At 31.0% G+C, this 60,948-nt stretch overlaps 1 pseudogene; it reads left to right on the forward strand.

Annotated features, from left to right (window-relative positions):
• The first annotated feature begins 32,527 nt into the window (after window positions 1-32,527).
• LOC114736082 (probable LRR receptor-like serine/threonine-protein kinase At3g47570) lies at window positions 32,528-60,375 on the forward strand (annotated as a pseudogene).
• The last annotated feature ends 573 nt before the right edge of the window (window positions 60,376-60,948 follow it).

Below are 60,948 nucleotides of genomic sequence, written 5' to 3' on the forward strand. Positions count from 1 at the left end.
TTTTGAAACGGATAAATAAGATTATCATTAAGTGACGGATCATTGATTTATCGATCAAGTGATCGATAAAATGCAGCAGAAACACTTATGCTGATATGTGAACCAGAGAAAGATCAGAGTCACTTTGATTACAAATCTCTTAGCAAAATGGTCAAGATGATCATAGATGCTAAAAATAGTTTGGAAGAAAATAGAGAGTTGAATTTGAGAACTATCGTAGCTAATTTGAATAGAACTGGAAAAGTAACGTGATCGAACAGTTTATCGAATACTTGTTGATCGATCAGATAATCGATAATTTCAAGTGTTACAAAAATGAGACTTCGGTTCATGTTGATCAATCACATTTTCGATAAACTTATGATCGATAATGTTATCGATAAATACCATGTGAAAATTGTTCTGTGAAGAGCAAGGATTAATTGGATTTATCGAGTAGGTGATCGATCAGTGAGTGTTCGATCAGGTTATCAATAAACTGTGAAATAAAGATTTTGTTCTGAAGCCGTTTATCGATCATGTTATATGAAAAAGTATTATTCAGAAGGATTAAATTATCGATAATGTTATCGATAACTTTGTTATAGAAGAACTAAGTATGAGCAGATAAAATACTAATTATTGATCATATGATCGATAAGGTTATCAATCAGCAGCTATGACGAGTACCTGCATTCAGAGAGTTAGCAAACAATGTTCGATCATATTATCGATAAGACGATAAATGAATGATCGATAATGTGATCAATAAATGGTGACAAAATCAATGTGCAGAACGAGTATAGTATATTACCATTTATCGGACTCTTCATTGATAACTGATTTCTCAATAATGTGATCGATAAATGTACTCTGGATTTAGTTCTCTTTATCTGTTACTTGTTCGATTATCTTACATTATCGACCAGGTGATCGATAATTAACTGTAAACTTGTATAACTTCTACATTAGTGATAATCGATCATTTTATCGATCAATGGATTATCGAACAACTTATTGATCAAAATATCAATCATATTACTGGTTTGCACTGACAATTTATCTGACAGCTTATCGATTAATACTTGATTGATCAACACACTGAACTACTTTAATCTAACTTTGTTATCATCAAAACCATAATCCTAACATGTAATGCATCCAATAATGAAGGACTAATGTATCCACACAAACCTACTCTCATCACTAACGTAGTTAATTAAGACATTAAACAGATTCACAGCAATAAATAATTGATGAGAACAGAAACTATTAAATATAAACTGTCGAAATGTGTTAGTAGAACCAAAATACATTAGTAACCGCATCCAAAATAAATAGAAAAACTAAACGGCAAAAAAAAAAAATCTAAACACCAACTAATCAACATCAGATTTATTCTCCCCCTTTTTGTCAGCATCAGATGAGGGAGAAGGAGTAGGGATAGAGGGAATGGTCAAGGGAATAGGAAGAGGAGGAAGGCAAGAAATTGGAGAAAATGATGGAAAAAGTAAGGAGGGAATTGGTTGAGGGACTGTGATGGGAGCAAGAGTGGTAGAGGTAGTGACAGAGGTAAAGGGGACAGAAGGAGAAGGGTGGATGAAATAGGAGGTCCTCATAGCTGAAACTGGTGCTGGGGGCAGTGAAGTTGTTACGGAGAGAAGCTACCATTCCTTTGAGCTCTCTAATTTCTCTGTCTATTGAATCAAATTTCTCTGAAACCTCTTTTTCGAAAACCACTATGGCTTGTCGGTGAAGGTCCAAGATTTTGGAAATGCCATCAAACTTCCTATCAGAGATTTCCCCATACTTTCTGGTAGTGATGTATACTCTATTTTCAAATGCTTGGAGCTCAGCCTGAAACATCTCCCTGAGTGATCTCTCCATAAAAGATGGGCCAGGGGCATGAGATGGAGCTGCAGTGGATTTAGCCTCATCCTGAGTTCAAGAGGTACTTACAGCTGGTTGCTTCCCTTTATCCTTCTGAGAGATTTTCTAAGATGGCTTGAAGGGAACAGAAATCCGCATCTTATGGAGCTGCGTGAGACCAAAGGCAGGAACCTTGGTCTTAAGTTCTCTAGCTCAAATGGGGCAATGTTGTGTGCCTGAAGGAGGTAGGTGGCCAGCTGAGGGTAGGGAATTGGGGTGGATTTGGACTTGTTAAGGACAAAGTCCTTCATCTCAGAGTAGATAAGGTCCCCAATATTGATCTTCTCCCCACTAATAATCCAAGCTAGAAGAAGATAGTCATCCTGAGTGAGGTGTGAGAAACTTCCAGATTTATTTATCATGCTCCTAGAGTAGATGTAATGAATGATTCGATAAAAATCACACATCTGCTTAAGAGGGAAATTCAGCTCACCAGGGTAATCATCACTCTACATTAAAATTCTGTAGGCTTTTACCTCATTCATGTCTCCCCCTTCACAAATTCTTGAGTCCCCAGTTGCTCATTTAATTTGGCACTTGTGAGTTTGAAAGATCCACCTCTCAGTGTGACCCTCAAGTAGTTTTCTATAAGATTGTCCTTATCATCATACTCTTCTACTGACTCCATATTACAGTAAAATCTTTTAACTACCTCAGGACAGAATTTACCCCCAATGATTAACCAATTTGAATAATGCTGCAGTGGGTCACCTAGGTCAAGATTAATCTGTTTGTTTTTCTTCAAATCCTCTATGTCCACAGATACCATAGGGCAGAATTTTCTATTTGCAAAATCAGCTTTATACTTTGCTATATTGACTTCACTATCAAGATTGCCAATTAACAGCTCAAAGAACTCAGTTGATATACCTTCAGGGGAAATTTACCGCGCGAGCCCTTCACTCGCCCTTTGCTTTTTCTTCCTCGGTTGCTTGGGAATAGGTATTCTCAACACGGTCTCCATAGCTTTATGAATTGAAGCGCCATCATCCGACTCGGTTTCCGATTCCTTAGTGACTATCGGCAATTTGGATTTGGACCGAGGAGATTTTCATGAAGGGACTGGTTGCTCTTCAGTCTGACTTTCTCGGATTTTCAGAACACCTTTCTTCTTTAATGATTCTTCCCTCACTCTCGGTCTATATTGCTTATGAGTGCCCGAAGGAGTAGTGTCACTCGATTGGACTTGCTTCTCCGACCCTTCTTCCCTTTCCACATTCTGTTGTTTTACTCGCGCCATTTCTGAGGTACTGAGGAATTTCTGAGAAATTGAACGGTTGAAGTGATGTGTTGTGAGCTCAGTGAAGGTCGAAAAGGTAGTAGTGATGAATTCGAGTGGAAGAGAGGTTGGAAATTTAATAGAACAGTGATTCTTAACCGTTGCGAGAAACAAGGGACAGGTAATGTTCAAGTTAGGGTTCGATAACTGACAGAGGGTTTTCAAAAATTTACCGTTATAAGCTTCAAAATTATCGATCATGTTATCGATCAACTGATGATCTATCATGTGTTCGATAAATGTGAAGAGCACATATGAACACAGAGTAGAATTATCGATCAAGCAATTATCGAACATGTTATTGATAAAATCAGTAATAGAAGCACGTACCTGGTTTTGTTTATCGATCATTTGATCGATAATCTATTTATCGATCAACTTATCAATTAGCACTTACCAATTCTGAGAGAAATGTCTCAAAGCCTTGAGGTTTCTGATTGATGTTCTGATCGATAATGTATTTATCGAACAACTTATCGATAATCATCGTACTAAAATACTTCCTTTCCTCCACAAGCTGGATTTATCGATCAGGTGATCAATAAATTGTTTCCTCTTGCCTTCATAATTATCAATCATTTGTTCAATAATTTCACACTCTGTTTACCTCTGTTTTTCTTTGACAAAACAGAGCTTCCTATAAAACAAATTTCTATCTACTTCGATGCTTAAGTTAGTTGTCTAATCATCAAAACATTAAATTTAAATATTGAAATTTAAGAGATAATGTGAGATTTCTTACAACTCATTGGGATTTACCATTCCCAACTCTCTTCGAAAGAAGTTGAACTTCTGTTGATCTAAGGGTTTCGTGAAGATGTCGGCTATTTGATATTCAGTGGGGATGAACTCAACCTTTACATCTTTCTTTTGAACATGGTCCTGAATGAAATGATGTCGAACATCGATATGTTTTGTTCGAGAATGATGAACTGGATTCTTGGACAAACTTATTGTGCTTGTGTTATCACATAGGATTGGAATCTCACGTAAGTTGATTCCTAAATCCTATAGTTGTTGCTTTAACCATAAGACCTGAGCACAACAGCAGGCAGTGGCTACATATTCTGATTCAGTTGAAGAGATTGCCACGGTATTCTGCTTTTTACTTGACCATGAGACGAGACATCCTCCGAAAAATTGACATTGTCTACTTGTGCTTTTTCTGTCCATCTTATATCCCCAATGATCTGCATCTGAGTATCCCATTAGATATTCTGCTCCTCTTTTTGGATACCAGATTCCTAAATTCTAAGTTCCTACAAGATATCTGAGAATTCTCTTAACAGCTTCTTCATGTGACTTTTTTTGGAGCTGATTGATATCTTGCGCACATTCCCACACTGAATTGAATATCTGGTCTACTAAAGGTGAGATATAGTAATGAGCCAATCATTCCTCTGTATCTAGTCAGATTCACGTCTTTGCCGTCTTCGTCTGCATCGAGCGAGATTGTTGAGCTCATAGGAGTCTTTACACTTTTGGCATGCTCCAGCCCATATTTCTTTAATAACTCCTTCAAATATTTCGTCTGGGATATTAATATCCCATCTTTCTTCTGCTTGATTTGTAATCCCAGAAAGAAATTTAGCTCTCCCTGCATTAGCTTAGCAAACTCTTGGCAAAGATCTTCATTAGTAGCACCGAAAATAATATCGTCCACATAAATTTGAACAATCAAAATATCTTTCTTCTTTCTTTTAATAAAAAGTGTGGCATCCACTTTGCCTCGTTCAAATTCCTTTTTTATCAGAAAATTGCTAAGTTGTTCATACCAAGCTCTGGGAGCTTGCTTTAAACCATATAAAGCCTTTTTCAGTTTATAAACATGATCAGGAAAATTTGAATTTTTAAAACCAGGGGATTGTTCAATAAAGACTTCTTCTAAAATATAACCCTTTAAAAATGCACTTTTAACATCCATTTGATACAATTTGAAGTCTTTAATGCAAGCAAAAGCTAAAAGTACTCGTATTGCTTCCAGTCTAGCTACTGGAGCATACGTTTCTTCATAAACAATACCTTCTTCTTGATTATAACCTTTGGCTACCAATCTGGCTTTGTTTCTGACGATTTGTGCAGATTCGTCAAGCTTATTTTTGAATACCCATTTGGTGCCTATGACTGGATGATCATTAGGTCTGGGTACCAATTCCCAAACTTGATTTCTCTCAAATTGGTTAAGCTCTTCTTGCATTGCGACTATCCAGAATTCATCGGATAGTTCCTCGTCAACATTGGTAGGTTTAATGTGAGATATGAATGCAGAGAAACATACTTCATTGAACACTTGTCTCCGGCTTTTAACCCCTTCATTGACTTTACCAATGACTTGTTCCAGTGGATGATCTCGATTATGTCTCCAGGCCTTAGGCTGCTCTAAATTTTCTTATGAAGTGGTTCATTTAGATCATCCTTGTTTTCTGAAAAGGTTTCTGTAGGTAATTTATTTGAAGACTTGTTCAAATCCAATTTTTGAAAATTTTGAACGATCTCAGCATCATCATCTAGAGGTTTTGAAATTGGTTCGGTTTCAGCAAACACAACATGAATTGATTCCTCAATTGTAAAAGTACATTTGTTAAAAACTCTATACGCTTGACTACGATTAGAGTAACCAAGAAATAGACCTTCATCATCTTTAGGATCGAATTTACCCAAGTTTTCTTTGTTGTTGTTGTGAATGTAGCACTTACTCTCGAAGATCCTTAAATAAGCCAAGTTAGGCTTTCTTCCTTTGTATAGCTCATATGGCGTTTTCCTAAGTAGAGTTCTGACGTAGGCTCTATTAGAGATGTAGCAAGCTGTGCTCATTGCCTCTGCCCAGAATACTCGTGAAACTCCTTTTTCGTTCAGCATTGCCCTTGCCATTTCTGTGAGCACTTTGTTTTTCCGTTCAACTACTCCATTTTGTTGAGGAGTTCTTGGTGTTGAAAAATTACAGTCAATTCCATTCTCATCACAGTAGTCAGCAAATTCGTTGTTTTCACATTCTTCTCCGTGATCAGACCTGATTGACACAATGGAAATACCTTTCTCATTTTGGACCTTTTTTGCAAAAACAATGAATGCATTAAACGTTTCATCTTTAAAGGAAAGAAACAAAGTCCAAGTGAATCTTGAATAGTCATCAACTATCACAAGAGTATACAGGTTTCCACCGAAACTTTTCACTCTCGATGGACGAACCAAATCCATATGAAGCATTTGGAGTGGCCTTTCGGTTGAGACTGTCTTCTTTGATTTAAACAAAGACTTTGTTTGTTTTCCTTTCTGACAGGCATCACAAATAGTATCATGTTCATACTAAATTTTCAGTAAACTGACAACTAAATCCTTTTTTGTTAATTTTGAAAGTTGATTCATGTTAACATGTGCAAGACGTTTGTGCCAAATCCAACTTTCCTCCTTTTTACTAATAAAACAATTTTCAGAGGATTTAGAGTCAATTTGAAGTGTATAACAATTACCGTCCCTTGGAGCTCTCAGCTTTATATTCAACTGTTCTTTCTTCAACGGTAGGTCGTCTTTGCTTATTACTATGCATTCTTCAGAATCAAAGATCACCCAATTGTTTTTATCTGTACTCTGACTAACATTGAGTAGATTGTGGCACAGACCTTCCACGTAGTATACATCCTCAACTTTCATGCCTTTGTCACTTCCTACCTCTCCTATTCCAACAATTTGTTTGGATTGATTTCCTCCGAAACTTACTTTGCCTCCGTCTTTTGGTTTGAGAGTCGTGAATTTTTCAGTATCACTCGTCATATGTCTGGAGCATCCACTGTTAACGTACCATTTATTTGTTCTGGATGCTTTGAGGCATACCTGCAAAAACACAATCATGTTTTAGGCACCCATATCTTCTTGGGTCCTTTTTGGTTAGTATGAGTTGTCCTAGGTACATAAGTACCTTTGGGTACCCATTTTAATGTCCCGCAAGTTCCTTTCTTCTTGTGATAACAAGAAGAGGTTGGATGACCTTTACAGTTGTAGTAAGAACATAGTGCAAACGAATTAGAAGAATGAACAGTATTTCTAAAGTATGTAAGATACGATCTACCACTACTCTTCTTCTTTCCCTTCGTCTTATCCTGAGCAGGATCATATCCTATACCAGTTTTATCCATCGAGCACTGTTGAGCTCTTAGGATTACTTTGAGCATTTCACTTGGCTTAGTGAATTTCTCTAGAGTTCTTGTGAGGTCCTCAACCTTCCTTTTATTCTTTTCGCATTCCTTACATACTAGAGGCAGGTCTATGTTGTCTTCAGGCTTTGTCTGTTTCTCCTCTAGAACCTTTATTCTTTTCTTGGAGCTTACCAACTCCTTAGCAATTCTTACTAATTCTAAATGTAATGCATTGTATTCGGACTGTAATTCATCATAAGATGGTTCAGAAATTATTAACTCATTTGTCTCTGATTCTTTGTTTTCCTGGGCTACTAGACAGATGTTAGCGGTTTCTTCATCATCACTTTCTTCTTCTTCCTCTGAAGAGCTATCTCCCCAGATTGATGTAATGTAGGCTTTCTTCTTTCTAAATCTTTCTTTCTTCTTTTCTTTATCCCTCTTTCTGGATAGTTGAGGACACTCTGCCTTGATATGTCCTGGCTTCTTGCATTTGAAGCAAATGATTGGTTCCTTTGATTCATTCTGAGACGTTGAGGCTTTGCGTTTTGGCTGAAACTTCTTTCCAGCTCTGTTCTTGTAGAATTTCTTGAATCTTCTGACTATAAGGCCCATTTCATCATCCTCAAGATCATCTTCATTGTCATCTTCGCTCTCTTGAATTCTAAGAGCGATGCTTTTGCGGTTCTTCTCGTTCATCTCTTTTTTGTATTTTTGCTTGCTCTCATATTCAGCAAGGCTTCCGAATAGCACTACAACAAAGCCAATAGATTCTCCTTTGGTTTCTTCAATTGCTGTCACTTTCGGTTCCCATTCTTTTGTGAGACCGCTCAGTATTTTCCTGACTTGATCTTCCTGACTGTATTTCTTTCCAAGTGCCGTGAGGTGGTTTATGAGATGTGAGAATCTGACCTCCATGTGTCGGATACTCTCTCCATCCTTCATTCTGAGTAGCTCGAATTCAGTGGTGAGAGTGTTGATTCTGCTCTATTTTACATCGATGGTTCCTTCGTGAGCTATCTCTAGGGCTTCCCACATTTCCTTTGCAGTCTCCAGGCTAGAGACTCTGAAGTATTCTTTTTAGCTCAGTGCACAGGTAAGTATGTTGATGGCTTTGTCGTTTAGGGTCACCAGCTTTTTATCTTCTTCGTTGAAGTCTCTGGGACTCTTGTGTATTTGATGTCCGTCTACGGTTTTCATAAGGACATAGTTGCCGTGCTCTATCACGTCCCATAATCCATATTCGGTGGTTTTAATGAAGATTTTAATCCTCATTTTCCAAAATGTATAGTTTTCACCATTAAAGCCTGGTGGTTTGGATGTTAAACACCCTTTCGGTAGTACACTATCTCCGAATCCTGCCATGAGATCTCTCTTCGGACTGTTAACTCTTTTCTGAAGAGACCTGCTCTGATACCAAATGTTAGTGGCAGTCTCACCCAAGAAGGGAGTGAATTGGGTGAGTTAAAAAAATTTACGGAATTAAAAATAAATACTATTGAAAACAGAGAGTGTAAGTTTAGGAAGATTTCACCGTAGAGAGACAAACACAAGGTTTATACTGGTTCGGTCTTAATCACTTGACCTACGTCCAGTCCTCAGAACACATCTGAGTATTTCACTATCTTCCAAGATTGATTGGGCTCTTGGCGCCTCAATACAGTAATTGATTCACTCAATCACTCCCCCTTACTTCCCGTAAGGTTACAAGCCCACTCAAGAGTCCACACTCTTAAGTATCACACTAATGTAATCAATGATGAGTGAGTAATCTCTCTCACAGAGTGTATATAAGATAAACACTGATGCTCAGTAAAGTTGAAAGAACAGAGTATTGAATGTAATAGTAAATGATCATAGATGGGAGCTTGGGATATTCAATTCCGTTCATTAATGCTTCTTCATGCCTTTTATAGTTGAGGTTGTTAACTAATCGTTAGACAGAAGAGCTTCTAGCCGTTGTGACTCTGTTTGCGTGTTTTCTCAGTTACAACGGTTCCGGCATTAATGCTTCTGGGCTTCTGACACAGCAGGTTACAGGCGACGTAATCAACCGTTGAAGAGCCGTTGTGATTTCTCTTCGTATTCTGCAACAACACTTTTAACTTCAATAAGTTAATCTTTGCAATGTAAACCTTAGGGTAGAGCTGAACAGATGATAAAATGATTATTCATTGTTTTCAGATGGAATCAAAAAGTCTGTTAAATATGCAGAATAATAATTTGGACATTCTTGATCGAAGTGTTGATCGATCACTGGTTGTTCGATCAGGTTATCGATAATCAGAGTGAAAGCTTTTTGAAACGGATAAATAAGATTATCGATTAAGTGACGGATCATTGATTTATAGATCAAGTGATCGATAAAATGCAGCAGAAACACTTATGCTGATATGTGAACCAGAGAAAGATCAGAGTCACTTTGATTACAAATATCTTAGCAAAATGGTCAAGATGATCATGCATGCTAAAAATAGTTTGGAAGAAAATAGAGAGTTGAATTTGAGAACTATCATAGCTAATTTGAATAGAACTGGAAAAGTAACGTGATCGAACAGTTTATCGAATACTTGTTGATCGATCAGATAATCGATAATTTCAAGTGTTACAGAAATGAGACTTCGATTCATGTTGATCGATCACATTTTCGATAAACTTATGATCGATAATGTTATCGATAAATACCATGTGAAAATTGTTCTGTGAAGAGCAAGGATTAATTGGATTTATCGAGTAGGTGATCGATCAGTGAGTGTTCAATCAGGTTATTAATAAATTGTGAAATAAAGATTTTGTTCTGAAGCCGTTTATCAATCATGTTATATGAAAAAGTATTATTCAGAAGGATTAAATTATCGATAATGTTATCGATAACTTTGTTATAAAAGAACTAAGTATGAGCGGATAAAATACAGATTATCGATCATGTGATCGATAACTTGGTGATCGATAAGGTTATCAATCAGCAGCTATGATGAGTACCTGCATTCAGAGAGTTAGCGAACAATGTTCGATCATATTATCGACAAATGAATGATCGATAATGTGATCAATAAATAGTGACAAAATCAATGTGCAGAACGAGTATAGTGCATTACCATTTATCGAACTCTTCATCAATAACTGATTTATCGATAATGTGATCGATAAATGTACTCTGGATTTGGTTCTCTTTATCTGTTACTTGTTCGATTATCTTACATTATCGATCAGGTGATCGATAATTAACTGTAAACTTGTATAACTTCTACGTTAGCGATAATCGATCATTTTATCGATCAATGGATTATCGAACAACTTATTGATTAAAATATCAATCATATTACTGGTTTGCACTGACAATTTATCTGACAGCTTATCGATTAATACTTGATCGATCAACACACTGAACTACTTTAATCTAACTTTGTTATCATCAAAACCGTAATCCTAACATGTAATGCATCCAATAATGAAGGACTAATGTATCCACACAAACCTACTCTCATCACTAACGTAGTTTATGGGATTACTCTGTAGCTTACACAATGCAGTGATAATAAAAATATGGTTGACAGTAGACTATTTGTTGGGACAAAGCTTCTCCTCATCAGTCACATAATTTTCTTTCTCTTTCATTACATCAACTTCTTTTGGGGACAACTTGGTATTTGAAAAGTCTACCTTACCATGTGTTTGTGTGTTTAAAATGAGTGGATCAGTCCTTTTCTTAAAAAGAAAATAATTTCATAATTAAAATTGGTCATATTAAATTACTTTTAAACTTTATGAGATATAATTTCTTTCACATATTTAATTCTACAGCATAAATCAATTAAACTAAACTAAACTAAATACGTGTTTTTCTAAGCTATATAATCTGTTCTACCAAAATTTTCAAATTTTCGAACTGAATAAGTCATACAACTTTCAATATCATTCATATATTTATTGCTGTTAACTCATGTTATAGACCGTAGCTCTTATAAAATTTGATTGGATATATATCAAATTCGGAAAGCTATAGAATATAAGGATAACATTTGAAAACTAAGAGGATAACATTATTTGATTTTTAAAAAATAAATTAAAACTTTAAGGGAAACAATAAAAACAAATATACGTTTGTAGGGAGAGGCGTCTCTCCACTTCTCTCTCGCTCTATTTCCCTCTACTTCCCATCCCAACTAGAAGATTATAATTTTAACAATCTAGATTTTATATTTTATAAAACTATAAATAAAATTTTAAATTGTTTTAATAAATAAATAAAATTGAAAATATTAAATTTTAGCAATGATGATTTAAAACACCAATAAAAAATATCTTATTTATAAATTTATAAAACATAAAATCTGGATCGTTTAATTTACAATTTTAATAATTGAGATGGAAAGTGAATGGAAATGGAGAGAGAAGGAAGTGAAGAGGCTCCTTTCCCCAAGTTTATATGGCCAGAAAAACATGTTTCATTTAACAAAAAACTAGGCATGTTATTTGAATAAGGTCATCAACTACGGGAGAAGGGTCTAGATTTCATATTCTATAAAATAACGAATAAAATATTAATTTTTAAAAAAATAAAATCAAACTATTAAATTTGAGCCATGATAATTTAAAACAATAATAATTATTTTTATATTATGTATTATATATCTTGTCATTTAAAAAATAACAGACATATAATTTTAAGTAATTTATAATTTTTATTTTAAAAGCACCCAATCAAATAAATTTTGTAAATAATATTTAATATTTAAATATTTTATGCGTTTAAAGTAATTAAGTATTTCATTTTAAGTATTTGAAAAAATTAAAACTCTGTTTAAATTGTAAGTGTTATTATTCAAATGACATGACATATAATAAAGAATATAAAAAGGTTTACATGAAAAATACCGTTAACTTTAATATTAAATTTAACGGCAGGGGCTTAATAATTAAAACATGAAACATTATAGTCTTTAATTTAAACTTCTAAAAATAAGGGAGGTTATACGTAACTGACACAAAGTTTAGAGGAGGCTTTTTACACTTATTGAAAAGGATCTTAAAAATTATAATTATTTAGAAAGACTAAAAAAACAGAATATAAATATACAAATACTAAAATGCCCCTAATCACATCCCTTACATTTCTCAAACCGCATTTTAATAATTTGACAGTTTCGTAAAACATTATTTGACATTTACTATTAAATGTAATAATAAAAAAGTGATAGTTTTAATTATTTTAAAAATTAGTTTGAGTAGCGTCTGAAAATAAGGAAATGATGAAAACATATAGACGCTGCAAAAGATAAAAATTATTTTTATGATCTTAATTAAAATGATTTTTATTAAACAAACTTAAACTAATTTATTTTGTACGTTAAAAAACAAGCTTTTGCATTAATTTGACTCCTTCTAATGGATGTGGGAGGCACAACTCATTACAACTCATTAGGGATGGAATTTGAGTGAACATTAGTATATATGATTATTACAGAAAAACGTATATATGATTAATTTGTAGAATTTTTATAAAGTATAGATTAAATTTAAAATATTGAAAATAGATGATAACCGAATATTAATATTCCCCCTGTTTTTTAGCCAATAATCCCTTATCAAAACTTGAGATGTGGGAATTTTGTTATGGGCAATTGAAGAAAACGAAAATGTGGTCCTATCACATTTCATAAAGTAATGAAAAATCATTCTTATCATAAACGTATATTTTGGGTTACTTTGTAATCTATACAATAAAATGATAATAAAATATGGTTCATAATGTGATAACGGACTGTTTTGTATGGTTAAATTTTTTCTTCATTACTAATGGAAATTTCTTTCTCTTTCGTGGCATCAACTTTTTTTAAGGACAACTTAATATTTGCATGGTTAACCATTAATACACACACCAGTAATATTTTTTGTACTAACATTTTTACTATTTTCTTTACTCTCAAATTTAGATTTCATACATGGTGGTTTTAAGAAAGGAATAATTGTCTTACCCAAAGATTAAAAATAATTATATAAATAAACTAAATGCATAAATACTGTTGAAGGAACAATATATCCACGAAAGCTTCTTTTCAGTAATGAAAGTGTGCTCCTAGATTAATAAAGGCACATTTATGTCATTTCTTTTGAATTTTAAAATTTTAATTGCGGTTTACTTTCTTCTCTGTCATTTTGAAGTATTAGGTGCCTAAATTGAAAAATACTAATTTCAGGATTTTTTTTTCTAGAATTTTTCTTACATCACTAAACAAAAGTTTACTACTAGAATACGTCTCAAATTTCAAAGCATGTTTAAGTCATGACTTTGTTCGAACATCAGCCAAAAACTTGGAATTCATTTGGGTACATATTAAGTCATATTCTCAAAATAAACCAACCTTAATTCTGTTAGGATCGATCTTATCCTTCAAAATAATTTTTCAAGTTTTTTTCTTTAAAATTGCATAAGGTAATTCCTATTAGTATCGAGCTTAAGAATGGATTATTAGATTGATGATTCTGCTCCTTGAAATATCAGACAAAAAGCTGTACTTTAAAAAATGCTTGTTCTTAACCTTTTCCCTTTTCGTAAATATTTATATTATAGATTGTTTGTGTAGTGAATGTATCTTATAACGTTAATATTATTCAACCTTCTGCTTTTAGATGTAAGAATTGTACACCGCGTTGCTTTTAATTCTTCTCATGTAAATAACGTGATCATGTTTTACTTCCGTTTAAAATTGTTGTATAGACATTTCTTCTATTTAACTAGACTATCAATGTACACCAAAATATTACATATATAGACACAGACAAACACACACACACACACACACAAAGTGGTATTATTCACATGTATCTTTTTGAGACGCAATACATACAATCAAATTAAGACTAAAGACTTTTTGAGTTACTCTCTCAAATTAGACTAAATCAATGAAAATGAAAATGTGGTCCAAGAAGAAAATTTTCATTTCATAAAGTGATAAAGAATCTTTCTTATCACTAGCATATATTCAGGGTTACTTTGTGGGTTATACAATATAGTCATAATAAAAATATGATCTTGATGTAATAATATACTACTTGTAGAGTCAAAATTTTTCCTCATCATGAATGTAATTTTCTTCCTCTTTTGTTACATCAACTTCTTTTTGCGGATAACTTAGTGTTTGAACACTCAACCATTGATATACATATACTAGTAATTATTTTTTAAACTAACATTTTTATTATTTGCTATACTCGCAAATTTTTTATCAAATGATAATTTCCTATCAAATTAAGACTAATGCAATGAAAATGAAAAGGTGTGTGGTCTAACAATTGAAATTACACTTCGTAAAATGAAACAACTTGTTCTCATCACTAACATATATTTTGGGATTACTTTGTGGCCTTACAATATGGTGATAATAAAAACATGGTTTTTGATATTATAATACCCAACATGTAGGGTAAAAAATTCTCATCATTACTAACTTAATTGTCTTTCACTTTCATTGCATCAACTTAATATTTGAAAAGTCTACCATGCAATGTGCCTACTCTTTTGAGGTGGATGGGTGAATGAGTCCTTTTCTTTTTTTTTAAAAAATAATTATTCAGTTATTGAGTTTGTAGAAATATTGTTCTATTTATTTTGGGATTTTTTTTAAAAAGCCGCATAATCTATTTATATATCTATTTTTAGCTTGCCAAACGTGTCATTAGTTCACGCCCCTTCCTACAATTTATAAATCAAAGTATCAATAAATTCAATTTATGGTTACATATTCATCTATTAATAATATTAAAAAACCATGCAAATATTTAAAATGCGCAGAGAGAGAGAGAGAGAGAGAGAGATTACAGTTTAAGGACTTTGGGCATTTTTATAAATGCACAAAACAAAGATATAAAACAGATATCTTCATGTGCTGGCCAAATAAAAACTGTATAATATCTATAATTTATGTTGTTAAATTAAATTTTTAACTTTTTAAAATTAAGACATTATTTTCAAGATGAAAAAAATTTCGCAAGTCCCTATGCCAATGATTAATCTGCCTTTTAGCCGAACTTAAATATTATCATGAGAGATGCCATTTTGCAATTTGGGCATGGCATTGTGTTCACGTGCCTTACCTTTTCTTGGCAACAGAGGGAGAGAGAACGTGTGATGGAAAGAGAAACCAGCATTTTCTTCTGTCTAATTATTAAAAGACAGGGAGGAAAATTTCTTTTGGTCTACTGAAAAAATGGGAGAAATGAAAACATATTAACCATGGAGCTTCGATATTTAATTTTCTGCAAAACATGTAATGTTAATATAGTACTCTTCATATAAGTGAAGGAACAATGTATCCGCATAAACTTCTTCTTACTAACATAGTTTTGCAGTATTCTCTCTTACGTACTAAGAAGTGAAATTAAATTACATTTTATAAAGTGACAAAACTTATTCTTATCACTAATGTATATTTTGGGCTACTCTATGACCTATACAACGTCATAGTAATAAAAATATTGTCCTTAATGTGATAACAAACCACTTGTAGGGTTGAAGTTTTTCCTCCTCACTAACTTAATTTTCTTTCTTTTTCATTGCATCAATTTTTTTTTTTTTGAGATAATTTATTGTTTGAAAAGTCAATGCATGTGGCTAAACTTTTGAAGAGAATGAATGAGTCATTTTTATTTTAGAAAGTAACTTCATAATTAAATTTAGTTATATGAATTTATTGTTCGCAATCAATTTTTCTAATCTCTAATTTCTAGATTAGGTAAGAAGAAACATTATCGACACAAGGTTTCAACAAAGACTCGAAATACTGACTCCATCATAGCTTTCGATCTCATGTTTGCTTTCTATAATTTAATATATTAATATTCACAGTTGTCCAAAAATATATATAAATTACGCAATAAAGTTTGTAATAATAAATTGCGCTATTTACAAATTATGAATACTATAAGAATTAAAGCATTTCTCTAGTTGTCCATCTTACAAACCATGCATCGAAACATGTAAAGCATCTCTTCCTTTTCCAAACCATGACATTCTCAGCAAGTTTTCGAAATAGTAGCAGGAAAAAGCTTCAATATAATTGGTAAAATGTAAAATAGAAATAGTCATTTCCGAAAAATCTGTTATCTTTTTTTTTTGGGTAGGCAAAATCACACAAAATGTCCATGCTGATATAGTACTCTTCATATAAAAGCTCTCATTCTCCACAATCTCTCTTTATTTCACAATCTCATCTTATGCTGATATAACATATCTATGACTTATAGAACAAAAGCTCCACTTAGACTTGAAAGACCAACTTCATGCTTATCAAAAAATAAAATTCATGACAAGTTCAGTGAGATGAATGACAAGTTTAGTAAAGTAAATGACAATTTCTAATAAGCAATTCATAGAAATTTAAGTTTACATGTTAAAATGACATAATTTTTAGATTTTTTTAGCAGATGACAAGTTTTGATAAGAAATTTATGATAAGTTCAGTAAGGTGAATGACAAATTTAGTATAGCGTAAGTGAATGACAGTTTCTAATAAGTAATTCATAGAAATTTAAGATTTTGTGTTAAAATGACAATTTGCACAATTCCTTGGTGAATGACAAGTTTAGCAAGACGAATGACAACTTTTGATAAGCAATTCATAAGAATTTAAGTTTCTGCTGAATGACAATTTTAGTAAGACAAATAACAACTTCTGATAAGTAATTCATAGGAATTTAAGATTCCATGTTAAAATGACAAGTTGCATAATTCCTCGACGAATGATAAGTTTAGCAAGGCAAATCACAACTTCTAATAAAATGAGAGAATTTTCATATTTCTTTAGCAAATGACAAGTTTTGATAAGCAGTTCATGACAATTTCAATAAAACGAATGACAAATTTACTAAGGTGAATGACAATTTCTAGTAAGCAATTCACATAAATTTAAGTTTCTGTGTTAAAATAACAGAATTTTCAAAATTCTTTGGCGAATGACAAGTTTGGCAAGACAAATGACAACTTCTGATACACAATTCATAGGAATTTAAGTTTCTGTGTTAAAATGACAGAATTTTCAGATTTCTTTAACAAATGACAAGTTCTTATAAGTAATTCATGATAAGTTTAGTAAAATGAATGACAGGTTTAGTGAGGCGAATGACAACTTTTGACAAGCAATTCATATGAATTTAAGATTCTGTGTTAAAATCACAGCAACCAGTTTCTGCAATTAGCCATTTGAATTCAAGAGAGTGGTAGAAAATCATGTTTGAAAAATATTATGAAGTTACCAACAAAAGATAGGAAAATCACGTTTGCATTCAATATAATTTTATATCACTGCTCAATCATTTACATATGAAAATTAAAACTAACAACCTCTTCAATTATCAAGTAGTAACAGCAAGCTCAAAATTCCTATCCATTTCAGTGGCAGCTTCAATATTTATAAGGAACTTACATTAAAATCCACCTTTTCCAAAACTTTCATGATGATTGTCGCATTACTACTTGCCAACCCCTTCTCATCCTTACCGTTGATGTCACCACCTTTTGACCCCACCGTAAACACCGCCACTCCTTCTACTCTGATCCCAATTCCCAACTCCTTGTAGATCCCTTAAATCCCAAAATCCTCCTCCATAATCCTTAAAAACCTCTTCCAATCCCGCCCTAATGCACCGTCACAATTCCAAGTATTATAAACCTGTCAAAGATAGCATTATTACATCGAACAGTGGAGGTAAAGCCACTAGCAAAGAGAAGGACGAAGAGAGAGAGGAAAAGAAGAAGGGAAGGGAAGGAGAACTAGAGAGGAAGAGAAAAAAAGAAGGGCATTTTGGATATTTCACCATCATTTCATATTTGCAATATAAGAGTGGCTCTCTGAAGCCATTTTTCATATTGAGGAACCTATTTAGCAATTTCACATATTGGGAGGTTTGTATTTTAATTTTTGGTCTTTCTAAATAATTATAATTTTTAAAATCCTCCTTGATAAATACCACTCCCTTTAGGTCCTTTATTTCAATTTTTCAATTAATATCTTTATTTTTGTTCAGGGATATTGCAATTTACTTATTACTTGTTTTGGTATGGGGACTTTAAGTCCTCGATTGCAAATCTGTACAGTTTGGGTTGTGGTTCTTCAAAGATGCAGTTTGTTTGATTAAATGGAAAGTTATTCATATGAACCACATTAGAATATTAAATATATAGGGGCCTTCAGAAATTCACTTCTTTCTTTACAGATTTTACATTTTACAAATTGATTTACTTATAAATATGAAATTTTACCTTGTAAATATCAATTTTTTTGGCCTGATTTTCTTACATGAAATTTGTGCCTACTTTTTCGTTGATGACAAATAACAATCGCCATTATTTATTGGGAAGACATTTTTATAAGTAGTTACAATACTACTTCAAAATTTTCAACATCTCACTAGCAGCAGCAACAATAGTAGTAGTAATAATAGTAACAATAGTAATAGTAGTAGTCCTGATAGTAGTGATAGTGGTGGTAGTGGTTGTAATGGTGGTAGTAGTTGTAGTGGTTGTAGTGGTGGTACTAGTTGTAGTGGTGGTAGTTGTTGTAGTGGTGGTGGTAGTGGTGGTGGTAGTAGTGGTGGTAATAATAATTGTGAACACATTTTTTCCCTACAAAAATGCTACTTTTTTTTGAGTTCAAAATGTATGTGCTTTTGGAATTTTAAAAACACCCGGTGATAATATGTGGGTGCGTTGCTAACAAATATTTTAGATATGTGTATGTAATATCTACGGATCAATTTTAAGTCCATCTTTTACAATGTTATTGCAACCAATATTCAGCTACGATATTGATATTAAATTAATGGTTCAATAATATAAATGGAAATTCCAATCAAAATATTGAAATTTTTAAGCAAAGAATTTACAGAAAATATCTTGCGCTTTATCTTTTTTAGTGACAAAAATATCTTGTCGTAATACCCTTTTACGTAGCCAACAACATATTCAGACCCCTTCTAGTAAGGCTAGGTCAGTGTTTCAAAAAAGAAAAAGAAGATATTTAAAGAATGAACAATAAAATATGACCAAAAAATCATTTTATATATTAAAATTTACAAACATTTGTTTGGTCTCCGAATACAAAAGGTAATCAAATATGACTAAAACATGCTGCTTCAACGAAAAATAAAACATCGTTCGTTTCTATTAGATATTGTTCTGGTTGTTTCTTTAGCATTACACAATGTTATTTTTTCTTGTAGAAGAAAATAATTTTTTGCAAAATAATTTGATATTAAAATATATTATGTCAATATAGTTTTTCATTATGATATTTAATCTGATTTTAATCATGATTCATTTTGATATAAGAATAAGGGTATTTTAATTATTCATATATTTACTCATTTTCTTTCCTTCCTTTTATTTTTTTGTCTATCCAAACAGGAGGGGTGATAATATTTTTTTTCTCCAGTTTTCTCTTCTCCTCATTTTCTCTCTTTTCATTTTCTTTCTTTCTTCCCATCCAAATGGAGAGTAACCGCTAGAATGATTTTCATTTCAACGATAAAATTCAAACCCCTTACTCCTTTCACGTATGTGCCATCCTATATTCATATAAACTAAACCAAATTTAATTTTGCTAGGATGTTATGCTTCAATATAATATTTCAAAATGCTTTAACAAAACGGCACATAATGTTCCCTTCAAGTCTGTGGTGTAGAAATTGTATCATCATAGAGTGTCTGTGTCTTTTAAAATATACATACAAAAATACATGCTCTTTTTTGCCATATACAATATATAAAATCTGCAAAAAGAAATAAATTATGAACTATTCATGTGTTTTTGAAGCCAATCGTTTTATTTTCCTTTGGGTAAACTAAAATGGTATTAGCGAATTAAAATTACAAACACACGCACACATGTGAGTTGTTTCGTGTGAAATGGAGTGTGACTTTGAGGTCTAATTACAAGTCAAGCAGTCCATATACCAATGTATCCGTCTAATGAATTAAAGATTGTAGACTTTTGATAGATATGTTGTGAAGGGTAAGGACAATTTGTCGATGCATGCTTCTTCTCAATAGTAATTAATGTTCTTTTGGAGGTATCATCTATATATATGGCCTACAAGATTGACCATAAATGAAATAATGCCAAGAAAATGAAAATGTGGCCCAAGAAGTGGAATTATATTTTCTGAAGAGACGACAAAGTTACGTTCTTCTCATTACTCATAACGTATTTTATGGGGTTACTTTATAACCTATATAATAAAAATGATAATGAAAATATGGCCCTTAATTATGTGATAACAGACCACTTACAGGATGAAAACTTTTCTTCATCACTGACGTAATTGTCTTAGCTCCCTTATTTAATCAACTTGTTTTTGGAACAACTTTAGTGTTTGAATAGTCTACCGTGCCAATTTCATTTATGCTCAACTATTTGTTGGGTTATTAACATGAATATATTTTTATTTAGTGTTTTGTCAATGTCTTTGTTTGGCTAGTCTTAAAGAAATTCAGCTTTTACTTATATATCCATTTTGGAGATCTTAAATTTTTTATAGGGTAAAGGTGCATCAAGCATCCTAAAGTATTTTGTAGCTTGTCCAACATTTTAAAGTATTTTTTTAGGTGCATCTAGACTCCAACATCCTAAAGTATTTATAAGTACAATTTTACACTTAGCTGTTATTTATAAATTTATTTTTGTGGATGTATTTTCATTTTGAAAATTCCCTAATTAAAATAAATTGAAGGCTCAATTTAATAAAATAGATTATACGCTCGTTGAACAATTCCAAGTTGAGACTACATCGAAATAAATATTTAAAAAAAATATTGGTTTACAGTCATAATACTAAAACTGTACGTAACATATTTTTATTTATATTGTTGTGACAAAAGATACTGCATTCTTTTCTTTTTTTTTTAGCAACAAGAATATCTTCTCATCCTTGTGCCCATTTTTCTGCGCTACCTTTTCAGACCCCATTAAAGCACCAGAGTCCAGACTACAGATCAGTTGCGCCAAAATGAAAAAGAAAGAGAAAGAATAAGATGATCTAGGAAGAATGAAATATTTATAACAGTAATGTTTATTTTGGGATTTTTTTAAAAAAAATCCATATAATCTATTCATATATTTATTTTGGCTTGCCTAAATTATCATAAAATTTATATATCAAAGTATCAATAAATTCAATTTAATTACATATTCATCTATTAATAATGTTAAAAAACCTTTAGAATATTCAAAATTCAGAGGGAGGGAGGTAGGGGGAAGAGTTCCTTGACGTTTAAAGACTTCGGCTATATTCATAAATGCACAAAGTATCAAAGATAAAAAGTGATATTTATGTGCTGGCCAAATAAAACCTGTAACATCTATGATTTGTATTCTTAAACTAAATTTTAAAGTTTTGAAAGTTAAACACTAATTTCAAAATGGAAAAAAAAAAACTCAAGTCCCCACACTAATAATTAATCTTCTATTTATGTGCCTGCCTTGACTTGGCAACGGAGGGAGAGAGAGGGAGTGCGATGAAAAGAGGAATCAACATTTTTGTCTGTCTAATTATTGAAAGATAGAGAGAGATTTCTTTTGGTTTACTGAGAAAAATAAAATTGTTGGCTTTATATATTTATAGAGTAACTAAATAAATTCTTAACCAATTAGGCCTCGATATAGAGGTCAGTGATTCAGATTTTCCCAGTGTATCCCAATATACATAAAGTTGTATTATTTACGTGCATTTTTAAGTGTTATTTTTCTTTGGACCAAGATGATATCAACAAAATAAAATATCCATACATTAGAAGTAGTTTCTTATGAAATGGAGTGTGATGTCTTTGATGCGTATGTTTCTTCTTACCGACGTTCTTTTGGAACTCTCTCATATTAGACCAAATCAATGAAAATAAAAATGTGGTCTTCCATGTGATACCAGAATACTTGTAGATTAAAATTTATCCTCATCACTAATATCATTTTCTTTCTTTTTCGTTTTTCTTTTTTGGATGACTTAATGTTTGAAAAGTCAACCACTAATATAAATATTTACACACACATTAGTAATTAATAATTTGTATACTAACATTTTTATTATTTTCTCTACTCGCAAATCTTTTATCAAATGATAATTTCAATATTCATATGTATTAAAATATACAGTAGTTTCCTTGAATAGCTGCAAGCTTACAAAAATATGCATTAATTGATTAATTGAATTAACCACATGTAATGGGAAAGAGGAATAGTACAAAACACAAATTTCTTTCATCAATTTAGATTTCATGCATGGTGGTTAATTTCAAGAAAAGAATAACTGTCTCACCCAAAAATTAAAAACAATAGAGAAGAAAATGCAAAAATATTGGAGGAACAATGTATCCACGTACGCAAGTTTCTTTTCAATAGTAAAAATGCGGTCCCAGAAATGAAATTGTTCAACACGCAGTGAAATTAAAGGGCAAAGCTTATCCTTATTTCATAGCCTGCCACACGCGACCACAAGCAAAATAATTAATTTTTAGTTGAATTTCTTCTAACCTTATTACGAAAGACGTCCTTTTCCAACTACGCAATTTGTTTGATTTGGAATCAAAGAAGTATAAAACGTCGTGTATGTTAACCCCTGGATGCAGAATACTTGAGATTTTGATAAGTCTGATATGCTACACATAATGGGAAGACCTTCTTCCTTTGTTTTCCTCTTCTTACTCCATTCCTTCATGGCCTCCTTAGCTTGGAGTGATACAAATATCACTACCGACAAATCTGCACTTCTTGCCTTTAAATCCTTTATCACTTCAGATCCACACAATTTCTTAGTTAATTGGTCTGTCTCTTCTTCTCCATGCAGCTGGATTGGTATCACATGCAATACTCATCACGGAAGAGTCCACTCCTTGAATCTAGGTGGCATGGATCTTAAGGGTACCATATCTCCACAACTAGGAAATCTCTCGTTCCTTGTTGAACTTGACCTCAGTGACAACGATTTTCATGATCAAATACCAAACGAGCTAGTTAAATTACGTAGATTGGAACTGCTCAATTTGAGCTGCAATGACTTTCATGGGCAAGTTCCAACAGGGATAGGAGGTTTATCTTCACTTGAGAAACTAAATCTTCGAAATAATAGTCTTAATGGAATTATTCCACCATCTCTATTCAATTTAACAATGTTAGGGACATTGGATTTGAATTTTAATTCCATTGAAGGGACCATTCTGCTTGAGGTGGGAAGACTTGAGAAATTGACCATTTTATGTCTTGTGGGTAACAAGCTTTCAGGAAACATTCCCTGAACAATTTCCAACTTATCTTCACTTGAGTTATTGAGTTTGTCTTATAACAGTTTGTCAGGTATGTCTTTGATTATTTCTAATATTTATACTTGTTTTTGTTTTAAAGTAGCGTATTTGGTTAGTATAATCTTATCCTAGTTCTCTTGATTTTTTTTAATTTTAATTTTTTTTGTTATTTTTATGAAATTTTTTAATTTTGCCAATATTTTTCTATTATTTTTTAAAGGGAAAAAACCATTCATCATCATAATCATGAAACGGTTTACACAGTCACTCCATGAGTGTAATAACATATCTAATAATGGGCTTGTCATTAGTTTTTGAAAATATGTGCTTATTATTCTGTCATTAGAAATTTTTAAAGGGTTTTTTCAAGTTGAGCAAACCTTAGAACAAAATATTTGGAACATTTAATTTTGAATGGGATAATCTAATTTTTATTTTTATTTTATTATTTATTAATAATTATTGTTGTTTAAAAAAGTTTTTAGAGTTAACAGAAATAATTTTTCTGGGAGTCTCCCAAAAAAGGGGTTTTAATAGGAATGATGAAAAGGAGGGACCGATTGGATTTCAATATATTTCTTAATGTCAATCACCAAGAGTCCATCCAATGGATTTAATCAATGGCTATTGGCCCAGATGAAGAAAAAGGGTTATGCTTTTTAAATAATAATTGTAGTTGTGGTTTATCATTTAGAATATATTTTTGTTATTTTTCAAAAAATGTGCAACTCTTACTATGTTTTAATATATATATATATATATATATATTGTCTCATGTACATAATAACTTGTCACACGTAAAAAAAAAAAACATTGTTATTGAGATCGGAGATCTTTCTCAACTAAAATTATTGTATCTTATCTTTACGAAAAGTAAAAATACAGTTATATGGGAATCAGCTTAGAGATTTAATTACGTGGTTGCATTAAATTATATTCCAATATTTCATAAGATATTGCTGAATAATTATTTTGCTAAATTGCTTTTAAAGACATGGAATATGATGCTTTCTTTCAATCACAAAGTGAATATGAATAAAATTAAAATGGTGTACTTTTCAGAATCTATGAGTACCATGTGTACTGATGCGTCTAATACTGTGCTTTTCTTTTCTTTTTTTAACTCTTTGGAATAGAAATAAATTTGAACTCTGATTTGCTTCCCATCCTTTAGTTCATATTATAAGTTTCACACACATGTAAACGTGAGGTCATAAGTTGCTTGAAAAATCTCTAAAAAATATTGGATCTAAAAAACATGGAAAATAACGTGACAAGGATGATGACAAATTTTCTTAAATCTTCCAACACTTTGGATCCATGTAATTTCTTAGGTTATTTGTCTTTACCAGTTTGTTAGATATGTTTTAGAGAAATCTAGGCTTGTCTCGATTTTTTTTTATTTCTTTAAATATTTTTGTGCATTTCTTTTTTTTTTTCCAGCATTTTTCTCTTCTGTTTTAAATTAAAAAATTGTCAACCAATTTTTAAAATAGAAAGTGAAGTCATAACCCATGGCCAAAAGAATATTGTTATAAACTTATAATATCAGTCCAAACGGATCTAAAAGCTCATAATCAGTCTTCGAAAATAAATGTTTATTATTTCGTTATTAAAATTTATCTGAAGTTTTTTTTTTTGCCACCTAGCAAAAAGTATATTCGGAACATTTAATTTTTATTTAAACAATCTAAATTGTATATTAATTTTATTTTTAAAAAATTGTGTAGTTAACAAAAATATTTTTTCTAGGAGTCACATGATGGAAAGTATGGGCCAATCGAACTTCGATGTGTGTCTTAGTTTTTTTCCTTAATCACAGTTAATCGAAGAAACTCATAATCTTATCTTTGCAGTGAGATGAATACAGCTTAAATGGTATATAGGAATTTATCAGAATTAATGTGTAATGGGTGTTGTGGAATAACCCAACATAGTCGTCGATATTCTTTTCAATAAATCAGGAATTAGAACTAAAGATTTGTTTCTCTGGAATCGAAATAAATTTGAACTGAGATTTTGTTCTCCATCATTTGGTTCATGTCATAAGTTTCACACACATGTAAAGGTGGGGTCATAACTCGCTTAAAATTAAAATCTTCATAAATCGGTAAAATATTGAATCATTAAAAAGGAAGCCCCATAAAAAATAACCTGACAAGTATAATAAAAAAGGTTAGCTGGGATTTCAATGTTTTTTTCTAGCTTCTAATTTTTCATTTCCCCCTATATTTTCTTTTTAATTGCAAGTTTTTTAAGTTTTTCTTTTCTAATATAGAGACAATCCATTCGAATTTGTCAGAGCGAGTCTCACGTCGATCCAAGAAAAAAACATGCTGAAGAGTAATTTATATATATATATATATATATATATCATTCAAGGATGGCGACTCTTCTAAAATGATTAAGATGATGATTCAATGCTTTGAAAATGATTTTAGATAAATAATCTTAGCAGTATTAACAAATTAGCTCAACCTCCATACTTAGGGTCACAACACGACATTTAAACTTTCATTGATGATATCTTATCTCTTTATTGGGTCTTTAGTAATTCGCTGTTTTTACATATTTAGGGATATTTTAAATCCAACTAAATTTTTTTTTTATAATTCTGCAATGCGAAACAAGGAAAAAAAATCTAGCGTTTGTTTTTCTCTTGTTAATTGGGCAGAGATGAACATCATTCTACTGATAAATTTGTACTTCTTACTCTTAAATCTTCTATCACTTTGGATCCATATGATTCCTTAGCTCATCTGTCTTTTAACACTTTGTTAGTTATTTGTAGAGAAATTTGGGCTTGTCTCAATTGTTTTTTTAAAATTTTTTTAATATTTTTATGCATTTCTTCTTATTCTTTTCAGAATTTTTCTATTCTTTTTTAATTAAAAATTCATCATCCAATTTTTAAAATGGCTGGGGAAAAGAATATTAGTCCAAAAGGATCTAAAGGCTCATCATCAATATTTGAAAATAAATGTAGTCATTAAAAATTTTCTGAAGGATTTATTTTTTCAAAATAAGTCTGTTTTAGAAGAAATATACTGGGAACATTTAATGTTGTTTTGGATAATCTAGATGAATAATTTTATTTTTTAAAAAAATTTTGTTGTTTGCAAGAACTATTTTTCTGGGAGTCTCATGATGAAAAACAAGGGTCAATGGGATATCGATGTGTTTCTTAATTTGTTTTCTTAATTTTTAATTGGAGGAACTCAATATGAATTGATGAACCCACAAAATCCGAAAAGATAACAAAATGAAGGGAAGTAGAAAACACAGTCTAATAGGCCTTGTGGAATAGCCCATTATGTTTTCTAACATTAAGCCGTTCAAATTTCTTAACAAATGACATGTCCAAATTATTTGGTCTATGGTCAATGGCCTAGCCAAATAGAAAGGGTTATTCATTTTTATAAATAATAATTGTAGTTGTGTTTTATCATTTAGAATCAATTTGTGTTATTTCTCAAAAATGTGCAAGTCTTACTAGCTATATGTGTTTTTTAAATAGAAAGGGTTATTCCTTTTTATAATGCAAATTGTCTAATGTGCATAATAACTTACTATAAATAAAAATTGTTACTGACATTATTCTCTTTGTTTCCCCTCTAATATTTGAAGGGAGCATCCCAAGTGAAATTGGGAATCTTTCACAATTGAAGAAATTGTATATTTCAAATAATCAACTTGTTGGTTCAATACCATCTTCATTATTCAACAATTCAGTGCTACAAGACTTTGACCTTGGAATAAATAACTTATATGGGAATCTCCCAACAAATGTGTGTGCTGGGCTTCCAAAGATAGAAATATTTTGTGCGCATATAAATGATTTGTCTGGCGAAATACCCTCCAATTGGCATCAATGCACAGAATTATTAGAATTAGCATTGGGACATAACAAGTTCAACAAAGGAAACATACCAATTGACATTGGAAATCTGACCAAACTTCAGTGGCTATATCTTTCCAACAGCAACTTGCAAGGTAAGAGTTTTATTATGTGATTGTTAAATTTTAATAAGTCACGAATTTGCATTGCAAATTTAATGAACAATACTTTTATTAGATTACTTCTAAAGACATGGAACTTGATTCTTTCTCTTCATCCCAAAATTAAATACTAAATCATTGAAAAATAAACTAATTAGCATTTGCACCGATCACATTCCTTCTATTCTTATTTTTCACTTTCTCCTGCGTTTTCTTGTCTATGTCGATCACATATGTTCTTATGACATGTAAAGGGAATATATCTTAAATAAAATTAGAAAAATATTATCTACTAATACTACAGAATGATAAAACATTATAAATAGTATAAAAGCGGAATCTTATATGTAATCTTACATATAATATGCTTGTTCTATATAAATTGCTTTAAGAGTGATGAAGATTCTAGTATACATGATATACACAATCCATTTTTCTTAACTAATTTACATCAAGAAAATATTATGTTGTTCTACACAGGGTTTAGAAAACTTAAATGCAAAATATAAATAATTTGGTTGTTCGTTTTAAATAGGTGAAATTAATTCCATAATCTGCCTTTAACATTTCTTCTTTTCAAGAAATTTTAATTTCTAATTGTTCACGGATATTAGAAAAGCCCCTTTTAAATTGCTTTTCAATAAAAACTAAATTATTTCCTAATAATTTTAAGCCTCTAACTAACACGACTCCATGTATTATTTATAGATAATTTGCCAACTAAAACTAAATTATTTTCTATAAGTTACATATATTATTTATATGGTTGTGTGCAACACATGATTTATTGGCAGTTAAACTTAACAGACTCACATGCAATTTCGTGCTTATAAGAAGTTTGCTTTCTCCATTTGTAATATTGTCAAGACATGTTTTTTTTTTTGGGGAATTTAGTTTATTGCTCATATCTATTATGTTAAGTTCTCTAATCACACATGGCCATGCATTCTTTTTTGTTGCATGGGATGTATAGTTAAATGCTATTAAATCTGAATATTTCAAAAATAAGATACATGATCACGTGTGATTGGAGAAATTGAGATAATGGATATAAGCAACTTGATATAAGTATTGTCCTTTCTTTGTTAAATTATATGTTTATATTATTATGTGCAAATATTATGACCTGTTTTATTCTTATTCTTACAATTACTTTCAATTCAATATTTTTACAACCAGTTATTGCTTCTTCTTTTTTGGGGTCAATACAAGCTGTTATTGCTAATCAATTATATTTGGATGCCAACCTATTCTTTTGTTTTTTTAAATCAATTACTTTCAGTTATTGTTTTTTTCTCTAGTAGAATAGATTTAAAATGAGATTTTGTTTTCTATCATTTTATGAATATTGTATATGCATATACATATCCATATATGGGGATTAAATATAAACAGTAATTGGCAATCCCAAAATATTAAAAAGATCATTTTATTAATACTGTATTACTTGAAATTCCTTTGTTATATTTCAGGCAAGTTCGCGACTTATTTTTAGACACGCCAGAGTCAGTAATATATGAAAATTTCTGTGTGGTAGGATAAGTTTAATGCTAAAAGAAAAAACTAAAAACAGAAAAGTTTGAAGTGGTATTTTTTCTTATTTATTACAATAAACGATAAATTTATTTAAATAAACTAGGTATAAAATATCAACTGTGAAAAATTATAAAGAATTCAATTTAACAATTCAAATGCAATAATTTAATAAACACTAATTCAACTATATTTTAAGTCATTCATATTTGAAGTGGAAATATTCAGGACGTTCAATTGATAATAATTATTTTCAACATGAAACTTTCCTCTAATAATTTATTAATAATTATTTTATTTTAAAATTAAAGGAAGTGTGAAAATTAATATTTCTGCATGGATTAATCATTGTAGCACAAATGTTCAAGTTTTTTAAATTAGTACGCCACACCCGTGAAATTTCTTTTTTATTTACATTACCTATATGTATATTATGTGCAAACAATATTATCTGCCTTTTTAAAGTTCTTACAGTTATAAAAATTTTAGTACCTATCAGTCTTGCATTATATATGTACTTTATGCATTATTATACAAAAGTATTATGAAGTGTTTTATTTTTATATTTAATAAATGCCAACCTTTTTACAAGCATTAAGATTATTGTTTTTTTTCCTTTTTTAATATTATTCTATGATAAAATACATTTAAAATGAGATTTTATCTTTTATTTTCATTAATATTTTACATATTCATGGTGGAGGCTTAAATATAGGTAGTGATTTACAATCGCAAAATAATATTGGTTTTCTTCTTTTTTTCCTTTTTAGATATTTTCATTCATTCATGTTGGTCATTCATAGAATGTGGCTTATATTAAGCCAAAATTGTAGAAATTTTTTTTTTAATTTTAGTATTAATCTACCACATCATTAAAATATACTTTGATTAATAAAATGACCTCACCATATAATTTATTCAGGAATCATTCCAAGTGAGATTGGAAATTTGACAAACCTCCAAGTCCTTGGTCTTGCCTACAACAATTTGCAAGGTAATAGTTTTAATTATATGATTGTCTTAGACCATGTGTGTGTTTTTGTTTTTGTTTTCATCTCTCAAATGAAAAATAATTTTAAAATAATTTTATTTTTTATTTTTTATTAATTTTAAAATAATTAAGTTTTTTTTTGGGAAAAAACTTAGGTCATTGCTTATATTCATTATGTCAAGTTTTCCAAGATCATGCGTTCTTTTTTTGTTGCATGTGGATTTATAATTAAGTGCTATTAAATCTGAATAGTTCAAAAATAGGATCCATAGTCATGTGTGAGTAAAAAAATTGAGATAATAGATATAAGCAACTTGATGTAAATATTGTCTTTTTTGTGTTAAATTATATATGTATATTATTATATGCAAATAATATGACTTGTTTTATTTTTATTCTTACAAGTCCTTTCAATTCAATATTTTTACAAGCAGTTACGGCTAATCAATTATATTTGGATCCCAACCTCTTCACAGGCAATGAGATTATGAAATCTTACTTCTATCCTTTTGTTTTTCTTAATCATTTTCTCTAGTAGAATAGATTTAAAATGAGATTTTGTTTTCTATCAGTTAATTAATATTGCATATACGTATACATATCCATAATGAGCATTAAATATAAATAGTAATTTACAATTCCAAAATATTAAAAGATCAAATTATGAATTGATGGTAAAATTATTTATAAAAAGTTGATCCAAATACCCCTAAGACAAAAATGAGATTTTGATTTTGGTCATTTCATTCATTCATACAATCCCAAAATAACAGAAAGATAGGATCATGACTTCACGAGCTAAGCTAATGGGCCCACTTCTAGAGCAGACTTTTTTTTAGGGAAAATAGATATGATAGTACTTATAGTTTCATCAAATTTTGAATTAGATCCTTATAATTTTTTTATTGAATGTCTATTATTTATTTTGTTAATACTATGAGTCATTTTTTCTTTATATTGAATCTTTATTATTTATTTTGTTAATATTATGAGTCCTTCTGTTAATTTAAGTTGACATCACACATCTCCCTTCTTCTCTCTCATCTTCCCTCTCTCCTCGCCTCTCGTTCAGTCTTTTTATGATAGTTAGACCTAATGTACTCATTTGCAATATTAAATGGTAAGAAATTTGATGGTTAGAGGAAATTTGCCTTTTCCTTTTTTTTAATATTTATGCATGGAGTAATCAGTATACCACAAATGTTCAATTTGTTGAAATTAATACGTAAGAAACGTGAAGTTTCCTTTTTATTTATGTATATTATATGTAAACAATACTACAATGCTACAATAAAGAAAAGAAAAGATCATGGACTGATGGGACCAGTTGATATCTAAAACATGGGAACAATTTTTTTTTTTTAATTTGACAAACCTCGAAGCGCTTACTCTTCCCTACGACAATTCGCAAGGTATGAATTTTAATTATATGATTGTCTTAGACCATGTTGTGTGTTTTTGTTTTCTTCTCTCAAATAAAATATAATTTTAACATGAGATTTTGCTTTTCATTTCTCTCATTCATGTTAAAGAATCATGAGAAGCTTACTAAAGAGTTTGCATTCATAATAGAAATCGTTGGAAAGAGAAATAAAATATAATATTGAATCATTAAAAAAATTAGAGAAGCCCTGTAAAAACAGGTCTGAAAAACTTTTGTGGACTATCCATATATGATGCGGTATAGTAATCCTTAGGGATACCTCCCAATTTTTACCCCAGCAAAAATGTCTTCAAAAAGATAAATAAAATTTAATTTTGGATCAGTATAATAAGTATGTGTTTACTATCAATATAATGTTTGTTTTTATTTGATGAAGGACTTGTACTTGAAAAGATTTCATAATACTTCCAATTCTCTCATCAACATATACATGACTCGTATCTTACCTACTTTTACATTGAAACTGGTGAAATTTCGTCATTAATTTTATGCTTCATCTTCAAAATGTGTAACTAAAAGTATTTTAATTCCTAAAAGAAAAACTAAAATTTCACCCCCCTTTTTTGGCCTATGATGAATTCATCCTCAGATCTTAAAATTAGAGCCTTTTTAAATAGTTCAATAACTATAATACAAAATATAAATAATTTGGATATTCATTTTAAATTATGCGAGATTAATTCCATAGTCTCTAATCTTCAGCAATTCTTCTTTGAAAGAAATATAACATCTGATTGGTCCTTAATATTGGAAGAGTCCCTTTAAACTACAGTCCAATAAAAAATAAATTATTTTCTATTAATTTTAAGCATCTAATTACCAAAATATCTTGCACTATTTATATGCTTGTGTATGGAGGAATTTATCTGGAACATGCTTGCCACACTACCAAGTAATATTAACAAATATTTTGTACTTATTTATAGGTGGAATTCCTTCATTTCTAGGGAACATGCCTTCTTTGACAGAGATTAATCTTGGCTTCAATCATTTAAAGGGTAATTTGCCAAAAGAAATGTGTCATCAACTCCCTTTACTTGAGTTCTTTCAAGTTGTTGATAATCAATTAGAGGGAAGCATTCCACAATCAATAAGCAATTGCACATCTTTGAAAAAATTATATTTGGATATTAACTCATTTACAGGTATGCTCTTACTTGAGTATTTTCTTTTCTTTTTAATATGTTTGTGTAAAATGAGATTTTGTTTTTCTCAAAAATCGCAATCATAAACAGATGGATGTCGTGAAATTTGTAACAAAGAAAAACAAAATCCTCCCATATACTCTTTGATGACAAAACTCCAAACCATACAATACTTTTTTATCAAAATTTTTTCTGTTTCTTAATTACTTTAATTTTTTTTCTCATCTTAATATTTAAAGAATATTAAAATACAGATGAGTTTGGAGTTGTTTTTACTTATTTATTATGTATATATAAATTGCAACAATTCAACATTTTTTAATTGAAATTAAAATTATAAAAAAGTACAACGTAATAATTAAAAAATGTACAATAAACAAAAATTATTTAGATATGTATAAAAGATCAATTACAATTACAAATTATACAATAACTGCAACTCATAAAATCCTTGTTCAACCAAATTTAAATGCAACATATGCACTTATTATATGCCAGTGCCTTTTTAAGATTTTGTCTGTTTCCTAGCAAATTTAATTTCGTATTTTTTCCTCTTTATTGTAGAGTACATTTTTTCATCTGTTGTGCTTCTCTTTCAAATTTTTTATTTTTCAAATTTGTTCATTTCAAATTAAATACTTATTCAATAATTACAGTACAAACACTTTTATTTTTTAAAAGAAGTACTAGTCATTTCACCTTAAGTGTAATTTATGATTTTCTTAATTTTTTTATTTCCAAATTTTTACGAAGACCAAAACAAATAAAAATAGTTTCTCGGCACATTTTATAATTTCTAATATTTGTAAGACACGTAATTTTATTCGTTATAATATACACACACACATATCATGTGCATTATATGCAAGTAACGTTACCTATTTTATTTTTCTTCTCATAAATTTGAAATGAGGTTTTTCTTTTTCATCGTCTCATTAATATTGCCCATATTCTTAGTGGGGGCTTGAATATGGCTAGTATTCCAAAGTACCAAAAGATCAAATCATGAATTGATGGGAGTTTATGGTTTTCTTATTTTTCTCCCTAGTGGAGTAAAACTAAAATGAGATTTTATTTTTCTCCATTTTCCTCTGCCCTCAATTAAAGAATACATCATTTTCCTGTTTAATTTTCTTTCCTCAAAATTTTCAATTGTTTCTTTTCTAAATCAGAAATTTATTAATTTTCTATTAAATAGTTATTCAAAAATTATAGCTTAAAATTAAACTTTAACTTTCAAACAATTCTTCTATAAACTGTGGCATGTTAACTAAGGATAGTTTACATGATTTCCATAATTTTTACTTCAAAAATGTTATAAAGGCTTACAAAGGAATAAAACTAAATTTATTTGTATGTATTGTTGTCTGAACTATATGCAAGTCATGATCTCTATCAATTTTTGTGTGCAGGTTTTATACCCAAAGGGATAGGCAAACTTGATAAACTTAATGCCTTAGACTTGACCTCTAATTATTTGCAAGGACCTATTCCTTTAAATATATTCAACATTTCGACATTGAGAGTGTTACACCTTTGTGGTAATTCCCTCTCCGGCCTTCTCCCATCATATTTAGGAATTGACCTTCCCAACCTGGAGACCTTACTGCTAGAGGCAAATGATCTAATTGGACAAATTCCAAACAGCATATCAAATGCTTCTAAGCTCATTATGTTAGATTTGTCATCAAATGAGCTTAGCGGAGCTATACCCTATCTAATTGGAAATTTAGAAAATTTGATCAGTTTAGCTTTGGATGGGAATAATTTGACTGGGTTGATTCCAAATACAGTTAATCAATTGCATAGTCTTCAATATTTAAGTCTCAGCAACAACAGATTGGAAGGGTCCATTATAAATGACCTTTGTCAACTTGAAAGTCTGAGTGAATTGAATCTTGCAAACAACATGTTTATAGGAGCAGTTCCAGAATGTCTTGGGAAGACTTCTTTGCGGCGGTTAGATCTTAGCTTTAACCAGTTGGTTTCTCATTTACCTTCTTCACTTTGGAGTCTCAAAGATATCTTGGTTTTAGATATATCTTCCAATGCATTGAGTGGAATAATTTCACCAGAGGTATCAAATTTGAAAGCAATTATACTATTGAATTTGTCAAGAAACCAAATTTCAGGAACTATACCTACAACTATGGCCACATTGATAACTTTGCAAAACCTATCTTTGGCTCACAACAAATTAAAGGGCCTATACCTGAATCACTAAGCGGCATGATAAGTATTGAGTCAATAGATCTTTCCCATAATTATTTGTCTGGTGTGATTCCAAAGTCTTTAGAGTCACTACTCTATCTTAAATCTATTGATCTTTCCTATAATTTATTGGATGGAGAAATTCCAAATGGTGGCCCTTTTCAAAATTTTACTGCTCAATCTTTTATGATGAATAAAAATCTTTGTGGAAAACCCCAACTACAAGTCCAACCATGTAGGAGAGGAAACAAGCACACATCAAATAAAGTGATGCTAATGATAACATGTTCAGTGCCTATCGTGGTTGTCATTTTGGTTGTTATAGGCCTTGTCTTTCTAAAGCATAATAGAGATTATGCTAACTATGCAACCAAAAGGGATTTAACAAATTTGGATGCACCAACTAGGATATCCTATCATGAGCTTCTACGGGGTACAAATGGATTTGATGAGAGCAATCTTCTTGGCTCTGGAAGTTTTGGATCAGTGTACAAAGCAATTCTTCCAAATGAAAAGATAGTTGCTGTCAAAGTATTTAACATAGACATGGAAGAAGCTTTGAGGAGTTTTGATAATGAATGTGCTGCCATGTGCACTGTACGCCATCGCAATCTCATCAACATTATTAGTAGTTGCTCAAATAATGACTTCAAGTCTCTAATCATGGAATTCATGCCAAATGGAAGTCTTGATAAATGGTTGTACTCTCACAACTATTGTTTGGATATCCTACAGAGGTTGAATATAATGGTTGATGTAGCCTTTGCATTAGAGTATCTTCATCATGGCACTTCTACTCCGATTGTTCATTGTGACATAAAACCAAGCAATGTTTTATTGGATGAAGATATGGTGGCTCATCTTAGCGATTTTGGTATAGCTAAACTATTAGGTGAAAGACAGTTGGAAATTTATACAAAAACATTGGCTACAGTTGGCTATATGGCACCAGGTAATAGTTTAATGATGATATTTTAGTACAATTATGTTGTTTTTTTTTATTCTATGTAAAATTTTATATTGCTCAATCATATATATATATATATATATATTCTATTCATATATGCGAAGATTTGTATTAGCTATATGAAAAGGAAAAAAGTTTAACTGCAAACTTTGTATTCTTTTTTGACACAGAGTATGGATCAAAAGGAGTGGTTTCATTCAAAGGAGATGTGTATAGCTATGGTATCATGCTAATAGAGATGTTTACAAGAAAGAAGCCAACTGATGAAATGTTTGTTGGAGGTCTTGATTTGAAAGATTGGGTTAGCAAATCAACACCACACTCTATTATCAATATTCTTGATGTCAATTTGCTACATGAAGGGAATCCAAATATCAGCAATATATTGCCGCATATATCATCAATTTTTGAGTTGGCATTAAGTTGTTGTAGTGAATTACCTGAAGCACGAGTTATGATAACTGATGTTGTGGTCTCATTGGAGAAGATAAGGTCATATTTGCGTAAAATGTTAGAGATGCACCACTAGTTAAATAAATAATCTTTATATAGAAGTTTTAGCTACTGTTTTCTTTATTCTTTGGTTTATTTTGTCTATGAAACATGTTGTTGGACCATGCGGGTTCTCTATAATAATTATGACCCATTCCTTTAGCCAATTTAGCTCTTAATACAGGATCGTTCAAGTCAATATATGAAGTGTCTACATTTTTTATGTCTTGATTTATTTTTCCTTTTCTTACATTTTATTCATTGCAATTGTATTTTTCTATTTAAATTGTATTTGATTCATTAATTTTTTTTAAGAAAAAGGATTACAATTCAAAACGTTGAATAAATTTATGAGATAAATTATACTGTTTATAAGGTTTTTTTATTCTCTATAAGGACTGAGCAAATGTGAACATTATATTTTGCAATGTTTTTGGGTTTTAGTGAGTCTAGATTATTCGAATTATAAGTTTTTGAAGAATGGAATCCCTCTCCTTCCATGACAATGGTTATTGGGCTTCTTTTATACTGTTTTATGTTTTATTTTTATCCCTCAATATTCGTGCAAGCATTCAAAACTTGAGAAATGAAAAAAGCATGAACATCAATTCAATTAGACATGGAGATATGAAATGAAAATACGAATGAGAAGGAGTCTCAGTTTGTTGCTCTAACTAGCATGGGCTGCCGAAACAACAACGAAGAGTTTGTGGAGCATAGAGAGCCGGAGCTTGGAGGGATGTTTTATTGTTTTCCGAATTAATCTTCTCTTGTCCGTCAAGCATAAATTGAAAAGAATAATTAAATATAATATAACCTATCTCTTTCATATTAATTAAGAGTAACATAATATATAATTAATGCTTCGCCAAAACTTTTGAAGCATAATTTTAAAAAAAATTGTGAATACTGAAATATAACACCCGAGCCTGAAGGCAGAGTCTTCATTCAGTGCATGCGTTATATTTTATATACAAATATTGGGCATGGCAAATATTGGCAGACCTGAGATGTTAATGGGAAAATGTTCCTTTTCTTTGGGCATGTCAAAGTAGCAGGCTGAGAAGTTTGTTGAAGCTTGAACATGGCGAGAAGTTTATCTTCACAGAAAAAGTCTTCTCTGTTAATATGTAGACACAAATAAACACCATTGCGTGTTTTGTCCCCGAAATGATATAAAAAAATTTACATTTTTATTTCAAAATTATAGAGGTATGTTTTTTCCCCCTCAAAATATACATTTTTCTGAAATTGAAAGAAGGGATTTTTGCATTTTTAATTTTTTTATTTCAATTGAAATTTGTATTTTGAAAATAAAACACACATATCTTCATAATGTTAAAATTTTTAAAAATATGTGACTTGAAAATTGAAAATTTTGAAACAATCTGTATAATTTATTTTTTAAGTTGAATCTCTTCCTCGTTGATTTCCTGCCCAAGCTACCTGCTGCTGATTCATGGATGTGGCGTAAAAAGCAACAGAGCGTATAAGAGAAGGAATGAAAATGTAAATAAAAATCATTTTTATTTTTTTGAAAAAAGTAATAAAAAACAAATAACATAAACCTAGAACTTGACGTTTGCATTGCTAGCTTTAACAGCTGGCCAGTTGGGTGCTAGGATGTGGGGTAGTGTTAATGGACTGGAAATGGGATCTAAAAAAGTAGAATCAAGTTACAGTAGGGGGGAATCAGCCGTGGTGGGGCGAAAGAGACTGACGGAGAAGCCTGAGGAGGAAAGAAAGGTGTGGGCATGTGCGATGAATCAAGACTGAGAGACAATCGGGCGGTGGTTCATCAGAAAGAAAGGGGGGGGGGTTAAAGTAAGGGCCTATGCGGAAACAGAGTGCTGATATGACAGTGCCACGTGGTACATGAGTCAAATTTAACGGTGAAAATTAATCTTTCTAAATGGCACCCACAGCTCCTAAACAAAAATTTTCAGGGTAAAATTACACCTTAAACTTTATATATTATACCAATTAAATACAATACATATTGTGTCTAAAAATTTTAGTAATTATTTTTATTAGATAGTATAATAGCCATACGAGTGTTTAAAGGATTCATCACAACTATGTAAGCATGTAGTGTTTCTATCTAAGTAAATTAATTAAGCTATTTTTGGTGTAAGGAACAAGTCTAATAATTTGCAACACAATCTATTTCAAAAGTTTCTTGCTAGATATATATCAAGTAACTTTTGAAATAAGGTAGTTGGGTTTATTTGGAAGGGCCCTTGCGCCCCTCCCACATAGTACTCCACCATTCCATCATTCTTAATTTAGCTAAGATTAATAATTATTCTCTTTTGGTAACACCCATATACTGAATCCTCTTCTTCCTCTGTTCTACAAGTCGCTGCCATGCGCGGTGTGTGTAGAACGCCTTCCCCCTTCTTTCTTCTTTCTTTCTTCTTCATGCTCAAAACTCATCTCCTTCCTCTGTTCTTCAGATTTCTGCCATATAAGTATGTATGCAGAGCGTTGTCTTTACCCACTCTGCTATGTTATATGTGTTGGGATTTGAGAGCTTCGGTCCTTCTTCCTTTTCGATTTTTCATAAAGTTTGGGGAGTGAGGGCTGAAAATTTTCTTTTCTGCAGCTGAACGTGGAAGAAGGGGAGGAATTTGGGGTTCTAGTTAGTCGAAACATTGAAGGAGGAGATCCACTTGGCATTCTATGGTGGTTTTGTTAAATTTTGCGAGAGACAAGGGACATGAGATTCTTTTTTATTGATTTCTATAAATAAATTGTTTATCATATAGTTGATTTTCTATTTAATAATTTTCTATATAAGTCCCATAACATAGTAATTGAAGATACTTGAAGCGTGAATATCATATATACGCTTTTGGGTGATGGTAGTTTTTGGGTCTGCATGTTGATAGACAGTGTTGCATGTGAGTTTTTTTTGCTCTTATATATGTTTCGAAGCATGGCATGAGCAATCTGGTATCAGGTTTTGAAATCTCTAAGTTGAGCTTCATGGATTTCGAATTTACAGAGTAAAGAAGTGAAGACCGAAACTGATAAATATAAGTGTATACATATATATGTCTTGCATGTGTGTTATTCGGTCTAAATGTTCTTCTCGTCGTCTCTGTTTTCTCAATCCGAAGCAGGGGCTCAATTTTTGGAGCTATGGATGTCGGCTTCTGAGGTTTTGGGAAGAAAGAAATTTGATGTTGATATATATGTATGTAAATGAGGTTGCTTTGGTTTGCATGAGCTGATTCTTACTGCATGTGACCTTTGCTTCTGGTTTATGGCTGGTCGAATCTAGTTTATAAGATTTTGACGTCAAAGTCTTTACTTGCTTCTCGGTGCTGTCAAACTTCTGGGTAGATTAGAATCTTGATGATGATGATATTTGGGTGAAGATCTTGGAGGGTGGTTCGGACTCCATGTGAATGATTTTTCTGGTTTATGACTGTCTTAAAATTGGATCTGTGATCTTAAAATTAAACTCTCTGTTTTGTTTCTGTTTTTAGTGTTGGTGTCATAACCCTGATGTATACTTACGAAAGGTTGGTTAGTACATTTTTTTAATTAGTTATTGTAGCCCAACAACAAGAGGAGCCTATATTTGAGTTTTTTCTTTTTTTACCAAAATTACATAATTTAAATTATTTAAAGGTCTTAAATAATTAGAAAATGTGGGGAATAATTATTTAAGGATTGGAGTGAATTGACAGAGATAGTTGCTTCCAAGAAATGGAAGTTTTAAGTTCAAATTAATTTTTGGGCATAAAAAATATTTTTTTTCCAAAACAAAGTGAAATTATATGGACCCATATTGAATCCAATAAATGTAAGAAAAATTATTATGTGAAAGGGAGTTTTTGTCAAAAGAAATATGACAGTTCTCTTGGTTAGGACTTCGCCAAATAATTAATTATGGAATTTATTTCTAATTTGGTCAAGGAGAACACCAAAATATTGTCCAAGATAAAAGATTGATAAGAGCCCATTTTGGGCCCAATTTGAAGGAAAGTGGTGTCACTTTGTTGACCAACTTGGAGGAATGTCATTACTTTTTACTGGGCTTTGGTTTGGCACACATGATTAGAAGTTAAAAAACGGGGGAACCGGGGGAAGGGAGAAAGGGGAGAGGAGTTTCTGGAACCCCCGCTCGGGGGGGTGTTTGCAGTACACAAAATTCACTGGCGATCTACCTACAAGGTCGCCATCCGTTGCTTCGTCCTCCTCGCCTAGGTCGCCATCCGTTGCTTTGTCTTTCACTCATACTTCATTTTCCTCGATCGCTGCCCCTTCCTCCTTTCTGCATCATCAACTCGTCTCCTTCATTTTTTTTGTTTTGTATGTCATGGTGGTGCATGCTATCCGCATGGTTTAAGCAAGGAATTGGGAATATGGTTTAATGGAAGATGGTGGTGGGGGTGTCTGGTTCAAGTAAGTAAATATCCTTTGCATCTTTTGGCATCTTTTCAAATCATGATTTCTCTCCGTTGCAAGTTGGGTCTGGTTAAGGAATTGAGGCAGAAAATTTTGTGAGGTTGATGGGTTAGTTGAGAATTGTGTGGTTGATGATTTAGGGACTGCCATGATTTTTATTTACTTTTGTACGAATGTATGCACACAAGGTGTTTGACGAATTGTATGATCGATAGAAAAGATTTATTGTGAGGTATAACGGTGACGAATGTATTACTACATTGAACCAGAGGCAAGTATTCTCTACAATAATAAAGCTTTTTGGTTGATAAAGGAATGTATGGATTGAATTGGTTTAAATTTAAGATTGTCCGAGGGTTATGAGTTGAATTGTGGAATGCACTTGAACTGTTTGTTTAATGTTCAAGAGAAGAAGTGGATTGGGAGGTTAGTAAAATTTGCTAGAAAGCTAAGGCTTATGCTATAGAAGTGCGAAAGGAACTTAATTAAAGTTTAAATTCATGAAGAGAATGGCGAGACACTCATGGATGACAAAATGCTTCGTGAAAAGGGAAGTAGAAGATGTTATATTTCAAACTCATGGCATTTGGTTAATTAGCTAATATTTAAGGGTGATGAAACTCAATCGTTATTCGAATTTGTAACTTTAGTATTTGTAGAAAAAGAAAAAGGGGTTAAGATTCAAGTTCTCCTGCTATATTAAATTGTTGCAAATTGAGGATTAAGATGGTGTATCTTGGCTGCTGAAATCATTGTGCTAAACAGCTTATGTGGCATAGTATTAAAGGAAAATTTCGATTAAGGACAGCAGATGGGAATTAATTTCAAATAGCCCCTAAAAATTCTGAAATGTCACTGGAAGACTAAAGGACCAAACTGAAAATAAAATTAGGGGTAAGATTATAATAATACCCCTCATTTTTATTTTTTTAAAAATAAATATTAATGGTCATTAGAGTTTCGGCTACCGGAGGTCGGAGCTCTGGTGGCCTGAATTTTTTTTTTTTAAAATAAGGTGGCCAAGGAAAGGTTTGAACCCATGACCCCTTAGCACACCAAAAGTAATATGACCATTAAGTCAAGCAAACCATTTAATCATGTAATGCAAATAAAAATATATATAACAAAGCAAATGCAAGTATCCAAGTCTAAGTGAACAAGCGAAATTTTGACAATTTACAAGTGAAATTCAGTAATTTACAACAAAAATTTAGCAATTTGCAAATAATATAATGGAATTTACAACCTCAAATGCAAGTGTGAATGAACTTGTGAAATTTAGTGATTTACATGTGAAACTTAGTAATTTACGACAATAATTAAGATATTTACAATCCAGATTCAACGATTCATAAGAAACATGAATACTTGTATTTGAAGTTGTGAATTCTCTTATTAGTTTTGTAATGTTTATGTTTCTTATGGATCACTGAATTTAGGTTGTAAATAGCTGAATTTTACTTGTTTATTTACACTTAAATACTTACATATTTAGTTGTGAATTCTCCTGTATTTCTTGTGAATAGCCGAATTTAGGCTGTAAATCCATAAACTTTTGTTGTAAATTGTCGAATTTCACTTGCTCATTTACACTTAAATACTTGTATTTGAGGTTGTGAATTCCCTTATGTTATTTGAAAATTGTCAAATTTTTGTTGTAAATTACTGAATTTCACTTGTAAATTATCAAAATTTCGCTTGTTCACTTAGACTTGGACACTTGCATTTGCTTTGTTATATATATTTTATTTCCATTACATGATTAAATGGTTTGCTTGGCTTGGCTGTCATATCACTTTTGGGGTGTCAAGGGGTCATGGGTTCAAACTTTCCCTTAGCCACCTTATTAAAAAAAAAAAAAATTTAGGCCACCAGCACTACAGTAGTGGCCACCGAAGCTCCAACCTCCGTGATGGCCACTTGAGTGCCGATGGCCGGATCTCTAACCTCCGGGGTCAAAATTCCGGCAACCATATAATATTTATGTTTTTTTAAAAAAAATGAAGGGTATTATTATAATCTTACTCCTAATTTTAATTTCAGTTTAGTCCTTTGGTCTTGCAGTAACATTTTAGAATTTTTTGGGATGTTTGAAATTAATTCCCATCTGTGATCCTTAATCAAAATTTTCCCTAGTATTAATGTTCATGATTGTAAGAGTAAAGAAGAAGGATTGTCTTAAAGTATAATGAAAGTGTGAATAGAGTCCCGTAAATAGGCTTTCATAAATGATATTTTCTTATTTGTTTTATTGTTATTTAGCTACCTCATATTTTTCAAGTATTGTTTCATCAAAACAACTTCATTTCAATTGTACCATTTTCGTTTTTACTTGTTTGATATTGTAAAGTTTTTTTTTTACATCTTGAAATGTCCTTGTTTGAGTTATTATTACTCAAAAAATGATTTTTGTTCGTTGATGAAATTTGAAGAAAATATTTGAGATTTTATGAACTTTCATGCTGGGGTCTTTTGTTATGAAATATTCTTTTTACATGTTTTTAATGATAGAAAAGATTCTTGTTTACTGATGATAAATTGGCCCCATGCATGCTTGAAAATGATTTTTGTGAGGACTAAATATAGAATGCTGGTTGCTAACAGCAGTGTTGTTAGCCCTTGGCGTGCCATGGTAATATCAAGCTCGCTTGTTATATTTGTGGGCATTGTTCTGCGCTTGTTATGTGACTTCAGCTGCACTTGTGATTGTGACTTCGGTCGCTCTTGTATTCGTAGCTTCGACTATGCTTGTATTCATAGCTTCAGCTGCACTTTTATTGGCACGCCATAATTAATATCGAACTTGCTTGATGCTTGTGAACATTGTTCCCATGTTTGTTTCATAGCTTCAGCTACACTTATATAGTTTAATCTGGAAAATATCAGACTAGCTGGATGTGGCGTGATGTTAATGTTGATATGTAGGAGCTGAAACTAAATCACATGGCAATTATTTAATATTATATATATAGATATATGGAAAGTATTTTCGGTCAAGTGGGTTTCCCGAGGAAATGTAATTTTAAACTATATATGGGACTTTTAAATGGTGGATAGAATGATGTTTATGAAGCTGGAATTTCATAGCAGTAAGAAAGGAATGCTGTTATAAATTTTAAGCACCTTGAAAATATTCAAGAGTACTAATTCATTGTTGAAAGACTTGGAATAAATGATCTAGTTACACATACATGTCTCGGCCTATGTAGGAATTTTGTAATTTAGAGCCTAAAAATGAAATCTTCGAGTCAAGAAGGAAAGATAAGCAAAACAAATCGTGAAGTACAAGAGAAATAGATAAGTTTATATAATTGATTATAAGGAATTCAAGCGATAATGAATATGTTATTTCAATATGATAGTTAAGCATTTGTATACTTATTAATATATAAATACCTATATAATATATAGAATTTGATATTTGTCCAAGTCAATTGAGAAAGGAGCCAAGAAGGAAGCTCAAGAAGATAGTACAAGGAAAAAAAAAAAAAAGCAGAAGTAACTCTTTTCCTTTCATGTGGTTGTACATTGATTGTCACATGCTTGGATGTGTTATTATGCTGATTGTATTTAAGAACATATAACTTGCCTTTTCATGATACAATTTATCATGATGACAACATGCGCTGAGCGCGATATAATTATGGTGGGCACATGGTTTCAACAAAGACACGTGGAATATTGATGTATGCCATAAACTTTGTAATAAATAAATCGTTTTATTTACAAATTATAAATTGTATGACCATTAAAGCTTTCCTAGCTGACACCATTTTACAAACCATGCATGAAAACGTGTTCAGCAGCTCTTCTTCTTAAAGCCATCAACATCCTTTGCAAAAGGTAAAATAGAAATAAGTCGATTTTTCTAAAGTTGTTATCTTTATATTTAGTAGTCAAACTGGAGACCTCATAGTTAAGCCAAAGTCACACATAATTTACATCTTAGGATTAAGCTTTTTATTAAAGAAAAATGAATCATAATTAAAATTAATCATATGGAGTTTTTTGAAATTAATTTTTTTAAGCTTCATAACTTTTTAGTTCTTATTTGAAACTAGAGGGCCGTCAATGTTAAAATATACTTTTCCAGTTTTTGAAATTATTTTTCAGTTGAATTTTTGTTGCTAAGGGACATGAAAGGAGCTGTTTTATAACAATTTATAGAAAGTTGCACTATTTACCGGTGTGTTAATATTAAACTTATGTTGGGGGTTTACTTAAATTTGGATCCAATAAATTTCAAACCAAACCCTTTTAAATATAAGACTTTTTAAGCCTAGTCGAGGCATTCTATATTTCGAGGCAAGTTGAAATAATGGATTTTAAATCTTAATTTTACAAAAACATACTGCTTCAACGAAAAAATAGAACATTGTAGGTTTTGCTAAGATTTTTATTTATAATCATTATCCTCACGAAATGCTTTAAAAAAATTGCAATAATAATGATCTCTTCCGGTGTTTCTGGCGTAGAAAGTGGGTTATGTGTTTGTGTCTCTTTATATATTCATACAAAAATAAATACTCTTCTTGCCACATACAATATATAAAATCTGTTAAAAATTAAAAGCTGCATTATTTACATGTATTTTTAAGTCAATTGTGGTATTTTCGTCTGGGTAAACTAAAATGATTTTACATAAATAACGTCCTTAATATTTAATACATCCCATTATTGTGAAGAGTAGGGACAATCCACATGCACATGCTTCTTCCCATTTATAACGTTCTTTTGGAGTTACGCTCTCTGTATATGGCCTGCAAGACTGACCATAAATAAAACCATGTAATGAAAATGAAAATGTGGCCCAAAAAGCGAAATTGTACTTTTTCAAGAGACAAAATATTAGATCTATCTGTCTGTCTGTCTGTCTGTCTATCTATCTATCTTCTATCTACTTCTATTGTGAAATCTTGTGATGCCCGAGTAAGGCAAAACGGGTTGGGCGGGTCAGTGGGATTATTCACGGTATGATGGGCTTATGTGGATTATTATACCCGTGGCTGTCCAACTCCCACCCACTCTCCTAGCAAATCTGTAGTCCTCCCCAATGTCTCTGGCCCTAACCCTTCCAAGCACAGTGCTCGTCTCTGCTCCTTCCACTACAAAGCAACTCTTCTAGCATCGTCGTTGGTCCTTCTTCCTACCAAGTGATTCTTCCGGGTACTACTGCCATCTTCGTGATGCATGAATCTTTCGGCATCGTCCCTGGTCCTTCCCCCCACCAAGCGATTATTCTGTTACTACCCTTGTCTTCACGTGCATGTGGGTTTCCACCTCCATTCCAGTCTTGTTGCCTAACATCATCTGCCTTTCTTGCATTGTGAAAGATTTTATATAGGACTCCTATTTTCACCATGCCTGGAACCTTCAAGCTACACCATATCCCCAATTTTGGTTAGATTCATGCGTGCTCCTTGATTGACTGATTTTGATTTTTTCAAATTCACATTGTATATGATGAATATTCGCATTTTTGCCACTTTAAAGTTGGGATCCTTATATGAAAATTGTTATCCCCAAATCTCTACCATACTTTTGGGTTGTTCCTTTAAGGTTTCTAAATCATATTTCGCAATTTCTTAAATAGAATTGCATCACCTGCTGCAATTTCTAGATAGAAGATTGCCCCACACGTGATGGTTGAGGAGTGATTTGCAACATTCCGATTCTCAATTTTTTGATTTATTAGTAGTTTTTGTGATTGTTTGTTTAATATGCCAGCTTGTTGGTTTTTGGATTTCTCCATCGCACTGCAATCATCTTAATTAGTATACTCTTGTGGATTCTGAATTCCATTTTTTTATTTGCTTTGGATTCTGTCAGCCATTTTGTTCTTGGATTTTGATTATTTTGATTTTGATTCTACATTTATGATTAAGATTTCAAATTATACAGTTACTAATCAATAATTAATATATTGCTGCGGCTCTCCAATTCCATCCGTTGTGTATTTTATCTGACGGTTAATTGATGCTTACAAATTAGGCCGCCCTCTACTGTAACAATTATGATGAATACTAGTGGCTAATTATTTCCTCTTTAAATGCATAAGATAGACATTGATAATAATTTAATTCAATTTACTTACTTTATTTCATTTACTTAACGATTACAACACATTCATTTCATCAATCAAATTTTACATTTAAATACCACGTGCTCTACTTGGCAATGTACTTTCTTTTAGCCTCATTCAACATTCGGTCCGTTGTCCCCTCACTTCAAGTTCTCTCATAACCTTTTAGCTTGAGGCTAATTACTCCTTCCTTAAATACATATATACAATATAAGTTCACAACAATTTAATCCAGTTTACTTACTCAATTATTATTTTCCCGGATATTGTTAGGATATTATACAAGATATTCATATGTAATAATATATATACATAAAAGATATTTATATATAATAATATATATTCGACATATATTTTTATATATTATACAAGATATTCATATATTAAATACATACATACACACTTTGAATTACACGTGAAATATTGGGCAGAAAAAATTTATATGAAAAATACTCTTACATATTTTATGTAAGATTTTAATATTTTGTTTACATTTTATAATATTTTAATTTATATCTATAGAGTATTTTTAATATGTCCGAGGCTGCATATATTTCAACTTAAATACGTAATGCAGTTTATACTTATAAGTTATAACAGACAAGGAAAGAATGATTTTTACTGATTTATCGGTAAGACTTATAAGATTCTCAGATATTCTATGGTGTGTGTGTGTGTGTATGTATACTCCCTGTGGTTCAAAATACAAGTTAAATTTTGTCAGAAAGGCTTGGTTTTTCTTATAATATAACATTCACTTTTATCTAAGCATTTAATGAGTTTTTTTCAATTTTATCCACAAACATTGTCTTTTCTTTTTGATTCATTTATCACATCTTTTACTTATTCTCTTCATTAATAATGGCATATCTGGAAAAAAAATATTGCTTACATATTTATTGTTTCAAACTAATTTTAACCAAATTCTTGATAAACATAAATGGATAAAAATTAGCTTATATTTTGAACTAGAGGGAGTATATTATGTAAGATTTTTAAACACATTCTACATGGATAGTTCTTGGCTTTGTTGCAAATAACAAGCAACATGTTTTAAATTATATAAGTCTAGCAAAGACAACAAAATCTAAAACAACATCTAGCGACTCCTAATCTGCCAGAAAGATTTGAGGGGCACAGTGCTTTCCATACAAGCAGTTGGTTTTACATATACTTTGCTTTCCAGTTGGGTCATGTCACCGAACTAGAAAGCAAAGTATAATAATTCATTTATTTTACATAGACTTTGATTTGAGGTACCCAGTTGCTTTCCAGTTGATTTTTGCCTTGATAATAATCCATTTATTTTCATATTTTATTGCCCATTAATTTTATGTTTTATTAGTGATCCGGAGATTAATTCTGTTATTCGAATGAATTTGGAAGTGGAAATGTGTTCACTAAAATTTTAGATTTTTAAAATGGGCAATTTACTACGTTAATTCTCTGACTGAAGCTTCCATGAATTTAATGGGTCTAACATATTCTACATACACACACACATATATATATATATTTTTTAAAGAAACTAAGATTTCACATATATTTTGAATTAAATGGAAAATATAATTTGCATATTTCTTATTCATTATTCAAATCAATCTACGGCAAGCCAAATATAATGTATATTTTCCCCCATGTTAAGTATTCAGATTTTGTCATATCTATATATGTATGTACATATATTGTACATGATCCACAACTACGGGAATGCAATGGCCATCTACAGATGGGTAGGATACCCAGACATCTTCTTACCCTTACTTGCAATCCGGCATAGCCTGAGATAACAAGATTCTGTCAACAACACAAACTCAGCCCATCTGATCAACCTGATATTTTGATAAGGATGTTTAGCCTCAAACTTACAGCACTGATAAAATGCATTAAGGAGCAAAAAATATTCGGCACAATCAAAGCAAGTAACAATACAACCTCCCTTTAATCACCTCTCCACAAAGTATGTGGGACTTAAACATTCCATTTCCAAAAACCATCCAACACAATATCCCCACCCTCTCACAAATATAGAACCTATAGTTACATTATTACATTTACTTTTGTAACTTTAAAATACACCCCTGTCATGTGTTGATATCTGAATTTCTAGAGATGAATACCATCAAGTTCTAGAAGTGAGGGCTACTGCACGCACACATCATTTTGTTCATAAAGCCATATGACAAACCTAAAACACATAAGGACGTCGAGAGAATCATCTCAACAGAGATACCTGACAAGGACATAGACCTGGTGCTGTTCGAGCTTGTCACAAATTTCATGCTGCACGGACCCTGTGGCAACTCCAATTAGAAATCACTTTACATGAAATATGAAAAGTGCTCAAAGTACTTTCCTAAAAGATATGTGGTGAACATAACAATAGACAACGACGAGTACCCTACATACCATAAGAGAAACAATGGCAGAACAGCTGTGAAGAAAGAAATTCCTTTGGACAACATATATGTTATGTCATACAATGCTTAACTATTACGGCTCTTTCAGGGCCATTTAAATGTCGAAAAGACAAACCAATCAAGGACTATTAAGTATTTGTTCAAATACATTAGCAAGGGCCATGACTGCATCATCACAGGGATCCACCGTAATGATGAGCTTAGCAGGATTGCATTAAACAAAACGAGCAAGAGTGACCATGTGATCATTCATTGCATGGACATAATCTGTCAAAGACCACCCTCCCATTCAAAATGACCAGATGACAATTCCCTTTCATCATCTCTTTTGCAATGACCATTAACAAGAGCCAGGGCCAATCATTAACCAACATCAGTTTATACCTGCCCAAGCCGATGTTTACACATGGACAGTTGTACATGGTATTGTCAAGAGTCAAGAATAGGATAGTCTCAAAATAGTGATCCTCGATTCTGATAACAAACCCACAAATATTACTCAAAATGTGGTCTATGGGGAAGTCTTCCAAAATGTGCATTTGGAATAACCTCATTCTCACTGTCATGGTCGGCTGCCATCTTCACACTATTAGTATGAGAACTTCCTTTGTTAAAATTAAACAGTACTATCATGTGAAGCATTGCGATAAAATGAGAATTGTTAACATTTAAGCAGCTCACACAACAGTCCTTCCCTCTTCACCTCCCGTATATGCTAGAATTAATCAAACAGAATGATGCATACTTAACAAAGAGCATCCATAAACAATAGCTGCACAGGGAGAAGATCCTATTGGACGGTCTCGTAGTGTGGTATATTAGGAGGTCTTCCACAATGTCCATTTAGAGTGACCACATCATATCCAATTCATGAGATGCCTTTCAACTTTGTATTATCAATATGACAGCTACCACAATTACATTACATTTATAACTCTATGACTCTGGGATTAACTTACATTTATACACTTCATGCAACTGAATAACCATTCTCACCTCTTATATAACTTACAACTAAAACAAGCACAATAATACATAACCCGCAAAAAAATTGCAAGCACCACAACCATTCGTGTAACGCACAGGGAGAAGATCCTAGTTCTTCTAATCACTAATGTATTGTTAGGGGTTACTTTATGAGCTATACAATATAAAAGACAAGGATCCTTGATGTGTGATAAGGGATTTTAGGATCAAACTTTTAATAATTGCAAACAAACATATTTTCCTTAGCTCATTTATTGCATCAACTTTTTTTTGAGAACAGCTTTAATGTCTGAAAAGTCTACTAATGAGTAGTGCCCTTTGAATAAACATTGTTTGAACAATGATGAGTGCATTAATAAGCAATGAAATAGAAAATAAATAATTTATTATCTTCTTGAATTATGAAAATGACATGATTTACGAAATATGTGGAAAAAAAACTTTTTGTAACATTTTTTGTGAAATATTTAAAATATTACATGGCCCCTTGGTCATTAGAAATCTTAGATAATTAACTTGAGCATAAATTAATGAAGAAGGGTAAAAGTGCTACTTACAACACCACTCTGTCATGAGAAACATGTCACATAAAGATTGAAACAATTTAACAAATGATCTTATTTATTTGATTAATTTATAATTAAATGTTTACTTCAGGATGCTTTTTTAAGATTATTAATTTTATATAATTTAATTTTATAAACTAAAGCGTATTCTTGCTATCTACCATGACCAACTATAATTAATGCTCAACTTTTTGTTTGGTTGTTAATCGAAATATATTCTGATTTAGTGTTTTGCGAATTTTTGTTTGGCTAATCTCAAGAAAGTTGTGCTATTATTTATATTCCATTTTAAAAATCCTACCTTTTTAAAGAGAAGAAAAATTACTGAATTACGATTCCTGATTCTAGATCTATTTTGATAGAATAAGGGGGTTCGTCTGATATCTAAGTCTTTGTTTGATGATAAATAAATTAAATAATATATTAAGATAATTAATGGAATCGTTTTTTGGATGAATTAATGCAACCATTTTGTAGCTGAACATGTATGATACGATGGTTCTAAAAAATGTTCCTTCTTTCTGAGTTCAAAATAAATTAAAGTTTGCCAACAAAAAGTAAATTGAAGTTATTGGAGTAAACAGACAAATAAAATGAAAAGATTTTTTTTTTCCATTTAGCATATATTATAGATGGCTAAAGTATATATTTGTTCTTTTAATTTTACATGAGGCTTTAATTTGATCCCTTAACTTTAAAAAAGATACAGTTGGTCTTTTAACCCTAAAATTGTTAAGTGTAAATGATAATTTTTTGTAACAATCCTAATTGTTTTGACAATTAAACTTAATATATTAGTATTTAAGAATGTTTTATCAATATTTAGGATCTCAATGTCATTATTTTTGTTAATAATTTTAGGGTTAAAAGACTAAAAGTATACTTTCTAAAGTTGAGGGACCAAGCTAAAATTCTCTATAAAGTTAAATGACTAAATACATATTTTAAGCTATTATACATTGATTGTGTAGTAACATATCATATAAATTAATATTATGCGACTCTTCTGCTTTTAGGCATAAGAATTATGCACTGCGTTGCTCTTAATTCTTTTCATGTAAATGACATGATTATGTTTTGCTTCCTTTTAAATTTATTGTATATAAATTTCTTCTTTCTAACTAGACTATCAATATAATTCATCACAATATTATATATATACATATGAAGCGGTATTATTTACATTATTTTTAAGTAGTAATTTTCTCTGAACCAAGATTAATCATTACCAAAATAAAACATTTATATAAGAGGAAATACTTAGAAGCAGTTTCTCATGAAATGGAGTGTGATGACTTTGAAGTCTGCTGGCAAGTCAAGCACACCATGCATATGTATCTGCAAATGGGAGAAAGAAAGATTGTAATAGATCCAATCAAATTAAGGTACTAAAGACCTTTGCAGTGTATGCTTCCTTTGACCAACATTCTTCTGGGGTACTTTCTCATATTAGACTAAATCAATGAAAATGAAAATGTGGTCCAGGAAGAGAAATTACAATTCATAAAATGACAAAGAATTATTCTCCTCACTAATGTATATTTTGGATTACTTTATGACCTTTGTAATATAATGATAATGAAACTATAATCTGATTAACAAACTACTTGTGGTGTCAAAATTTCTCATCATCACTAATGTAACTTTCTTTCTCTTTCATCGCATCAACTTCATTTTATAGGTGAATTTGTATGATAGTTCTAAAAAAATGCTACTTTAGATATACAAAATAGATTAAAGCTTTTTTTTTTTTGCCAACAAAAAGTAAATTAAAGTTATTGGAGTAAATAAGGGTATAATAGGAAAAATATTATAAACAGACAAATAAAATGAAATGAAATTTTTTTAAAAATATATATATATACTCCTCTGGTCCTAAATATATGTCCTATTTTGTAGTATAATTTACAGTACAAAATGGGTCCTATATTTAGGACTAGAGGAGTATTTTAAGAACAAACTAGATGAGTTTCACAACAGAAAGGGGGGCAAAAAGAACAGGACATTGTTTAAAGAATGAACACTAAAAGTTGACAAAGAGAAAACACTGGATTCAAATTCATACGTGTTTGGTTTGTTTCCAAATACATAACAAGGTGTCAAATTCCATTTTAATATTGTGACATGTTTTGCTATCTTTTAAATCTACGACTGTACTTCCATTTCTTCTTTGTAGCTAGACTTTCGATATGCATCATTAAAATATACGTCACCAATATGATATTATCAAAGTAAATTATTCATGTAAGAGGAAATAATTGTTATTTAGAAGCAGTTTTTATGATATAATAGAACCGGACTTTAAGGTATACTCCCAAGTCAAGCACGCCATGTACCAGTAAATGGGACGTGGAAAGATGTGATACATCCAATAAAGAAGGACTAATGTATCCACACAAGCCTACTCTCATCACTAACGTAGTTTATGGGATTACTCTGTAACTTATACAATGCAGGGATAATAAAAATATGGTCTTTGTTGTGATAGTAGACTATTTGTTGGGACAAAGCTTCTCCTCATCACTCACATAATTTTCTTTCTCTTTCATTACATCAACTTCTTTTGGGGACAACTTAATATTTGAAAAGTCTACCTTACTATGTGTTTGTGTGTTTGAGATGAGTGGATCAGTCCTTTTCTTAAAAAGAAAATAATTTCATAATTAAAATTAGTCATATTAACTTACTTTTAAACTTTATGAGATATAATTTCTTTCACATATTTGATTCTACAGTATAAATCAATTAAACTAAACTAAACTAAATACATGTTTTTCTAAGCTATATAATCTGTTCTACCAAAATTTTCAAATTTTCGAACTGAATAAGTCATACAAGTTTCAATATCATTCATATATTTATTGCTGTTAACTCATGTTATGGACCGTAGCTCTTATAAAATTTGATTGGATATATATCAAATTCGGAAAGCTATAGAATATAAAGATAACATTTGAAAACTAAGAGAATAACATTATTTGATTTTAAAAAAATAAAAATAAATTAAAACTTTAAGGGAAACGATAAAAACAAATATACGTTTGTAGGGAGAGGCGTCTCTCCACTTCTCTCTCCCTCTATTTCCCTCTACTTCCCATCCCAACTATAAGATTACAATTTTAACAATCTAGATTTTATATTTTATAAAACTATAGATAAAATTTTAAATTGTTTTGATCAATAAATAAAATTAAAACTAGTAAATTTTAGCAATGATGATTTAAAACAGCAATAAAAAATATCTTATTTATAAATTTATAAAATATAAAATCTGGATGGTTTAACTTACAATTTTAATAATTGAGATGGAAAGTGGATGGAAATAGAGAGAGAAGGAACTGAAGAGGCCCCTTTCCCCAAGTTTATATGGGCAGAATAACATGTTTCATTTAACAAAAAACTAGTCATGTTATTTGAATAAGGTTATCAACTACGGGAGAAGGGTCTAGATTTCATATTCTATAAAATAACGAATAAAATATTAATTTTAAAAAAAAATCAAGCTACTAAATTTGAGCCATGATAATTTAAAACAATAATAATTATTTTTATATTATGTATTATATATCTTGTCATTTAAAAAATAACACTTGTCGTTTGACTTATAATTTTAAGTAATTTATAATTTTTATTTTAAAAGCACCCAATCAAATAAATATTGTAAATAATATTTAATATTTAAATATTTTATGCGTTTAAAGTAATTAAGTATTTCATTTTAAGTATTTGAAAAAAATTAAAACTATCTGTTTAAATTGTAAGTGTTATCATTCAAATGACATGACATATAATAAAGAATATAAAAAGGTTTATATGAAAAATACCGTTAACTTTAATATTAAATTTAACGGCAGGGGGTTAATAATTAAAACATGAAACATTATAGTCTTTAATTTAAACTTTTAAAAATAAGGGAGGTTATACGTAAGTGACTCAAAGTTTAGAGAAGGCTTTTGTATTTTACACTTATTAAAAAGGATCTTAAAAATTATAATTATTTAGAAAGACTAAAAAAACAGAATATAAATATACAAATACTAAAATGCCCCTAATCACATCCCTTACATTTCTCAAACCGCATTTTAATAATTTGACAGTTTCGTATTGAAAACATTATTTGACAGTTACTATTAAATGTAATATAATAAAAAAAGTGATAGTTTTAATTATTTTAAAAATTAGTTTAAGTAGTTTCTGAAAATAAGGAAATGATGAAAACATATAGACGCTGCAAAAGATAAAAATTATTTTTATGATCTTAATTAAAATAATTTTTATTTTCTATAAAATATCTCAACATCCATAACTTTTATGAAAATTTTAAACAAAATTAAACTAATTTATTTTGTAAGTTTAAAAAACAAGCTTTTGCATTAATTTGACTCCTTCTAATTTTATTGTCATAAAAAAGGAAAAATTAAAATCGTATATAAAATTTGCTTCTTTAATGAAAAGAACGAATGAGAGACCACACATGAATATTAAGGATGTGGGAGGCACAACTCATTAAAACGCATGGACGGTCGAATCTTGGGGATGGAATTTGAGTGAACATTAGTATATATGATTATTACATAAAAACGTATATATGATTAATTTGCAGAATTTTTATAAATTATAGATTAATTTTTAAAATATTGAAAATAGATGATAGCCGAATAAAAATATTCCCCCTGTTTTTTAGCCAATAATCCCTTATCAAAACTTGAGATGTGGGAATTTTGTTATGGTTAATTGAAGAAATGAAAATGTGGTCCAATCACGTTTCATAAAATAATGAAAAATCATTCTCATCATAAACATATATTTTGGGTTACTTTGTAATCTATGCAATAAAATGATAATAAAAATATGGTTCATAATGTGATAACGGACTGTTTTGTACGGAAAAAATTTTTCTTCATCACTAATGTAATTTTCTTTCTCTTTCGTTGCATCAACTTTTTTTAAGGACAACTTAATGTTTGCATGGTTAACCATTAATACACGAACCAGTAATATTTTTTGTACTAACATTTTTACTATTTTCTTTACTCTCAAATTTAGATTTCATACATGGTGGTTTTAAGAAAGGAATAATTGTCTTACCCAAAAATTAAAAATAAATATATAAATAAACTAAATGCATAAATACTGTTGAAGGAACAATATATCCACGCAAGCTTCTTTTCAATAATGAAAGTGTGCTCCTAGATTAATAAAGGGACGTTTATGTCATTTCCTTTGAATTTTAAAATTGCAATTGCGGTTTACTTCCTTTTCTGTCATTTTGGAGCATTAGGTGCCTAAATTGAAAAATACTAATTTCAGGATTTTTTTCCCTAGAATTTTGGTTACATCACTAAACAAAGTTTACTACTAGAATACGTCTCAATTTCAAAGCATGTTTAAATCATAACTTTGTTCGAACATCAGCCAAAAACTTGAAATTCATTTGGGTACATATTAAGTCATATTCTCAAAATAAACCAACCTTAATTCTGTTAGGATCGATCTTATCCTTCAAAATAATTTTTCAAACTTTTTTCTTTAAAATTGCATAAGGTAACTCCTATTAGTATCGAGCTTAAGAATGGATTATTAGATTGATGATTCTGCTCCTTGAAATATCAGACAAAAAGCTGTACTTTAAAAAATGCTTGTTCTTAACCCTTTTCCTTTTAGTAAATATTTATATTATAGATTGTTTGTGTAGTGAATGTATCTTATAACTTTAATATTATTCAACCTTCTGCTTTTAGACGTAAGAATTGTACACCGCGTTGCTTTTAGTTCTTTTCACGCAAATAACGTGATTATGTTTTACTTCCTTTTAAATTTATTGTATAGACATTTCTTCTTTTTAACTAGACTATCAATATACACCAAAATATTACATATATAGACACAGACAAACACACACGCGCATATATATATATATATATATATATATAAAGTGGTATTACTTACATGTATCTTTTTGAGACGCACTATATGCAATCAAATTAAGACTAAAGACTTTTTGAGTTACTCTCTCAAATTAGACTGAATCAATGAAAATGAAAATGTGGTCCAAGAAGAAAAATTTCATTTCATAAAGTGATAAAGAATCTTTCTTATCACCAACGTATATTTTGGGTTACTTTGTGGGTTATACAATATAGTCATAATAAAAATATGATCTTGATGTAATAACATAGTATTTGTAGAGTCAAAATTTCTCCTCATCATGAATGTAATTTTCTTCCTCTTTTGTTACATCAACTTCTTTTTGGGATAACTTAGTGTCTGAACACTCAACCATTAATATACATGTACTAGTAATTATTTTTTAAACTAACATTTTTATTATTTGCTATACTCGCAAATTTTTTATCAAATGATAATTTCCTATCAAATTAAGACTAATGCAATGAAAATGAAAAGGTGTGTGGTCTAATAATTGAAATTACACTTCATAAAATGAAAAAGCTTGTTCTCATCACTAACATATATTTTGGGATTATTTTGTGGCCTTACAATATGGTGATAATAAAAACATGGTTTTTGATATTATGATACCCCACATGTAGGGTAAAAAATTCTTCTCACTACTAACTTAATTGTCTTTCACTTTCATTGCATCGACTTAACATTTGAAAAGTCTATCATGCAATGTGCCTACTCTTTTGAGATGGATGGGTGAATGAGTCCTTTTCATTAAAAAAAATAATTATTCAGTTATTGAGTTTGTAGAAATATTGTTCTATTTATGTTGGGAATTTTTTTAAAAATCCACATGATCTATTTATATATCTATTTTTAACTTGCGAAACGTACCATTAGTTCACGCCCCTCCCTTACAATTTATAAATCAAAGTATCAATAAATTCAATTTATGGTTACATATTCATCTATTAATAATATTAAAAAACCATGCAAATATTTAAAATGTGCACAGAGAGAGAGATTACAGTTTAAGAACTTTGGGTATTTTTATAAATGCACAAAATATGAAAATATAAAACAGATATCTTTATGTGCTGGCCAAATAAAAACTGTATAATATCTATAATTTTTGTTGTTAAATTAAATTTTTTAATTTTTAAAATTAAGACATTATTTTCAAAATGAAAAAAATTTCTCAAGTTCCTATGCCAATGATTAATCTGCCTTTTAGCCGAACTTAAATATTATCATGAGAGATGCCTTTTTGCAATTTGGGCATGGCATTGTGTCTACGCGCCTTACCTTTTATTGGCAACGGAGGGAGAGAGAACGTGTGATGAAAAGAGAAACTAGCATTTTCGTCTGTCTAATTATTAAAAGACAGGGAGAAATGAAAACAGATTAACTATGGAGCTTCCATATTTAATTTTCTGCAAAACATGTAATGCTAATATAGTACTCTTTATATAAGTGAAGGAACAATGTATCCACACAAACTTCTTCTTACTAACATAGTTTTGCGGTATTCTCTCTTACGTACTAAGAAGTGAAATTAAATTACATTTTATAAAGTGACAAAACTTATTCTTATCACTAATGTATATTTTGGGCTACTCTATGACCTATACAACGTCGTAGTAATAAAAATGTTGTCCTGAATGTGATAACAAAGCACTTGTAGGGTTGAAGTTTTTCCTCATCACTAACTTAATTTTCTTTCTTTTTCATTGCATCAATTTTTTTTTTTGAGATAATTTATTGTTTGAAAAGTCAATGCATGTGCCTATACTTTTGAGGAGAATGAATGAGTCATTTTTATTTTAGAAAAAGTAACTTCATAATTAAATTTAGTTATATGAATTTATTGTTCGCAATCAATTTTTCTAATCTCTAATTTCTAGATTAGGTAAGAAGAAACATTATCGACACAAGGTTTCAACAAAGACTCGAAATACTAACTCCATCATAGCTTTCGATCTCATGTTTGCTTTCGACACAAGGTCCTCATCCACCGCATGGACATGAAGCTGTCAAAGACCACCCTCCCGTTCAAAATGACTAGACGACAATTCCCGTTCATAATCTCTTTTGCGATGACCATCAACAAGAGCCAGGGCCAGTCATTAACAAACATCGGTTTGTACCTGCCCAGGCTGGTGTTCACACATGGACAGCTGTATGTCGCATTGTCAAGGGTCAAGAATATGGACGGTCTCAAAATAGTGATCCTTGATTCCGACAGTAAACCCATGAACGTTACTCGAAATGTTGTCTACAGGGAAGTCTTCCAGAATGTGCATTCGGAGTGACCTCATTCTCATTGTCATGGGCCGACTACAGTCTTCACACTATTACTATGAGGACTTCCTTCGACAGTACTTCACAGTTCATCTCCTCTGTCAGTCCTAAATTAATCAAATAGAATAATGCATACTTAACAAAGAGCCTCCATAAAGAATAGTTGCACGGGTGAAAGATTCTATCGGGAGGTCTTCCACCAACGTTACTCGTGGTGTGTTTTCTTGGGAGGTCTTTCAGAATGTCCTTTCGAAGTGACCAAATCATCCATTTCGCAAATAGCCTTTCAACTTCATATTATCAATATGACAGCTACCATAATTATGCTATGTCTAGAACTCTATGACTCTACGATTAACTTACATTTATGCACTTCAGGCAATCAGATAACCATCCTCACCTCTTATATAACTTATAGCTTAAACAAGCATGATAATACATAACCCGCAAAAAAAAATTACATGCATAGCAACCATCCGTGCAGTGCAACTTAACATCAAAATGAGAATACTATGTATCACTTATTCAGGAAAAATGATGTCGGTGTAGTACTCTTTGGCAACAGTGCAAGTTTGACATTCAGTAGCAGAACGCACGATTTGAAACCTCCCATAGTTGTTCTAGTCCGCTTTGCAAAAATTAATTTTACCACAGGTCTCTAGGGTTGCCAAACAACTAATTTCCTTGCTATCTAATCTAATTACTAATTTGCTATTTCATCAGTTATCATTAACTTTTTCCTTTTTCAGGATATGGCCACATAAGCAATGTCTTTGATGCCACTAAAGTAATTTTCAACCCCGAACATTCCTAAGGCCAATATTCTTTTCAACAGGCATATTAGTTGCTGTTCTAAAATGATATTAACTACTGCTTGCTAAACAAACCTGCACTAATCATGGGTTTGCTTTTCGGTGATTTTTTCTAGTCTCAATAGTGACCCAACCAAAACTGGGATGTTCCTTTGAATTACAAGTATTGACACTGTACAGCTCCCAAGTGATTCATTGTTGAGATTTCGACTTCGCCTGCCTATATCTAAAATTTCAACACTGACACAGGTAAGGAATAAGCATATCAAAAAGCAGGACGCTTTTACTGTTTTTCTAAACAAGATTTCTTCATTCTTGATTGCCAGGAAATGGATGTCGTCACAAAGGTCACCATACAAATAGTGGAAACAGCATATGGTTGGAAATATGACGGATGCAAGTGTGATGCTAAGCCCCAACAAGATGATGAAAAGCTTTTTTGCAAAAAGTGCTGTCAAGTCATAAATGAGACACACCCCAAGTACAGATCATAGGTTTCTTTTCCCTCCTTGAATTTTAAATAACCCAGAATTAACTCTTATCCTGTTTACTTTCTCCAGATTCAAAGTTCATTATAAGGTGTGTGATTCCACCGGAAAGTGTTCAGTTATTTTTTTCAATCACCTTGCTGAAGAACTTCTTGGAACCACTACTTAAATTCAGCCAAGAAATTAGAGGTAAATAGACTAACATTATTTACTATCTCAAACCTCATCCAGCCATTAAGCTAGCTTGTAAAATATGCATGTTACAGAAGGAGACCACATTTTCTTTTCCAAAGGACTTGGAGAATTGTGTTGGGAAAGAGTTAGTGGTCAAACTGAAGGTAAAGGAATCAAATATAAAATATCCTACTAACAGTATGACAGTGGTCCAATTCAGCTCTGAGGACTACATATTGGCACGGTTCACCTGCACGCCATGCCATGTAAGTTTACTTGTGCATTTTTGAATTCTATTTTCCGTTCACAATGGGTGCCCCTAGTGCATCAACTGGATTCATAACAGGGCTCAAGTGATGAACCAGAGAAAGTCAAATGTTCAAAAGAAACATCTACCGAGGAGAA

The sequence above is a fragment of the Neltuma alba genome, unplaced genomic scaffold, assembly GCF_004799145.2.
Source record: "Neltuma alba isolate B1F8T4 unplaced genomic scaffold, ASM479914v2 tig00013300_pilon, whole genome shotgun sequence".
Lineage (NCBI taxonomy): Eukaryota > Viridiplantae > Streptophyta > Magnoliopsida > Fabales > Fabaceae > Neltuma > Neltuma alba.